Genomic DNA, 72089 nt, shown 5'->3' with positions numbered 1-72089 from the left:
CTCTCTCTCTCTCTCTCTCTCTCTCTCCCTCTCTCTCTCTCTCTCTCTCTCTCGCTCACTTTCAAGTTCAGTTGAAATAGTTTATTAGAGCGACTGTCAAACAGAATCAATGTGACAAAATAGTTTACAACATACATCATTTACAAAAGGAGCTTACAACTATTCATACATTCACGCCATATTGATTTTGAACAAGTGTACAATAATATGCGACAGATCATGATAAGTCCTCTGAAGCGTCTTCCCCTCGACGACTAGCTGCTTATTCCTTTTTTCGGCCACCTGAAATAAGAAAATGAGCGCTGTGTGTGTATGTGTGTGCGTGTGTGTGTGTCTAAGCAGCATCAGATGGCCAAGCAGACCATCTACGTAACATTATGACATGGCGTTTCCCTTGGGTCCGTTACTACATTGTTTTCTTCCAACCACACCTGTGTGTGTGTGTGTGTGTGCGCGTGTGTGTGTGTGTGTGTGTGCGTGCGTGCGTGTGTGTGTGCGCGTGTGTGTGCGCTCATGATTGACTTGACCTTAAGACATAACTGGCAGATCCCTGGGAATCCTCCTGAAGCATCATTATTGAATCAGCCTGCTAACTCGGTGGTTGGCAAAATATGAAGAAAAAATATTCACTAGGGAAATAAGAGTTACAGTTTTTAGAACTTTCTTGACCTGTCTGAACTCAAAATAAAGGTCTGTTTTACAAATGTTACCGTCTCAGAATACCTGTAGCTCTTACACCAGTTCTTCAGCAGCGCCCATGGATTATGTAAAATGCATTTGGGATGGTCAGATGTTGGTGTGCCCATATATTCCTCCCTGATCAGAGCTAGTCAATATGTTTTATTAGTGTTATTTTAATATCAGATGACCAGAGAAATCATTCCAGTGGTGTGGGAAGATTTTACTCAACAGTCTGTAAAACCTGCAGTGAAACCTGCCTCACTCTGCCTTAAGAAGCTGCTAACACACCTACAACTATTTCATTAGTCTGGCTTTCAGTGGAGAGTTTTAGTGTCCCATGATGGTCTAAATGCTGTTTCAGAGGCTTTCCCACCCTGAAAAGAATTAAATTCTGGGGTAAACACTGAATACTTGTATTTGTTGGGGGGGGGTTGGTATGGATTTCAGCCTTCAAAAACTCATATCAGTGTAATCCTAGTGAGAATAGTTCGGTTGTGCCTTGGCGATGGCAGTGGGAAAGCCCTATTTTGTTACCCTGACCTCTAGAGTCAAGCAAACTACCTTTGAAACATAAACCATTTTGATTCCCTGCGAGGACTTTGACATTTGACTGGTCGACTTGCGGCTATTAAATATGTGGAGAAACAGCATTGTACTGGCTTCCAGGGCATCTTGGTTAGGGTGGATCTCAGGCTGAGTGGCAGCATTGGAGATGAGCCAGTGAGATAACAGCAATCTAATAAATCACCATGTAAACAAATCCACAAGTGGCGTTTTACAGCGATTTTTCACTCGGATAGAATTTTCTTTTTAAAGCACATTTGTAACTGTCTTAACCCTTCAAGTTTAAGTTGTTAAAAATGGTCTCCAATCCCATGTTTTGGTTTTGTTTATTGTCCTAGGTATTGATACACATCGGAATTTAGGGTGGGGAAACACAGATAAATTCCTAAGTATATTGGAAGTAAGCCTGGTGAAACAGCAACATAGATCCTGGAAGAAGATACCACAAAATAGCTAGTTTGTTTTTATCAAACTTGTCATGTCTGGCAGTCATATCCTGTGTGTGTGTGTGTGTGTGTGTGTGTGTGTGTGTGTGTGTGTGATGTGAGATGAGAGAGTAGTTAGGGACAGCAGCCTACACAAACTACAGCTTCATTTACAGTACCACGCTAATAGGAATACATCATATTCAGTACTCACTCTTTCTTTTGTTTTGTTTTATTATGATTTATTTGATTTAATTTTGTCATTTTAATTCTAATTTGGATTCAATTATTTTTAGCAACCAGAAAAAAATACACTTTTCTCACCTTCTTCAAGGTGAGAAAGCCCCAGTATTTCCCATTACTCGATAACAGATGCGTTGGGTTCCCATGTGATCTGGATTTCATTCTTCCCTACAATGATATGAAATGGTTTTCATCTAAGCCAAGACTTAATTGTGTATGCACAGGTGTCAAACATCCCAGAGCTGTACATAGACGCAGATAGAATTTGGCCCTTGCATTTTTCTGTGGCAAACAAGACAAGTTAGTTCCATAATCCTCTTCCATAGATGTTGAGAAACTGGTACTGTTCTATATATTGTACTGGTCTATGCCCACAGTACAGCCTGGCTAAAGTGTTTCTTGCTGTGTCCAAATTCTGTTCAAATTAACAGTCAGTTAAGATTCAGATTTAACTTTTAGTCATACAAACATTTCTCAGAGCCAGACATAATCTCATTGGTTGAGTTAAATCTCAGTGGTCAAGTCAAAGAAAGTTTTTTGGAGCGCAAGTTAGCTAACTGGCAAACTTGAATGGCAAAGAAGGAACTCTGGTTATAATATATCGATAAAATGTAACTGGCAATGACTTATTTTTTTCATTCATTCATGACCATGGCATTCATGATGTTAACAGGTCTGCAGGCTAACTGACTAGTTTACCAGCTAGGTAAGCTAAACTACGCTAGTATGGCTAGTTTGAACTTGGAAGGTCAGCTAGGCAAACTAGCTAACCTAGATAACAGTATTTTTTCAGTTAGTAGCAGAACGCTGGGCTTCATATTAGCTTCCTCCTCTCTTACCTCTTGCCTTTTTCACTGGGCTTCAATCTAACGTCACTTAGCCAGAAAAACTGTGGTTGTTTGGCTCCGTCCACTGAGGTTTAACTCAACCAATGAGATTATTTCGACCTCAGAAATGTTTGTGTGACTAAAACCTAAAATCTGCAGTTAAGACCAAGCGGCCAAAACCACTGGGAATTTTGAAGCCAATAAGGAAGTTAATTTTGAAGCCAATAAGGAAGTGAATTTTGAAGCCAATAAGGAAGCGGCGCCACTTCCTTATTCAAAATTCCCCCGCGGCAATTCCTCTAACGTCCACTAGGTACTGGCTCCAAAAAGACAATGGGACCACAACCCAACTTCTCACTCAAAATATATAGTCAATACATTTTTTTGACAAGAGGTTATGGTCTCAGTAGCTAATTTCACTTATTCTAATGTGTGTCCTTATGGCAATTTTCTAAATACTTCGCGTCATTAACTACTGTGTCATTAAAAGTATATAACTGTTATAAAACAGGGTTGTTTTCCTAGTGATTGACAGGTCGCCTGTCCAGTGACCAGACAGGTTGCCGATTACGGACCAATAGCAGGCGGCGCTGCAGCTCTGTGGACGACCCTCGGCTTCACTCTGGCTGCTCCGGCTCCAAAAAATGTCAACATGGCGGCGCTCGTGAACCCCAACTTTTGGCTTCAAAACGGCCCTTCAGAAACCTATGGGTGACACAGGCTACGGCCAAGACGGTCCCTATTAACCGTGCTGAAAAGTGCAGCATGCAGTGTGTGAACATGACGCATGACAATATCAATATTCTCCATTCAAACCATATTGCAGCGGACACGTTTAAAGCATACTGTTGATCTCTGCAATTGGTTCATTTGACCGTCACTCATGATAATGTTGGGTAATTTTTCACTCAACCAGTTCCTGGTTAGTACTTAATGTTTAACAATTTTATCTGAGAAAGTAGCGTAACATCCTGGTATTTTCACAATACTGATTTTGGAAAGAAAACTAAACCAAGTTTAATTTAATATGGTGAATCAGCCTACTGATCAGCAGGCAATACATGCTTTTCTGGACATGCTGCTTATCAATGGCTATGGAGGAGCATTTGATATATATTATCCTCCAAGTGATGTGTCCACTTTGTCAGGCAGGATAAATCAAGCGCACCTCATGTCGTTGCAACCTTTGAGACCACAGCTGAATATATTTTTTGTCCAAATGTGATGTCAACAACAGCTTAACACACGCACGCACACAACACTAACACGATTTTCTTATTTTCGTTCATGTAAATGTAATAATATATAAATGTAAATGTAAGATTATAAAACAAGGGACTTTTTGATTACCTGGGAGAACTTTTTTTATGTAAGAGAACATTTTATAATATGTGTAAAATATGGAGAGTATTTTTCTTATTCTTGTACTTTGAAATTGTATATGAGAGGAGACGGGGAGGAGAGTTTATAACCGGGGAAAATGGAACTGAGTTAAACAGTGTGTGGAAGCTCGTCACTGAATGTGACTGAACACGCACGAATTCTGGATCATACTTCATCAATCCTGGCTTAAATTGTATGCAGAATAGGCTGTCATCTTACATCATCCTAATATTATGGAGATACTCATCATCACTGGAAACATTTCCTAACCATTAAATCATCAAAATCCTGTTTTTTGTTTGTGAACAGCTAATTAAATGCTTAAAACGTCGCTAAATTAAAGACAAAGAGGTTTTAATTGTCGTTAAACTTAAATTCTCTCTTCTTTCTTTTTTTTTTTTTCAAGGTGACATATGCACTTTTGTTGTGTGTATCCATTTATACATGACTAACATCGTATTCGTAACATTACCATGGAAATACAACTTCCATAGACCACAACACCAGCAGTAGGCAGGATAACGCTATCATACTCAGGATAACATCTGTCATATTTGAAGTTCTTATCTGAGTTATTGTAAATGAGGTAGTCTATGATGTGTAACTGCTCCAGTTGATGATCAGAATCCTTGAGTATCCCCCCAAAAATAATGGGACATTGGTGCGCATGTCAACACACTCATTCCAAGGTTCATATATTAGGCGCTAATTATGGCTGCATCCATAATTTATCTTTGCTTTCATGTGATGGCCATTTTGTATCCCTCCCAGCAAGCTCTGGGTTTAAGTCAATTGGGAGCAGTGGTGGAATGGTAAATAAAAAGGTTGTGGGTCATCATGAGGCAAACAACCACCAATAGAAACAAAAATAACTTACGTCAGTTTGATAGGAGTTACTATGATGTATACGATGCATTTACATCATAAAGTCAACCTAAGAAGGAAATAACCTGAGTTTAGGTGGGTTTACCCTCCACTCCCTGGTTGGGACGCAAAATGGCACATCCGCTGGAATTCATCTCCCCTTCTAAACTACTTTGCAGATGATGCTTTACTTAAACTTTGAGAACCAGTCAACAGGGATGGATTGTAAATGTTGTGGTTTTGAATCTAGATGATCATATTGCCTTGACTGCTCATGCCAAACCCCTTGATGTCACATCTTTGCAGATCTGAGCTCTTTCTGGCGAACAGAAGTGGCTAAGAAGAAGCTAGAAGAAGCTCGCCTTTAACTTGACCTCCCCATAAGCTACACTATCAATATTCAATTCTCCCCATGTATAGCCCACTTATGCCATAATAGCGGGACTGTTTGCAGACATTTTGGGTGGTAGCGCCGTCATGCAAAAAAAAAAAAGGGGACCTCCTACACTGACTGTGCAACCTTTTAGGAAAGGAAGTGCCTTTTTTAAGTAGGATACCTGCTTTTCATCGGATATCATGTCCTGTTTTACGTGAAGATGATCGGTGAAAAGATATTCACTACACAATTCAAGCACCTTAGTAGAGCTGGGAGGTTGTGTTAAATGAAGATATTGTAGGAGAGCAGGGCAAACAGGGACTCAGAACCTCCTATGGACTTTGTTTGCTTCGTTCCTGCCTAGTTAAAGCCTAATAAATGACTTTTCTGCAAACGTCTAAGCCAGGAATTATAGACTTAATATGTGTGGCCTATACTGAAGTACTAGCCGGTTTCTATATGAGTCTATGGGCCTGGATGTAACTAAACTGTGAATGTTATTTGGAAAAAAAATATGCTGATTATCAAATTACAATATTATGGTAATAAAGTATTACGAAAAGGCATACATTTGGTTTTGGAGGACCTTGTTTGTCATATTCATTATTTTTCTTTTGATTGGTTTCTATAGCCCTAGAATGTATATCTGTGTAAAACTCTTTCTTTCTTTCTTTCTTTTTCTTGATGTTTCTCTATACCTAGAATATGTGATAAATCTGTCTTTCCTCCCCACCTTCAAACAAGGTATTGGGTGTTTCCTGGCAGGGATTAGGTGGAATGGACCCACCCAGAAACATCCAGACTGTGACCCGGCTTCAAACACATTCCAGCAACTTAAAGGGACAATCCACCCTTAAACTTGAGTTAGAAATTTGACTGACACAGTAAAGAAAGATAAAAGAAAGATAGAAAGAAAGATAAAGATAGTAAAGATGTAAACCAAAACCACTAATCATAATGACTGGACTATAGAAAGATTAGAAAGATGTCAACCTAAACCATTAATCATAATGACTGGACTATAGAAAGATTAGAAAGATGTCAACCTAAACCATTAATCATAATGACTGGACTATAGAAAGATTAGAAAGATGTCAACCTAAACCATTAATCATAATGACTGGACTATAGAAAGATTAGAAAGATGTCAACCTAAACCATTAATCATAATGACTGGACTATAGAAAGATTAGAAAGATGTCAACCTAAACCATTAATCATAATGACTGGACTATAGAAAGATTAGAAAGATGTCCACCTAAACCATTAATCATAATGACTGGACTATAGAAAGATTAGAAAGATGTCAACCTAAACCACTAATCATAATGACTGGACTATAGAAAATGACCAAAAAAAAAAATCTTAAATATAAAAAAAAACAAATCCAGGTTTGAGTGTTTCAAGATGACAGGAACCCCATGATGAGAATTCTGGGTTTTTCCAGGGTTGGACTTGCCAGAAACCTGATCAGCCTAAACAGTGGTGACATCCACTGCAAGATTAGCTAAACTAAGCATCGCTGGTGTTTGTTTAAATGATCCTAATAGAGGGCTCTTTATATGGCTGGAGGAGGCTGGGGTTTGAGTGGTGAGGGTTGTGGAATTCCACAGTGTGGAATAGCTGTGTCACTTATGGATGTAATGCATTTGATTCCAATTTCTATCATCCTTCCATCACCATATATAAAAGTGCGGAAGGTGCACGTTTCTTAAGTTATTTTCTGTCCAGTGTCTTCATTGACTTCTATAGTAAAATAGAGGTAGTGCATTGATGGTGTATCCTGTGTAGGCTACTTACTTACTTCTTAAACTGTATTGAAAGGCTTCCTGGCAAGAAAGTTAGAATTAAAGCAATTTCTAGAAGAAAATATATTCAAAATGTCTGTTTGTTTGTTTGTTTTTGCCAGTGAGACAATATAGTCCAAGTGAGTAAATGGGAGTGGATACTTTTGGAAATTAGATTTTCCCGTTATTGGAACTTTACATTTTCATATAAACGTCTTGATTTTCTGCTCCACTTTGATAGGAAGCAGTACTTTGCAAAGACCAAAAATCCCAAATAAATGTAGTTTGAACAAATTTTGTAACACAAGAAAATATAGAGTGTAGAGTTTCTACTGTAGGACAAGAAAATGTATATCTTCAGTTTCATAGTTTAATGATTATGTGATGATAAAATGTATATTTTAATGGGTCTGGGTCCCAGCACCCACAGAGCTAAACACCCTTATAAATCCAGTTACCCCAGTTAACACACACACATACACACACACACACACACACACACACACAGTTTATCGGCCCAATCATCAAAGTTAATGACCCACCTGAGCCCTCTCTCTGTGTGTGTGTGTGTGTGTGTGTGTGTGTGTGTGTGTGTGTGTGTGCCGCAAAGTCGGTGACTCTCAAGGACAGAACACCGTCGCTCCCTCTCTCTCCATTAACAGATAATCAATAGACATCATAAACCACTTCTCTCTCTCACTCTCTGTTTGTCTCTCTTGCTTTCTTTATATCTCTTTATGACATCAGACTGCTCAATAATCATCTGTCATATGTGAAACACGTGATATGTGAAACACATTGTATGAAACCCTCCACCCCATACACACATTTCAGGCTGGTTGTGTTTCTATATGATCGTCTCAACAGAATTGAAAAGCATTTAGACTGTGTGACCATATGACATTCTCTCCATTAGAAATAAAAGTCATGAAATGCTTAAACGGGGGCCTCCTGATCCTCCAAATCTACTACAATACCGTCCTCTAGTGGTCAAAAGGACACACTGCAGCCAAGACAGCAGCCAATAACGTTAAGTTGTCCATATTTCAGTATTTCAGTATCACTATTAAGGTGATTATACACAAAGAAAAATTAGGGTTCTTCAAAGGTTCTATGATTAGCAGTGCTTCCATATAGAATTATACTGAAGCAAACAACACTCTCATTTGTAAAAAAGCAAAAAGGAAAAAGTGGTAAATCAGAATAAAGAAATAAAAAAAAATAATAAAGAACCCAGTGTTGCTCTTGAAGTTCTTTTGATGCCTTTGATTTGAAGCATTTCATACATTCTTCAATGGTTCTTTACTATGGAGAGCCATTTGAATTTGTAGAGAACTTTTCTAAAAGGGTAAATTGTCCTGCTGTGCCTAAAGAACCATTCTCTGCCACTATATAGAACCTAGTGAAGGTAACTAATACTAACACTAAAACCAAAAATGTAAAAACTAAGGTATAAGGAAAACTAGATTCTCTACTTAGAACGTTACTGAATGGATCTGCAGTCACACCACAACAAGTTTTTTCAGCAAGCTTTCTGTTCCTAGCCTGGTTGTTAGAGGTTTAGACTTTGTTTGCAGTCACTTCTCCATTGGACCTCCATTATGGCACCAGCTGAGGTTGATAGATGTGTGTTTTAAATGTGTAATGTGTAATGTGTCTCATTTGTGCAGAGGAAGGGAAAATAGCTGTTAAAATGATGTTGATGAAACTTAATTAAGATAAAATCTAACCTCTCAAGGACAGCACAGTATCCAGTGGGCGAAGCTGTCAGTATACTGGTGATATTACAGTGCTTTACAGGAAGAAATATCCTTTTTTCTCTCAGGTTCAAACCATAACAGCTGCACAATTCATCCGACTAAACAAAGTATTCTTCCCCAGACAACAAATCAAGTTACACAGTGGAGAAAATCTTTTATTTTATTTAAACTAGGCAAATCCTAACATTAACATCACATTTTCTGGTGACACTTTACTTGAAGTGTGTTGTGCATTACAAACAGATTATATGCCCATTAGAGACACAGGTAAACTCTAAACATCATCAAAATTACATTCAATATCATGTCATTAACATATATTCAACACATGATATTACTGCACCATGAAGGATTCAACCGCGTGTTTTTGCACATTGTATGTATTACATCATACTGTTAAATGTGTGTGTGTCTCATCTCTCCTGGAGGTAATGGATGAGGACTTTCTCTGAGCTCACGATTTGACTGGGTTTACTGAACTCTAGTGACCGCAGCCTCTGGACACCTGTACGCACACACACACACACACACACACACACACATACACACACACACACAGAGAGAGAGAGAGAGAGAAAGCCACAATATAAACATGTATCAATGATTCTTAAAATGACAAGTACATCCCATAGTCAAATGTTAGTGAAATCATGTTCCAGATTCATTTTAGGACACTTCACAGACTAAAGTCCCAGCTGCATCCAATCTTGGTGATTAGTTTATATTCTGGTTTTCATGGCGGTCAAGTGCCAAATAACCGTCATGTTAAAACTAAGGGGAATATTGCATTGTATTCAAACTCTAAATGTTTTCACACAGCGTTTAAAATACTGTGCTCTGATTATAATACTAAAGGAACAGTTTGGTGTTTTGAACCATGGGCCCAAATAACATGTTTTCCGTCATGATCCCTATTAGTAGAAACCAGAACTTCGCTAGCCGCCTGCTCCGCCCGTCCGGAGCTCTACTGCAATAGAAACCTAGGGGCATACGCAACAGTCTTTGAAAACTATGATAAACGTTGTTTTGCAAAACATGACGCTCACAGTATAATCATACCGGTGTCAGTATGTTATGTGTTACCGGGCGCCCGGTGGGGGCCACCCGGTGTTACCGGACGGGCGGCTAGCGAAGTTCTGGTTTCTACTAATAGGGATCATGACGGAAAACATGTTATTTGGGCCCATGGTTCAAAATACTGAACTATTCCTTTAACATGCAACCACAATGTGCTTGTAATGCACTTAAGATGCCTTACAATGCCTTACAACACCGTCATGATGCCTTATGCAAATGCACTTATGATTCCTTAAAATGCCTTCTGATGCTTTATAATGACTTATGATGCTTTATGATGCCTTATAATGCCTTATGATACAATTTACCTCATTACACTCATTACCCTCATTAAGATGCCTTATGATGCCTTTTAACACCTCATGATCCTTTATAACTCCTTCTGATGCCTCAAGATGCTTTTTAATACCTATGGTGGTGCCTCATAATGCCTTATGATGCAATATACCTCATTACACTGCTTATGATGCCTTGTGATGCCTTTTAATACCTATGGTGTTGCCTCATAATTGTTTTAACGCCTTATGATGCCTTTTAATGCCTATGCATTATGATGCCTCATGATTCCTTATGATGTCTTATAATGCCTGATGCCTAATAGTACCTTATGACGCCTAATGAGCACCACTTCAAATGAAGGGGTACCATATTAAATGATAGTTTTATTGTAGTTATTAAGGAAACAAATGACAGTAACTCTACCACTAGCAAAGGAGTTTTAGTGTCTGTTTCCAATGAAGAAGATGAAGATGATGATGGAGTCCTGCCGCACCTTTGAGCACTGTGTACCAGCCCTGCAGACCCTGCTTCAAAACACCGCTGTCATTCTCTGACACAAACCTCCTGCCATCTGAAAAGGAGAACAAGGTCACAAGTTCAAAAAACATTTTGAAGAGTGATAGATGGGTTTGCTGATATGTCCTTTCATTAAAAATCAGATCTGGTCCAGTCAGTGTCATCTGATATGATGGATATGATGCAGTTTGATTACATATTTATTGTAGAAGTGATCAATACTTCACTAGTTGTTGATGGGAAGACCTTAACCTGAATTGGTTCTACAATTTGATCAGATTCCACACAAGTATGCATGAATATTCATTATTATTATTAGTATTAGTAATAGTAGTAGCAGTATTATCCTTGGTTTAGTGTCCCACGATGGTCTAAATGCTGCAGAAACACTGGTTTATGTATTTTCTGGCATGAGAATGCTCAAATTTAAAGATATTGAGTATCAGTACAAAATATCGGCTATGAGCAGCTTCAATAGAAAAAATATTGGTATTGGTATCTAACCTGTATCGGTCCAACCCTAACACATCTGTGAGGTGTTAGGTCTGGTCTTTCTTTTCAAAGCAACATGATAAAAAGCAAAACACTGTGTATTGTGTTGAAAAGTCACTTAGTGTTGAAAAGTATTCACATTATTAGACATAAGGACTGACAAGATTAATATTTAGTCAATGTGATCAATTATAAGACGTAGGTCACCAAACTATCAGCTTAGAGGAAACATTGGCCCTGAATGCTCCCTGATATGTATGTGTGTGTGTGTGTTTTAATGGCTTCTAAATAGATTTATGCAGCCTGCTGCACCAGTTAAGCTTCAGTTCAGATGTAGGCTATTTTGAGCCTAATTTCTCACTTAGTGAGTTTGCACATTACTAAAAGTTTAACGGCTGTACCAAATGAAATGCTTACAATGTGACACAGGTTACAACTTCAATCTTACACTGACACCCTGCTAGGTGTAAAGTCTTCCCTAACATAGCTGTTGGCATGGAGGACAAGAGAAAGAAATCAATGCACATTATTGGCCACAGAAGGTGAAAACCTGAAATGTTTTGGACAGTTTTTCCTTTACACTCTACTAGTGTATCACTCTACTACAGATGTACCTCACAACTCCATGGTGCAACTAAACAAAGACACAGCTTTAGTGTGAAACTCACTAGTTTCAACATAATGTTTAGTGCAGACTTTACACCCTAATCTACAATCAAACGTGCATTCAGCTGCTGCAACAGGCTGTAGATGACCCTTCTTTGCTCTCCATTATAATGAAAACTATTCAAATCAAATTTGGACTCACTTAGACTTAGGTACGGACAGTGCCACACATTATCAAACCCAACTGACCCCCATGAATTCAATTCAGTTCAATTCAATTCACTTCTCTGTATGATCAAACTGATACCAGAGAGCCTGGTTGGTGGGTTTAACTCACGTTTGCCCTTCAAGTACATCATGGACTGAGGACCCCAGTGGACATTCAGCTAAAGGCAGAAGGAAAGGAAATGACAGTTTTCAAGAAATGAGATTGGTCTTCTTTTCTTTTGCAGGAAAGCAACGGAAAACAGAAGTAGAGTGAGAGTTTTACCTTTTGTGCATGATGGGACTGTACAACTAGGGAGATGACTACTAGAGTGCATGTCCAGATAACTGTGGTTTTTGTCCTCTGAAACAAGACCAAGCAATATGACACTGTTACAGATCCAACCAAACATATATATGGATATGTTGCAGTAGTTACAAATGAGTGAAAAAACAAGTTAAAGCAATGTATCTGTATGTATGTATGTATGTAAATGGGAACACATTTTAACGTGTTCCCATTTATATACACACATCTACATTTATATTTCAGGCATTTAGCTGACATTGAAGAGACACTTCTAATGAGGGCAACAGTAAAATAAGCTTCAATTCCTAAACTACCCATATTACAAGCAACTAATAGTAAGGAGGTCAGAGGTCAGAGACAGATGCAACAAAATATTTGTGACCCTAGAATGACTATGGGACACTAAAAGTCTCCATTAAAACTCAGGATATAATAGTAATAACAACAATAATAATAATAACAACATATTCCTGAATACTTCCTGAAGATCTTGCTAAAGCATTTGATTCCATAGACCACTATTCTTGTTGACAGACTTGGCAGCATTGGTGTCACAAACCACTCGCTCACTATTGTCCATTGTCAGCCCTTGTCTTCCCCCAAAGGGGTGCCGCAAGGCTCCATCCTCGGCCCCACACTTTTCTCCATCTACATCAATAATATTGTGTGTGCGGCGGATGACTCATTTATATTTATCCATCTTTATGCAGACGACAATCTTGTATTCGCTTGGACCGTCCCCTGATGCTGTACTACAATCCCTTCAAAGCAATTACACTCCAGGTGGCGCTCTCCAGACAGAACCTAGTGTGAAATACTTCTAGAACTGAAGTCATGTGGTCTGGGGAAAAATCTGCGACGCCCTCTGGCACCATGACGACCACTAACGGTTCAGTTGTGGAGAAAGTCACCTCATACAAATATCTGGACATTTGGTTAGACCAGACAGTACCCTCTCTTTCTCGACAAGCACAAGTCAAAGCAAGACTTAGCTTTCTATACCATAACCAGTCCTCCTATGATCCAAATGACCATATTACCTATGTTAGATTATGGTAATGTTATTTATAGGGTGCTCTGGAGCAGCTTGATGTTTTGTACCACTCAGCTATCAGGTCTGTCACCAATACATAGACCACACCAGTGTGATCTGTATGCATCAGTTAACAAATTTGCTACAAATCACATCAGATTTTCAGGCACACATGCAACTGTTTCTCAGCAAAATGACTTACTTCCCTAGCAGTGCTTTCACGTTTTTGATATATTTCATACGTAGGTACAGTTAGAATGATAATAAACCATATCTGTATATAACACTTTTACAAAACAACAATACAATCACAAAAATGGACATATCTGCACTGGCATAGTTTCAAAGAGAAGACACCCTGATATCTGCCTGCCTCCTACGTTTAAGACACACACTTCATGCTACCTACCATTTCTGCCGCTGTGAAAGCAACCTGCAGCTGTCAGTCCAGCCAAACCATGTGTGATTTAGCCCAATGTTCCCGTCTCCTTATATTCCCTGGCAATAGCAGCAGGCCCGCGGGTTCGATCCTGGCTCCCTGTGTGGCCTGGCGGGAATCCTGTTTACTAGCGGCTAAAAAACAGCACAAAAACACTGGCTTACGTCAGGACCGTGGTTTGGAGTAATGGACATCAATAGTGTGTGTGTGACTTTGTGTGTGAGGAGTGGAGGTGGCGGGATTTGTGTGTGTGTGTGTGTGTGTGTGTGATGTTGTCCCAGACAGTAACAGACATTTTAACATATTTTTCCCAGTATGAATGAGGAAATTACTATTTTTTAAACCGCTTATAGCAGAGTTTCATGCATAGTTGTATCCCGTCAATAGTCTTATTTCAAAGCATCACTTCATGATCCACTCTCCCACATGTTTTTAACAAATTGTTCCTTTGGTACGTGTGTGGACTATGACACATGAAGCAAAACCCACCGATTTAGAGTCCAGCATGAAGAAATTTTAAGAAGTTGGAGAGACAGAGGGGAGCAAGCTAGCGAAGTAGAGCAGAGATCCAACAGGAACATCTAGTGAGGAGGTAATATATCACAATGTTAATGGAATAATATAACTGCTTTGGCATTTGATTTTTTGGCTTGAGAAAGAGCTTTTTTACCCTTCGTAGCTGAACCGTGTTGCAATGCTGCTCTTGAAACTCCAGTGGAAGGTTTTTGTTCCAAGTATGGGCCGGAAAGTGAGTTTTGAAAGCCAGAAATCTCAGCAACTGACCAAGTAATCATTGAGTCATCGGTATTGATCAACAACCCTATGGAACCCATGTTGAGACCAGTGAGTTGATCTCAGAGCCTTTCCAGCTTGATTTATCTCTCATAAAGTAACTGTCGCACCTTGGGTCAAATGTCAAGGAACTGAGTTTCGTAATGCTCTTGGAGATACAATTTATTTTTCGGTGTCTAACTTGGAGAATATATTTGTTGAGGATGTTCATGCTTTTCATGTTGAGCAAAAGCACTGTCTATCAAAGCTTGCAATGTCCTATCCTATATCCTAACCCTTTTTTTTTTAAGTGTCTTGGATAGCTACATTATGTAATGCACAGGCTCAGAGGTAACTTTTATTTTTCCTAAAGATCAATTACATGGTTTTCATAATGCAATACTTTGGCTCATTATGGTATTCATGGCCAACAGAATGGTGTATTAAATATTCAACACCAGTTTGTTGTTCATTTTGACACCCTTGTTGAGTCTAATGAAAGGCATAGGACCAATGTGGATCAATGTAATATTTGGGTTCTGGGCCCAAGATTAATTCAACAATACTGCTTCCTCCACACTAGGACAATGCTATTGACAATGCTATACTAATACACACAAGTGTGTATTAGTGTTCCTCTTATCTGTGTTGGTGTTGGCTCAGTCACACTGTCATGATGTTAATAGAGTGAATATTTAAAGTGTTAATTTAACTCTTTTTCCAGTGTTGAAATTAACTCTGACCATGTGTTCACACTGTGAGCAACACAATCAAATCACAGGAAGGCCATTCATTTCCCACAGAGCTGAGCGGCCAGGGAAACTCTGCCCATATGCGGACGCTCGGCAGGCTTGTCAGCCAAGAAAACGTAGCCATGTCTGGAACTTTTCGCTGTCATCGGCCGTCAACAGCCAATCAGATTTCCATGCTTCTTCCTTTCCCTACCGATGTGATTTCATTTCGTGAAGAACAGCTGCAAAATGGATGAGAAGTTGATTACAGCCATTCAAAGATTTGCAGTTCTGTACAACTTTTGCAAATTTAGCTATGTTAATTCATGGAAACTATGTAACGTTATGCAAGGCAGACCACTTGTTTGTAGCTGTAGACCACTACATAGATGACATCAGAGCCTCTTGGCCTTATTAATTAGTCGTAAAATTGAGTTTTAACAGCAGCGGCTTGTGTCCAGTCTGCTCATCAAAAGGAGCGACATATCAGTCAAACAATACAATAAACATGAGCCTTCACTGAACCAGGTGCCATTACTGAATTGAACTTGTTGCTTCCCAAAATCTCTAGGTAGGAAAAATAAAGCTAAAGACCAGATGCCAGAAATATTACTTTTAATCGGGAACTTGTTCAGTTTACAAACACTGGATTAATTCTAGCAGGAACAGAAATAACCACTAAAGACAATGAGGGATTTTGAGGCTGTTTAACTCCCAACAGTTGAGACAAATATGACATCAAATGTAATTTAACCGCATTTTTCATTATTCATACCCCTAACCGCCATAGCTGTCTATCCCAATCCCTACTGAAGCTAATACTGTCCATCTACACCGAGTCTGAATGTTGTCGTCACCTTAAAATCAGAACCAGAACTGCAACGTTGTCCCACAGAAAGCATGAACCCCAAAACAGAACAGCAAAAGTAACATTCAAACGGCTCATATAGTACAGGTTGCAATACAGAAATAAAGCCATTAAAACCAACCAAGAATGAATGATTGAGTTTAGAGAAACTGGGTAGGGGAGAGAAAATAGAAGAAAACCGAACAAGAGGAAAACTTTGGAATTAAAAACTGTACATTAAAAAAAGCGACCTCTCCAGAAAATTTTCTCTCCAGAAAATCTGAAAAGAAACCTGGAATCGTTTGATGTCTAATGAACAAAGATACAGTTTAGTCATTTTTGATCTCTTACATATTATCTGAAGATAGACCAATACGTAAATGTCAAAACAAAATAAAAACTCCTCCCAACTTATTTTTGATAATCTTTCTTTTCTTTAAATTGTGTTCTTTTCTTTAAAATGTGTTATGTTAAAAGTGTCACAGCTGTTGGCTAAAAATGCACTCAACTCTTAGCATGAGGAGGAAACCAATTCTGTGTGAGACATAAAACTCTAAAGCTGTGTTCAAATAACACAGAACATAGAACTAAAACTATTAAGTTTAAAATAACCGACACATTTGAGGTGTCTTTGTCTTGTCATGTAAAAGCCTCAGAACTTGAATTTTACTTTAAGTTTAAGGTTTACATGGTTCTTCAATGAGTTGAGAAAATTGCGCTTGATGCTTATGAAACCTTTTCAAAAACCTATTGGATAAATTAAAATATGCATGGGGGTCAAGCTGAACACTGTTTTTCAAGTTGACATTTTGGAGATATTCAAACATATTGTTTTATCCGACTTGCAATAGTATGTGTTTAGTTTTAGTTTCAGGGGGTTAAACATCTCTATTTAAACAGCTATTTCAAGCTAAAAAAAAGTGAGTGACAATCGGCGCTGTCACTATGTGTTGGATTCGAACAAGGATTGGAAGATCTGCGAGAGACAGTGTCCGAACTCCTCCAGGACCACCCGCTCAGCCAGGGCCGGGCTGCAGCCCTCCCTCCCGGCCTTCTCCGCCTGGGCCAGCAGGCAGCCGCAGACGGCCTCCACCACATCAGGGGTTATCACCGACGGAGGCGATCTATACACACAGCCAGACATACGGATTGAATGTTCTATGTTTTTCATTCTCTTAAAGCCATTTTGATCTAAAGGCTTCTGCTTAAATGCTTGAAATGTGTTTCTTAGACAAATATAAATAGCGAAGCTGATGCCTATGACTGAATTCCTTTCCAAAGCCTTTGCCTTTCCATCAAGGCAAAGGGCGGCCACTTTAAAGAATCTAAAATATAAGATAGTTTTGATTTGTTTAACACTTTTTTGGTCGCTGCATAATTCCATTTGTGTTATTTCACAGTTTTGATGTCTTTACTATTATTCTAAAATGTGGAAAATAGTAAAAATAAAAGAAAAATGTGGTGTGTCCAAATTTGATCTTATAGTTTTTTTCACTGAGACCAATCCATAGTCCCTACATCTAGTAACCTACATCTAATAATTTATGACACTGACCAAATAAGTTTTGGTGGCAAATGATATTAGATGCAGGGACTTTACCATAGCTGAGGACTTAGTGGACAGAAAACAGAGGAATGTGACCCAACTGTTACGTATACAACCGAATATGGCTTCTTAAGCCTTTTCAATCTGCAACTCAAATTGGAGAAAAGCAAGTCTCTTCTCCCGGAACCAATCCGATGAAGATTTATTGATACTCTTGTAATGGCGGGACCTGAGATGCAAGGTGAGTAGGACCAGGAGAACCACTGGTAAAAGAAATACAGCAACAGAACCATGTGACTGGCCAAGTTACATGCTCTCCAAATGGCTAAACTCGTTTTTCAAACACTGTGAATCTGTGAAACAAAGATGGAGACAAAACTAGACCGACTCACTTGTCCTTGTCATTGTGTGTCCTCTCATCCAGGCGGGTTGCAGGGCGATCCCAGAACCCCGCCTTTCCCTCTACGCTGCCGCCATAGTTCCCACAGCCGACACACTTACAGCTGGACGTACACATGATGTTGGCCTGCGCAAAGACACAGCAGGATTTACAAACGGTATGCAACCAGTCAAAAGTCTGGACCCACCTGATTGAATGTACTATGTTTTTCATTCTCTTAAAGCCATTTGATCTAAAGGCTTCTGCTTAAATACTTGAAATTAGTTTCTTAAACAAATATAAATAGTGAAGTTGATCCTATGTATGAATTTCTTTCCAAAGCCTTTGCCTTTCCATCAAGGCAAAGGGCGGCTACTTTAAAGAATCTAAAATATAACATAGTTTTGATTTTTTTTTTTTGGTCACTGCATAATTCGACTTGTGTTGGTTCATAGTTTTGATGTCTTTACTATTATTGTAAAATGTGAAAAATAAAGAAAAATGCGGTGTGTCCAAACTTGCAGTGTATAATTCAGACGAATTGCTTGGTACATGGAGAACAAAAACAGTGAAGAAAATGGATGGATGGATGGATGGATAGTTGCTTTTCATTTGTGTTAACCAAACATCTAGTCGCATCACCAGAAAGCATAAAAGGATACTGATACTGCAATGATTTCTATGACATCTCCATAAATGATGACCACTTTGTGTTTGTGTGTGTGTGTGTGTGTGTGTGTGTGTGTATAAACCTCATAGCACTCGCAGTAGAACTTGAGACAGGCAGAGCGTTTGCAGTTGCAGCCTTTGTTGTGTCGACCTTTGACCTCTCCCGACTTCCAGCTAGCAATCTTGGGCCTGAAGGCCTCTGGGTTACGATCGAGACAGACCTACGCAATGAGAACAAAAATAATGTTTAGAAGAAGAAGAATAGGGAAGAAACTTGTTAGAATTGAGTTGCGATCTGTTCTTCTTCTAGTTATTAATGGTCAGCTCAACAGGTTAAAACTGACTTTTATATCATCATAACTTAAGTAGACTGTGTGTAAATTGTGCAGCTTTGTGTGTGTGCGTGTGTGTGTGTGTGTGTGTGTGTGTGTGTGTGTGTGTGTGTGTGTTTCTACAGAGAGTGTGAGAGAACATGTGTGTCTCCCTACAGGAGTCCTCCAGTGAGAGAGCGATGATGAATCAGATCCTTCTAATAGTGTGATACCCGTCACCCTGGCTAAAACACCAATTAGAAACGATCGATGCTGTCAGCGCTCCTCGCCATATGGCCCGCATCAGCCAGTTGAATCACTCTCCCTCAACACCAGCAGCTAGCAACAATCAATCCTGTTACAGCTGTTACTTCCCCGATCGGCCGGTCGACTCACTCACCCTGCCTCAAGCGACGTTCTGTACTATCCCAACTTCTTCACGCCTCCTGTGTGCTTACCGTGAAGCATTTTAGAAAATCGCCACGCAAATACATTTTATGACGTTTTTTTTATGATCGGGCCATCTTGATTCAAAGCTTTGCAAACCTTGATTGCCTTGTGACGCTTAATGTCGTGTTCTGCGTTGTTGTAGCAGTTGGAACAGTTGCAGTTGCTGCACATCTCTCCGTTGGCAAAGCAGTCGCAGTACCTGAGGTAGACATAAACACATATTAGCCTAATGACTTAGGCTAATATGTGTTAGCCACCAAATGAATCATAAAAGGATGTAAAGTATGTGTGTGTGTGTGAGAGAGAGAGAGAGAGAGAGAGAGAGAGAGAGAGAGAGAGAGAGAGAGGGAGGGAGAGAGAGAGAGAGAGACTATCCCAATGTCATGCTAGGTTGACCTGAGGTCAATTGAAGGCATGAGACACTACATAGACACTGTAGTAAACGCTACATCAGACTGAATATCATGAGAACGACGGCACAGAGTAACTGCTTGGCTGAGATGGTCTGCTCACAGTTTAAGGCATTGGGACTTGGTGCAGTTGCAGGGTTTCCTGGACTTTGACTCACACGCAGTTCCATCATTTCTACAGAGGGAGAAGGACAGATACAGTATTTTGTATTAGTTTCAGCTCAAGCCCATGTTAAATAAAGCAGCTATAATTACAGTATTGCACTACTGAAACACTACGGCTTGGAATTTTTAGCTGCGACCAGCTAGTACTGTAGTGTAGTAATGAGGAGTACTGTGAAATTGTAGATATTTATTAATTTGTGATACAATGGATGGATGTATCTGATTATGCTATGATTTGGGCATCTCTGGTTGTATTGGGCGTTTATATAATTATAAATGAGTGTTTCACTGGTTATTTAGATTAGGTTTATTGTAATGTTGAAAGGTAGACTGGGTTTATTGCTTTCCCTGGGTTGAGTTCATATGTGTTTTTCTGTTGAGTTCATATGCGTTTCCTTGAGTACAATGGCTACTATTCAAGATGTTGTTGCTTCAGCACCAAAAGCCCGTCACATCATTTGGTCTGTAATTGTTAGAGGTACTAGTAATGGTGCTGGCAATAGCTTTGTCGCATGTTTTCCTCAGTTCCATAATTCTTACTGTGGTGCAGCAGCTTCACTCTGAACTCTGGACTCAGAATACAGAGGACAAGCTGTCTGGTGGTACTGGGGGGAAATGGAAAGATACATGGATGGATGAATGAATAATTAAATGAATGAATGAATGAATGAATGAGTGAGTGTAAAGATGGAGCTGGAGCTGGGGAAGTGGGACAGGCAGGTAACTGGTCCTTGGGTAGAGGAGGAGCAAAGCCTTGGTTTCCCTACCTGGTTGGAAGTCACCAACACACTCACCTCTGGTAAACACAAACAAGCAAACAAAAGAGGATTAGTGTAGAAACTTTGCTGTAAAACCTTTATTTTTACATCAACAAACTACTAAAATCTCATTTTGGTAAACTGCGGATAATGACCCACAGATGGGTTGAGGCGCTCTTATGGTGGATTCCCACATGACATATGAATATAAATGAATTTCGTCTTTGGGTTTCCAACCAAGAAGTCAGCATGCTCAGAATGCTAGCACTAAACAAAGGCAAATGAGCATCTCATTATGATCACCTATTATCTTACATAAATGTGTCCCAATTATAGAAGCTTTATTTGTCAGTATATTCATTTTGCATTGTGATCACATACTTCCTTATAGCTTGCAGAATGTCGACTTACTGTAGGTTTGTTTACAATAGAAATCGATAACCTGGAACATGTTCTCTTGGAGATCCCTCTCTTCTGCAGAACCTTCCCTCTTTTAAGGCAGACTAGCTAGCTCAGCAATGGAAATCAATTCATGCTCCCTCTCTGGGTGAGTGGGCCCTGCTGCTCAGCAGAATCACAGCTTATGAAAGGTTATCCTTCAGTCCTATTCATAGTTTTTTTTTCTTTTTATGGGAAAGTTACTTACAGCATGTAGATGGCCCTTGAAGTTTCATTTACAGTAGTTCAACTCCTCTGTTTATTACTATTGGTTATATCACTATTTGCTCACAGACCCATTCTGCTATCCTCTGTCAGCTAGCTTCCAACCCAATTTCACCTACTTTTTTCTTCTTTTCTGCGCTAGCTGTTATTAGGGCTTTGATTCCTACATGGTTCACCTGATGGATGTAAATACCCTCCAATTAAAGCTGTCAGTCTACACTTTAACCTCATAGTCATTGTTTCATTTCAGATCCAACGTGCTGGAGTACAGAGCCAAAACTGATGAAGATGATACAGATTTAGCAGCACAAGCTCCTAAGGCAGGTCAATCCAAAGCCTAAGCAAAGGCCCGTCCGAAAATCTATATAGATAATCTTGCTTTTAATCTAGACTTTGGAACAGCCAATCAGAACCTGTTGTTTTTCATCCAGACTTTGGAACAGTCAAATATTCTAATCAATCCTGCAACTAACAGGTAAAGTTGTGTAAAGTTGGCCCTTACCCTGACCTTGAGTTGGGCCCATGTCTCCGTGAGCTGGGGGAGGGGCCAGGGTATGCAGCACAGGTCCTAGTTGACAATGGTTGACCACCACAACCTGTCCACCTCCACTCACATTACATACCTACATAGATAATGGGAGAGAAGACTTTTATCATGACGTATACTATATTTTGCCATACATTTCTAATATCGAGAGACAAATAGAGCATGGTGCCGGAATACAGTCCCTGACCGCTGCAACCTGTCCACCTCCATTCAAGGATCTTTTTTTTGGTGTGCTCACTCCTTCAACCTATCTTGCCTACTTCCACTTTTACTTAAAGTTAGTGATTAACTACATTTCCCAGAATGCCTTACAACAGAATGACCCTGTAGCTTTCAGTCAAAGGTGGGCATATGATCACAACTCCTCTTACTCAAAAAAACACAACATATCTTGTGGCTGTATTGCATTGTGGTCTATTGAGGCTACTGTCGGTGGATAAATTGGTATCTCTGCCTCCTCTCTGCTGGATTTCTCCCTGTATGATTGTTCTCTAACCACTACAGTACCACCACCCCCTACACAAAGAGGCCCATTCTGTGCAGTTCCAAATCTTGAGAGGGTAGTTCCTAGTTGGTTAACCTGACTTTGCCTGTAATTGCTTTACACATAGTCACAACTCAGTTGTGTACAACATAGAGCTGCTTTAGATCAGTGGTTCTCGAACCTTTTCTCATGATTTTGCAGACTATTGTGTAGGCTAATCTAGTATAATTTACTTGTCTACAGTCCAAGACTTGGTCGACCCAGCACACAACAGAAGAGGTTATATAGACACTTTTTATTCTATTAAGAAACTGCATAGTATAACAAAGTGAGTGAACGGGTTTCAAATTTGCTCCACGAACCTGATGTGCACAGGGCACCTTCAAACTCTTACTTGTCTACAGTGTTTTATTCAGTCTACATTTCATTGCACACATGCATGCATAACAGGACTGGGTCTAATTCACTTTCAATTCAATAAATTAAGGAAATGGATTTTCTACAAAGTTCACAATCTGGAAAACTGGCACTAATTTTATGTCCGTACAGGAAATAGAATGCAACCACTATTACTGAATTTGCAAATGCGTTGCAGCTTCCATTTCCATTTTGAATGGATTGAACTGAAAATCAATTGGCCCAGCTCTGACATGCATTACATGCACTTAGAGCTTACAGGTTGTGTGATGCTGTGGGTTACGACTTCAGTCAGTCCCTCCTGAAATCGATGGTTGTCCATCAACTCTGGTGCACAGATACCAGTTACAGCGTTGTGTAACTCACCCTGAAACAAACACACACATACAATATGTAACGAAGCTAAATCAGCAATGTTTCAATATTATGCCATGAAAATAGATAGTACGATTCTGAATGTTTGAACTCACCGGCATCATGCCACAGGGTAGGGGTCCATTAGTAACCCAGGGAGCGGAAACTGAGCTGTGATGGCTGGTGTCTGGTAGACCAGGCATAGGGCTGACGAAAACAGGATTGCCTCAAGTCACTTGGCTATTCTGATGGAGGGCTAGCATTATCCTAGCTAGCAGTAATGGTACAAGGGAACACAATCCATAAAAAGTGAATTAACACCAACCCAGTGAGGAAGTGATACTGGCTAGACTGGGTCTCCGGTAGGTAGTCTGGATGAGGGGGCAGCTGACAGTGAGAGTTTGGGACCTCAGATGGACAGTGGAACCTGCAATCGATCAATCTCATCAATCTTCGTCCAGGTGAAATGTACATGAATTGTTCAGATTTGCATAAAAGCATCCATATGCATACATGTATGGACATGTATTTGTTAGCCATACAGACATAGGTGTGGGGACATTTTTTCAAACCTGTCATGGTCAGGACAGGAGGTATGTACAGAAGTAAAACCCATTTGTTGGTAATGGCAGATAGAAGAATGCAAACCACGGAGAGTTGGCTCCAATGCTGAAAATGTTCACATTATCAAGCTGTACATGTCTGCCAATTTTAGCGTTTTCATGCAAATCTGAGCGCTCTGGCCTATTTTCTTGAACTAATCTCTTCTGTCCCCGCTGTGTGCTTTTGGTTGCTTAAAGAGTGGGACCAGCATATCTTGACAGTCAAACGCTTTGTCGAATCACGATTGGGTGAGGGAGGAGCTTAGAAGCCTAGGCAGGGATTCAACAAGAACATGCACACTGGCTGTGCTCTGGTAACAGCTCGTAGGAAAAGATTAGAAAAACCAAAATCCTTGCCTAATGTAAACTCTTGCCGAAAGTAAGGCAAGCAAAAACGTCAACATTTCATTGTAAAAAATTCAACTCAATTCAACTCACAAACCTATCCTTTATAAAAGCGTTTCTCAAAGCTACAGACATCATCAGAGTCAGAAAAACTGAAATGTAAATTGAATGAATGACTGACTGACTGACTGACTGACTGACCTGTAACTAGTGTAATGAGGGTCCACCATTCCAGGCTGGGGGTGATGGTGAGGATGGGGAATCGCTCCAGGCAGACTGAAATCTGAAGGGTGCCCTACCCAAACATGGGGCCCTGCGAGGCCGGGACAGCCATGATCGTAGTTTTCGGAGCAGCAGACTGACAATGAAGAGGTATCACTGGCACAATTTTCCTCTTTGATTTGACTTGGGGTCGGCTCCATGGTGTGATAGCTCATACTACCAGCTTGGAGACAACCTGGTTTGGGGAATATAAAAATGTGGGTCAAGGATTTTTATATTCAACTTTCATAGTCTCAACGTGGGGTCCGGGGACCACCAGGGGACCTTGAGGGGGTTCCAGGGGGTCCCCAGCAAATTAATGAATTGTTAAACTTCACCATTATTTCATTTACAAGTTAACACAATTAAAGAATGTAGAAGAATGAGTATTTTGATCATAGTTCCACTGTTATCTCTCTACCTACAATACAGATAGTCATGGAGTTCTGGACAAAATCATATCTAACAATAACAATATTCTCAGATTTAGGTCCAAGAGATAAAATGTCATCAAATGGGGGTCTGTGGCTCTAATGTGGACTAAATTAGGGTCCTTGATATGAAAAAGGTTGAGAATCACTGTAGTAGCGGATGGGAAATACATTTGTTTTTAAAGCCTAAGTTTCAAAATGCATTCTATCTTGGCAATGACACCAACGGTAATTTGTTATTTAGTAGCCTATACACTCTAATGTCTGGGGTGCTTTCATAGTAAATTCTGAGTGATAAACATGTCAACTGTTTGTGTCAACTTATTTTTGGGATGTGACCAGAACAGACCAGACTCTGTCTTTGTCTCTGTCCTCTACAGGGTGAAGTGTGTTGTGGAGGTTGTGGGGCCCTGATGGGGACTGTTGGGGACTGACCGGAAAATTCCACCCTCATATCCTCTTACTTTTAGATATCATCAATTTGTGATGTCCAGTGTATTCCAGGAGTGTGGTGAAGTGTTGTAATTTACTTTTTTTGGTGTACCCACTTTCCATCAACCTGCCTTGCCTAGTTCTACTTCGGTCAGTGATTTCCAATATTTCCCGGAGTGGGAACAGCAATAAAAAAATACACCACAACAACAACAAAATGGACCCATAAATGCAAGGTGCAGCGCCAATAGATGTTTTTAAGTGTTACAAAGTGTTTTAGGGTGGATTTTTCCTTTAAATATGCATATTGTATCTAGATTGTGTGGCTAAGCTGCCGGGAACCTGTTTTTATCTATTAACCTATTCTGAATAAGCTGTTTTTATCTGTTCTTTTATTAAACACTCTTTACAGATATATTGATTGCTGTTAGCTATGGATTCTCTACATCAATGGTTCTTAATCCCAGTCCTCGTGACACAGAGCCCTGCTGGTTTTTAAACTATTTTTGACCAGTGTTTCATAAATGAGTCAGGGACTAATTTGCATTCGAGGTGAAAGATGAATGCAGTTAACTCACTGGTAGGATATAAAAACCAGCAGTGCTAGTTCCCAAGGACCAGGAGTGAGAACCACTGCTCTACATGAAGATTCAGTCGTCCAACACATGTTTTTGTTTGTCTCTGTCAGTTAATGAGCCACACCTGCATATATACCTGACACCAGGTGTGGCTCATTAACTATCAGAGACTCATGCGTTACAGCGTGTGTGTGTTTGTGTGTGTGTCTGGAATTGGACACAGTTTTGCTGAAGTACTCACTACTCCTATTGGTTCTGAAAAAATGACATCAAGTATTCTCTGAGCTCATCTTCAATCTAGTCATTGCTCGAAAACTATTTTGGAATCGAAAAGTAACAGTGCCTGGTTAAATTCTGAGGTTGACATTGTGGCCTGGTCATTTAAAAAGTTTGGGTTAGGGTTATATTGCCTAATTATTTTGTTCAGTCCACAAGAAGGAAATCGTGCTTAGCTTAAACTAGCTAGAGAGAAAGAGCTAGCTAGGTTAGCTAGAGTGATTCCAGTCGGTTATAATGTCATTAAACTAGTTATTAGACTAGATCAGATTATGCAAATGTATAACTGGTATTTCCTTTGACAGCAGTGATGGTTAGCTAACTGAATGAAACTATTTCATTGCAATCGTCAAAACTAACGTTTTGGGTTTTTTTTTTTTGGGGGGGGGGGGTTAACAGTAGCATGTATTATTACCTCCTAGTTACTGTACATTAGCTAACCTACTGGCTTGTTGGCAAATTAACGAATGAATTCCAATGTATACATTTTTATGAGGGCTGACAAGACTGAAATTTGTGAATTAACGTTACCCGACAGTAGAGATTACTTCTTCTACTCCAAGTGAGGTGATGATTGATGAGTGTTGATATATTATAGAATCGTCAAATTCCCAGCAGGGTTTTTCAGTTACGGGGAGCTCGTTTTGTCATATATGAGGGAAGCAAGAAAGTTGGGCGGCACAATGAGGTTGACTGCGACACAAATTGAAACTGTCAGAGAAGTGAAAGCACACCTTTGTTATGAGCATTTTATATCCTACAAAGCTATCAAAGATCTAAGCGCATTCCACAGTCTATCCGTATTCTACTATTTGCGTGCACTCTGCCTGTTACAGACAACGTTGTAGAATAAACCGAGCGCACCTACTGCTGCATGGGTTGTGAAATAGCAAACTACTGCTGCCTTCCTGTGCTATCAGAAATATCGTAATTACGAGTGACCGCAAATGAACCACCCAACAAACTGGTAAAAACAACGGAGAAAGTCCAAATTTTCGAGTATGAACATGGAGAATTGTAAACAATTAATAGTAAAAGCGGTATTTTTTATCATTATATGCTGTTATTTGGCCTTCTGTGTAGGCTAAATGACTGGTATTGTTGTATATTCATATTTTCACTTGTTTAACTTTTAGTTGTCAGGCATTTTTGTTAATCAATAAATCAAAACATTAATTACATGCTTGATGCACATTTTCTCCAATTCATTCTGCTGCTGCAGCCCAAGTAGCTCAGTGCCGCTTGATTATGATGAATTAAACAACGGCCACCAAAAATATTTTTTTGTTATGTTGTCCATTTTGTAATTATTTCCGACCAAAACCACTTGAATGCGCAACAAATTGTATTTAACGCTACCGACGTCTGAAGTAAGACTTTACGAGGAGCACTGAAGGCAGCATCAATCCAACCCGACATTTTTACGGTGACCTGCCAACACAGGCTGTGTAAAAACCGTAGGAAACCCTCTGCTCTTCGGTCTGTAGAGTAATGCAAACATGAGTCTCTGTTTCGGGAAATGTAAATCCGTGCTGATAACGGGGTCGAGCAGAGGGCTGGGACTGCAAATGGTTAAAGACTTGGCGAAAAGCAGCGACAGGCCTGCCACAATCATAGCGACAGCTCGTAACCCGACTGCCTCGACGGTAAAGAAACTTAGCCCTAGGTGTTTGGTTTTTTTTATGATGTTCTCGCTATATAACACACAGTGAAATTGACAATGCATCACCCAACACATATCAGGAGGAGCACTGTTTATGTGTTTTACACCTAGCCCTGACGTGCCGTTCTGTCTTGTGGTCGGAGAAGGTCACGCCAAACTCCATTCAAAAAATGTTACATTTCAAGCTGCCTTCTTTTCGGCAAAGGCACACACTTCGTGTAACATGACCCAAGACCATTTACGATCCACTCCTCACATCGGCATTCATCCAATACACCAAGCAGCACTCTACTTATTGAAAGAGAGTGTTGAAGTTATATCGGGGCTAGATTGCACGTTTCATCTACATGGTGCAACTTAAAATATAAAATAGATAAAGATAAAAGAAAAAAGATATTAGTTATTTCAAAAACTCAGGTTCTAATTTTCTTATGTTTACTGTTACTTTGCTTTACTATCATTTTCTCTCTTTAGTCTATGCACTGTATTTGTATTGTATTGAGTTAAATATATTCCCTTGCAATCTCTTTGTAGATTATTTATTTAGTCATAATTAAAGAAAAGGCCAAGTGCATTTATCCAATGATTGGCATTGAAATAAATACAATTTCAGATTGAGATATTCAAGTGTAGGTTGTCAGGCTAAAAAGGGTTTAGATAAAGATGGTGTTGGATTGTTACTGTGTCATAAAAGTTTGTTTTGCATAAATGAATGACATAACATTTTTCCATCAGCATGACCTTGTAAATTCCCCATGCAATGAAAATCCGTTCATTCCCCAGTTATTACACTACACCACTACTGAAAGCGTGTTTTGCAGCTATTTCCCCCACTGCGACCGACATAATAAACAGGTACCTGACTACTGGTGAAGTAGCCCCCTCCCTTAAATTCGCAGCCATCAAACCTGTACTTAAAAAGCACAATCTGGATCCTGAGGTTCTCTCCAACTACCGTCCCATCTCAAACCTGCCTTTTTTTTTAGCAAAGGTCCTTACTAATTTTGCTGGACTTAAGTGCAGCCTTCGACACAGTGGACCATGGCATCCTGTGTCAGCGCCTCCTGGAGGTGGGAATCACAGGCACTGCCCTTAACTTCTTCCATTCCTACCTCACAGGAAGACAGGAATATGTTGTTATAGCAATTTCACCTTCAGCATCAGCTGTGTTACCTCTGGTGTCCCCCAGGGGTCAGTCTTGGGGCCCTTGCTCTTTCTAATCTATATGCTGCCCCTGGGAAAAATACTGAGGAGCCACAACATCAAATTCCACTCCTACGCAGACGACATACAAATCTACCTGCAAACCTCCCCTGACAAACACCTTGCATTATCCCGGGCTACCAAATGCCTGGACGACATCCATCACTGAATGAGCAACAACTCCCTGCAGCTAAATGGCAGCAAGTCAGAAGCCATTCTCATTGGTACCCCCATCAGACAAAAAAGGCTGGTATCACCCACATCACCATCAATGGCCACCCCATCCCTCTCTCCTCACTTGCCACAAACCTGGGTGTCAAGCTGGACTCATCACTGTCCTTTGATGCACACATTAAATCTGTCTGTCAAACCTCATTCTTCCACCTGAGGAACATCTCAAGATTAAGACCCTGAGCAAACGTGATGCATAAAAACTGGTTCATGCCTTCATCAGCTCTCGCATTGACTATTGCAATTCTCTGCTCGCAGGCCTACCAACCAAAACTATCCAGAGGTTACAATATGTCCAAAACAGTGCCACCCGGGTTCTCACCAAAACACGGAAATCACAGCACATCACCCCAGTCCTCCACTCCCTTCACTGGCTCCCAATAAACCAACGATCATCTTCAAGTTACTCCTCCTGGTGTTCAAGGCCATAAATTGCACCGGTCCAACCTACCTTCAGGAGCTCCTCACCCCGGACACTCAGGTCTGGCAGCTCAAATCTCCTTGCTGTGCCACGGACAAAGCTGACAAGCATGGGAGATCGTGCCTTTTCGTCGCTGGGGCCACGCCTGTGGAATCAGCTCCCGGGAACGATTAGGGCCTCAGACTCACTCGCTGTTTTTAATCAAATCTTAAGACTCACCTGTTCCTCTCTGCTTCCCCCTAGGGTCCTGGTTCATATGTGCTTTTCCTTTTAAACTTGGGTCTCTAAATTTTAGTCTCTAATTTTATTCATCTTATATTCACCTTATTTTAACCCTTATTTTGGTTTATGCCTATAATCGTGTGATTTTTTGTGTAAACTGACCAGTTTTTAACATTGTACTATGATTGATTTACTCTTTCTGTGAAGTACCTTGAGATTTCGTTGTATTTTAAAGTGTGCTATATAAATAAAATTCATTATTATTATTAAGTGATGAAGGCTACTTACTAGTAATAATCCACTTGCTAGAAATATATTTTAAAATAGCCTCACATACATTTTTTAAAATTCCTTTTTAATTTAGGATCTACAAGAGCTCTCCAAAACCTACCCAGGTGTTCATACTGTTACTCTAGGTGAGTCCATATTTATATTCTATTTTTATTGTTTTTGCCACAGGTTGGTAAGGCTATATGGAACAGTAGTAACACTGATCATACAGTCACCAATTATTGTCTTAGTTTTCCTCACTTCTAAAAAAAAAAATCACTACCCCTCTGTCCTTTTCCAGTTCTAGAACTCTTATTTTAGAGTCTGGATAATAATAATAATATATTCCTGTATTGTGCATGCTTGTGTGGGATCTGATCAAAATGTCTCATTAGAATCAGTTCAGGTTAAAAGTCTTCCCATAGACAACCAGTGTAGTATTGATCAATTCTACAATAGATATGTAATTAATCAAACTGACAGAAGATGGCACTAGAGTTCTATCTAGACTACCTTGGGTAAAAGTTCAAGAGATCCCCGTTTCACTCATACATGTAAGTTCAGAGCCTTTACATACAAGTTTCTTCAAGCTTATGATGGTTATTGATACACAACACTATGAAGTATTGATTGCGTACTGTAAATATTCTGCTCTTTCTACCTACATCCTCCCTCATTTGTCCAGATGTGGTGAGCCAGCGCAGCATCAGCTTGGCCCTGGAGGAGGTCCGGTCCATCGTGGGATCCGAGGGTCTGAACTGTCTGATCAATAACGCCGCCATCAACATCTGTACTACCATCGACACTGTTACCGCAGACGCCATGATGAAGTCCTTCCAGAGCAACACCGTCGCACCGCTCTTCATCACAAAGGTAGGCCTTCATTCTGCCAGTTTGATTTGGTCTAAATCATTGGATCAGATATTGAAAAATATGAAACTTTAATAATCCCTTAAATGATGTGAAGCACGGTTAAAACGCTTGACCAATCAGATTGCGCGGTTGGAACTACCTGTTATATAACAAAACTGACAATTCCATGCCAAGAACATGTTAAGTGGGAATATATGAATGAAAAGTATGAAAAAATATGCATTACAGCATTATGAGGGTGTGCAAAATAACAGGAGTCTGAAGAAAATATGTGAATTTACAGCAGATTCAAGAACATAAACCGGTCCAGTTTAAAACATGCAGTGCGTTCAAATATGCTGCTGATACTTCATTTTGTGTAACTTCTTTTAGCAATGTGCTTCTTCCTTTTATGCGAGGGGAGTGGAGCCTCCAAGACAATTTCACTTTTACCAAGTAAATGTCCTGAAACAAGTTACATTCTCCTGAAAAAAAAAGTCAAATTTGTTGAAACTGGTAAAGTTATCTGCCAGTGCAGTAAAATGATTACACTAAAAAAAATCCTAAAATAAGCTTGATAAGTCTGGATACAACATAAAATAACTGAACAAGTCTGTCAGTTTTTGCAGTGCAGATACATCTGTATCAGCTTGGCTATTCTGGATTTTTTTTTCCCTTCCACTCCGACTTGCAGATTTGCTCACGCTCGATCCAGTTGGATGGGGAGCATCTCAGCAGCTTTCCTCAAGTCATTGGTTTTCTGTCCTCGGGACGCAAAGCCCTGCTGGTTTTCGTTCTAGCCATCTAATTAGGGACTGATTTACACCTGGGATGCCAAGTGAAAGCAGTTAACTGCAATTAACTGCCAGGTTGGATAGAAACCAGCAGTACCCTGGGTCCTAAGGTCCAGGATTGACAACCACTGCTTCAAGTCATTCCACAGATTTTCAATCAGATTCAGATCTGGATTTTTGCTTGGCCACTCTAATACTTTTTGTTCTGAAGCCATTACATTTTGTTCTGAAGCCATTTCAGTGTTGATTTTGCTTTATGTTCAGGGTCACTGTCCTGTTGGAACATAAACCTTCACCTCAATCTAAGGTGTTGAAACAGTGAAACAGGTTCTCTTCTTTTGATAAACTCAATTCTTTCGGAATCTCAGACCTTAGTGAATCGATTCAGGACTACTTCATTTGATTCACCTTTGTAAAAAGAACAGTTTTGTAGCCAAGAGCACTTTGGGCCACTTTAGTCACTCACATTTGTACCATGTCTTTGGACCAAAAGGTGGCACTGCCTACCCACCTAAACAATTCATTCAGTCTGATACAGCAACTGTTTGTCCACTTCAGGCTGATACAGTAACTGAACGGTTCGGTCAATCTCCCAGTACAATTTACGACCTCCAAGAGCACCTGGAGGTTTGGGGAAACCTCAGTCGCTCACAGTATCTTTGGTCATAGTCATCGTCATTACAGTTGATGTTGAGTCCTGCTTGTCGATCTTGTTTTCAGGCCTTCCTGCCTCTGCTCCAGACTGCTGCAGCCCAGTCCACTGGGATGGGGATCCACAGGGCAGCGGTCATCAATATCTCCTCCAGCCTCGGCTCTATTAAATGCAACTGGGGCGACGGTGCTGCTTATAAGAGCTACGACTACCGCGCCTCCAAGGTCAGAACACAGTCAGACACCCGCTGTGCTGACAGTAAATATGAGCTTACTGTGAGAAAATACTGTTCACTCAGCTTTCAGATGGTAAATACTACTAGAAAATGCTGTTCAGCTCAGCTTTTAGATGGTAAATACTACTCTGATCTCTCCGACTTCCTGAATTCTGATGTCACCAAGAAGAAAATACCTCTTGTGAAATTTGATTTTCATTAACCATTTATTTATCACAACTCTTAAAATGCCTTGAGAGGACACAACTACTTGTTGGATTTTTGGTTTGTGGTTGACCTTGCAGTGTGTGGTTAGCTGTGAAACATGAAGTCAAATGTCTCATCACTAAGTGCATGTGTGTTCAGTGTGAAAAAGCTGACCAGGAGCAACCAAACTCTACAGAAAAGTTTAATCATGGCGTCTTGGCGGCTAGCACTGCAAGCACTCCCAAGTCGTTGCTTTGAACCTTCAAGTCGTTTTGTTCTCACTTCCATATCGTTTGGTATTGCTTCCCGATGTGTGTAGGCAGCGTTGAACATGGTGACGAGGTGTCTAGCTACTGATCTGGAGTCAGATGGAATCCTCTGTATGTCTCTGCACCCCGGCTGGGTCAAAACTGATATGGGAGGGCCTGACGTAAGTATCCTATCCTTTCCTATCCCTTAATGTCACAGCTCACATATTTATACATAGAAACTATATTTGACTGAGAAGCTATGTTAATGTACTGTGTTGGTGAGACAAAATAGATTTAGGAGGGCGTTAAATTCACCTGTCTCATCAGCCTAAATCACAAAGCGGGGCTGCAACAGAGAAGAGCGTCCCATCTTATTTGGTCAAATGAAATTCTGGTGTCTGGTATGGACACTGGCAAAAAATCTTCTCCACACAGGAGGGGATGAATCAATCCAAAGTGTCTCCTAACAGCAGTGAGCAGCGCTCCATCCAGAGAAAGCTGGACTCACCAACATTAGATCTTTCTCCTCCCTCTTCTCTTTGGTATAAAGCATCACAGAGCGGCTGGGTTGGTAAACATGAGCTGTGTGACGTTTACTGACCTCACCTTACAGGATTTGTGGGTATTGAAGTGCTCAAAATTCAAATTATTACCTCTCATTGCTATTTGGGGCCGCCAACATGCGAAAATTTCAAAAGTGCTAACCTACTAGCCTATGGTATTGTATTCAGCTTGCCTTGTGTATGAAGCCAAACCATAATGGATATGAACAATAATCTCATATTCCTTTGTTGTTTTTCAGTTTCAGTTGAATCAAATAGTTCTGAGCATGTCTTTCTGTCTGTTTCAGGCTGCACTGACAGTGGAGGAGAGTGTCTCTGGGGTGCTCGCTGTCATCGCCAGTCTCACAGACAAGGACCATGGAGGATTCAAGAACTACTCTGGGAACAACTTGCCATGGTAAAAAAAAAAAAAAAAAAAAACATAACCAGCAATCCGTACTGCTGAAATAAACACCATAAACAAAAACTTGGACTAGTGAAGAAATAAGGTTCTCTGATCTAATTTCTATATGAAAACAGATGGAGGTGGGCTAAAGGAAGGTAATACTGTGATTGATGTATTAAGTGAAGAATATGAACAGATTCTTTCAGGAATTATCAGAGGATGATTGGCATTCTATGTGCGTAGCGCAGCATACTACAAATTTGGTTGGAAAAACTTAATTTGTTTTTTTATTACACCCTTCATCAAAAGCAAACACCTCTTGAGACCACAGCAATGCTGGAGACTGCTGGCACATGGATGCTGATCACTCTCATATATTTTGGATGTGAAAAGATCAAGGTTTTCTGGGATAATATGCTCAGCTTTGAGAGAGATCTTAGGATATGAAATCTGCAATGACTGTAAGGTGCTATACCTTGGTGTAATATCAGAGGACGTGGTATTAAAATGTGACTGGTACCTTTGTAAGATTTTACTTGTTGCTGGCAAGAAAGCAATCACCAGAAACTGGTACAAAATTGAAGCCCCTGGACTTGAACAATGGATGGATATTGTAGGGGAAATATTAGCAATGGAAAAATTAACATTTATCCTAAGGACTAAGGAAGATGTGTTCCATAGAAAATGGGACAAATGGATGACCTACATCACAAACAAAGAGGACACTGCCAACTCTGATATGAATACAAATGGTTGAAATGTAGAACAATGCACTAGATATCTCTGAAATATGAAACCCACACTGTTTAATGTTCATTGTTAACTTTTGTACGATACAACTCCCAATAAAAATAATTGACCAAAAAAAAATAGGTATTCTATTCTTTCTTGCTCAGAAGCTACAGACTACATTTGCATTACAAATGTATTTTGAAGTGACATTTTTACAGTCAACCTTATTTATGATAAAGATGATTCTCTGCAGTCCTTTGATCATATGTTGAGGAAAAAATGTTCGGCCATCTTGAGCAACTGGGAAATCGATGGGAAAAGTTAATTTCAAGCCTTGAAAGTATTTTACGTAGTGTAAACCAATGGTATATCAGTTAGGGAGAGAAAGGCAGTTTTATTTTTATTTTTTTGATGAGAGGGGAGGGGATTGCTCAAAAATCTGTGACATTATTGGTTGGAATTTTTATTTACACCTACTGCTAACCATTTCATTGTGACTTTAAAGTACAATTCCAGTGTGATTGGAGTTCCTTGTTTCCTGCATTCCTTTACTGTTTTTCATCACTAAATTGTTTTCCAGTGCTTTAATCACCTTATGAAATATTAGCTATTTTTTTCATTCTCTTAGTTGTTTTTCAAAGTAAATATTTTTAATTGAACGCTGTCTAAATATTACGAGGTACTCCCAGTTTTAAGCCGTAATCATGTCAAATCTAGCTTTAATTTCCGTTTAATTTTACAGACTGTAGCTGGAGGAAGTGTCTCGCTTTGGTTTGTCTGTCGTCTTGACAAGGTTGAGGTTGACAGGAGGCGGGGCCTAACGTCACCACAGAGAACGTTAGCTATTGGTTGAAAGATTTTCGTTGGAGAGGAAAGCGCGGAAATTGGACTTGTAATAGCCCGAAAGTGGTATGTTCTAAGGCTAAGAAGTTGTTTTCTATGCTGTTTGGAATTGAATGGGGTGAATGAGCATGAGAGGTTTGGCAAAACAGATTTAAAAATATCTTTAATCGTGGTGCATGCAGGTAAAACGAATTGTAAACTGGATGTAAACTGTCAAAAATGAGCAAAAAACTCCAATCATGCTGGAATTGTCCTATAAGACTAAAGGAGACCAGACCTTCTGGTCGTTCCTAAATCTAGTTTTAAGATTAAAGGAGCACCTTACTCTTTGGAGTGGAGAATTGGCTTTTAAATCACTTTTTAAGACCTATTTCTACCTATTTCTGCTTCCCTTTCTGCCATTGGTTTGCTGTTATGATCTTACCCTAACCGGGTTCCATATCCCTCTGCTACCCTTTGGCTATGTTTTTGTTTTTGCCATTTTCTTTTGTAACCTTGTTTCTGTGTCTTTTGTCTTGATTGTGAAGCACTTTGTAAACTTTCTTCAGAAAAGTTCTATACAAGGGTTTCTTGGAGTCAATTTAGATCGTCATCTCTCTAGTCTATCCATGAGTGTCGGGGAAAGTTACTTACAAAAGTAAATAGTTACTTTACTTCGTTACTTTTCTTAAAAAGTAACTAGATACGTGACAAAGTTACTCTTCATTGAAAGAAACCTGTTAGAATACTTTTGCGTAATCCACTTCCAAAACATACACAAACAACAGGAGCAACATGGTTTGTGTTATTAGGGGTCCAAGCACCGAAGGTGCTGGAACCCTATTGTATTTGTAAGGATTCTTCTTATTATTATTTTTCTCCGCTAAAAGTATGCGCAGCTCAGAAACCGTAAGTCCCAGAGCAACCACATTTGGCAGGTGGGTTCCTATGGCCCCCCACTACTCAGGCAAGGCCATTCACCCATGTCGACCAGATGGTGGCGCTATAACAAGCAACTTTTGGCCTATAACTTCTGAACCGTAGGTCGTAGAATCAAAATTCCCTTTCCACTGAATTCCTTGGGTCATTCCGCATCTATCTGCATAGGCCACGCCCATTTCCATCTGACTAGATTTTCTGCCATTTTGAATTTTGTCCGAAACTCTTTTTTCGCTACTCCTCCTAGGCCGTTCATCCGATTCACACGAAACTTTCAAATTTGCATAAAGGTTATTAATAGGTCATATGGTTTGGCTTTTATCGACCAATAAACTTTTAACGAAACACGGCATAACACTAAATTGCCCATAACTCAGTAACCATTCATCGAATTAAGCCAAAATTTGAAACACATGTTGAGAAGTGTTGCTTGACCATGCCCCCAAAAGTATTTGGAGTTCCATCACTAGTGGGCGCTATAAATGCAAAAAGTTTATATCTCGTAATCGGCTACATGGATTCGTACGAAATTCAGTTCGCACGATCTAGGGTCATGACTCAGTCGATGCATAAAATTTGGTAATGATTGATTAAAGTGGGCATGGCTTATTACAACAAATCTAAATTTCTAGACATTTCACATTCCAAAATTCAAAAAATCTAAATAAATCACCCGTACGTCCTACAGAGCTGAACATCCACTGAATTGTGACAAAAGTTTGCCTCACTGCAACCTATGGTCAATTCAGAAGTCCGTCACTGTATATTTTTCAAAATATGCAAAATCAATTAACATCTATATCTCCACAAGTCTTCATTCATATGCTACCAAAATTGACACAGACATTCTCTAGATGGTAGATATCAAGTGTGTCAAATGGTGTTCAGATCGGTCAAACTGTGAGTCCACAGTGATATTCAATATCTTACTGTAATTAGTACTGTATGCACATCATTTTCTATTTCGCCAAATGTTTGATCAAACTTCACCAAAATATTTGACAATACACCCAAAACCAGCAGAATGTGTGATTTTTTTCAGAATTTTATCACTAACATTTTGACTGTTGTAAGCATTTTAAGTTTAAATAGACAAAAATACCCCCGTTTTGCATGTGATGTCATTGCCTCAACTTGTGAGAAGGTGTGAACACCATGTCTTCCCAGTGGTGCAGTGAGTAAGTCACCTTCTCCGGGGATACAAAGGTCCAGGGATCTAATCCCCAGGTGGCCAAGTCCTACTTGCCAACAATGCAGCAATTCATGCATGTGGTATGTTTTCAAGTGCTTAATGAGGTCATATTAAGTCGAAGGTTGCCTATTGTGACCCTGTGAAAATTTCTTATTATTATTTTTCTCAGCTAAAAGTGTTTGTGCAGCAAAAACTGTAAGACCTAGAAACACCAAAAATTGGCAGGTGGGTTGAAACTCCACCCACTACTCAGTTTTCCCCACTATGGCACACAGCATAGTGGAAGTTGGCAGAGTGGTAAAGCTCTGGTTTTTAGACCACAAGGTTGTGAGTTCAAGTCCCTGATGAACTGTGACCTTTCTGAAGTTTCATGAAAAGTAAATCAACACTAAATCACAGAATGTAGAAAAGGTGTTTGACATCATCTGTCAATGGCAAAATACCTGATTGGCATCACTGATTGGGGTGTGGCCAGACCTTTCAACCCATAGAGAGCAGTGCAGCAGTGGCTTTCTGGCCCATGTGACTTAGTATTGTTTTATTCGTTAATGGAGAGTACTACAATGTTTGATAAAGTGATTAGCGCTGTCAATCATAGGCTGCAGTATCACAATACTTCTCCCTTTAGTTATTTTCCCCTCTGTATTCCTGTAACAGGAGTTTAGCTCAGTAGGTGAAGTGTCTGCCTCTCGTGTGGAAAGTTGTGGGTTTAAATCCAGGCTTGTCCTCTCTGAAGTCAGTAGTTGTCAAGAACAAGCGGTATGTGTTCTAATAGAAAGTCTGGCCATTGTGAATAACTTCAACAATGTGGTTGCAATGAAATGATGAACTTGACAGAAGTCACGGGCCAACACAAAAGCCGGTGTTAGACTGCATGTTTGATCTTCACAACATGTCAGTTTTTGTGTGTGTCTTTCTACCTTCTGTAATGTTTTGTCTATCTGTCTGTCTTATCAAATTGTGCTTGGACCCCTCAATCGCCGCTTGCGGCTATATTTATTATTATTTTTTCAAAATGCGATGCAAGACTGTTGGTCTTATGCAGATAAGGTGCCCAGGGATTGTCACTTATTTCTTATTTCTTTTTTTTTTTTATTGTGCTTACAAAATATGAAACAATATGTAAGAAAATTAAAAGTAATGACATTCTAATTTTAAATGTAACTATGAATGGATTACACAAATTGAAAAACTAACACGTTATGTTGCTAGTTACCACAAATGGTAATCTGAGTACTCTAATGCGTTGTACAATCTCCTGTTCTATTACAGCTGTACTGCCCAGGAATTGTTATGTTTTACAGTACCATGAGCCAGATGAAATGCATTGTATATGAGTGTAATGCATAGAGCTGTTTGGGCATGGAACAAACATGCATTCTGGTAACTTTGTTTCAAAGTGAGAAATTCTCATTAGCTGCTGAGCTGCTGCTGATAAATATTCTGTAAATTAATGAAGGGAAGAAATAAATTCAAGGTCCGAGTCCAATGCCATTTGTCGGTTTATTCCACTCCTTTCTCCCACATCAGATGATGGTACATTAAGATGATAATACAGTATGAGCGTTTTTTGAACAGAATGCCGCAGTTCCTATTACCCAGAGCCACCCACAGTCAATACACATTGAAATATCTCACAGGTTTCCCAACGCCAACTTCGAGTCCCATTGACCTACAGTGGATCTAAGGTTGCATTTACACAGGAGCGAAAAGATCTGAAACATCAGGTTGTGTGTGGTTTCTCCCAGTATGGACAGCTGTGATGAGGTCGGACCTCTGCCACAAACTGTGAAAGAATCAGATCTTTGGTACCAGGGTAAATCCAGCCTTTTGAGTTGGAATGGAGCTATAGTAAGGTAATATGTTGGGCAGAAACAGATAACTTGGGTTGAGGGAGGCGAACGGGAGGCGAGGCGGCAGACGGGTTAGGGATTGGCCAGTTCTTCTGATGTCAGAGAGGAAGGCAGGCTGTCCAAGGCTCCCATCTCTGCAACCACACAGACACACACACACACACACCAAGGATTCCTTCAGAGTCAGAGCACATTCAAAGCTGTTCGTATAGATAGAACAGACATATAAGCGGGAAAGCACACACTTGCACTACCAGTCAAAAGTTTGGACCAGTTCTGTGTTTTTCATTCTCTTAAAGCCATTTTGATCTAAAGGCTTCTGCTTAAATGCTTGAAATTTGTTTCTTAGACAAATATAAATGGTGAAGTTGATCCTATGTATGAATTTCTTTCCAAAGCCTTTGCCTTTCCATCAAGGCAAAGGGCGGCTACTTTAAAGAATCTAAAATATAAGACAAGTGATGAGATTTACTGAATACCTGTTTCATGTTGGAATTTCTTGGCATGAAAATTGAACATTTTTAAAATTGGTACAAAATATTGGTTGTCTGCCTTCAAGACCCCATATCAGACCAAACCTAATCTGAATTCCCCTTACAACTACTCCCCCCAGGCCACTGCTGTAAAGCAGAATGCGGTCAACTTGCTGGGTTAAAACATACTTGGATGAGCAGAAATGAGTAGAGACAGAAATGATAAAGCGAACCTTTAAGTTTGAGGTATGATAGGAAGTCGATGACAGTGTGGATGACGTCTTCATCTGCTATTCTCAGGGCCTCTGTGGAGGCAGAGCACAAAAGAACTGCAGTCTATATAGTGTCAAATATACCGTTGCTATCAAAAGTCTACACACCTTCTCAAATGTTCTAGTTTTTATTGCCTTGAGGCCTGACATGAAAAATAAATCAGACTTTTGTCTCCAACAAGCAAATTCAAGGTAAAGGCAAAGGGATATTCACTTCTGACAATATATTCAAAATGTAAAACTAAAGCACTTTGGTGGCATAAGTAAACTAATCACACTCAAAAGCATGCACAAAGCTAAGCATGGACAACAAGGAGCTTCAAGATCTTCCAGATGTTACTGTTGTGATGTCACCACCTGTTGAACTCTATAGAAGGTGACAGCACCTGGCACCAAAGATCAGCCAATAGCAGATGGCAATTTCAGTAGCATGCTTTTTACCATTAGATGTCAGGCTTTACACAGACCTGTTCTGAAGTCCTCGTCCTGGGCCATGTCTCTCTTGCCAGCCAGGCCCGGCTTGTCTCCTAGTGTCCTGTGTCCGTCAATGCCATCTGGACAATAAAGATTGGTCAAAATGGATACAGTCATACAGATAAGACAGTAGACGGGGTCAAGCGATCATTTCATGCAACTGAATGCAGGACTGAGCTCAATTCATGTTGAATTCAATGCGTTCATAATGTAAGATTAAGTAATCTAACATCAAGTACATGCACACATTTCCTAACTGACATCACACCGTATCAGAAGCATCACACATTAGAGACACACACACACACAGTGCACACATGGTGAACCTCTGCCTAACGCTCATAAGAAGACCTAAAGGACATGGGTGTAAAGTCAGTCGTCTATTTCAGCATGGTGTTTTATTTAGAATGCTTTGGTTCAATTTCCAAACTTGTACGGACCACCTGCAGGGCTTGGCTCATGGAATTGCTATAAAACAAGATATTTCACCAATAGGAGGAATAAAACAATACAATCGTTTAAAAAAAAAATGGGAAGAACTGCACATTTCACACACAAAGAGGCGTAACAATGACGGTGATGGGAAGAAGAAGAAAATGAGAATGCACAAGCAAAATGATATGCTCAGGCATGGGATGAATCATTAGCTATACTCTCTGGTTTTATGGACCTATTCCTATTGAGAGTGGCAATGTGTTTTAGGGTTAGGGTAAGGTCGAGACAGAATTTTAGACACAGAAATGTGTGTATCTTTGGCAGAGGCAGGGACTCGAGTCGCATGACTTGTACTCGAGTCAGACTTGAGTCATAATTTGAATTGCTTGAGACTTGACTTGATGCATGAGGAGAAGACTTGAGACTCGATTTGGGTTCTGGTGACTTGGGACTTGACTTTGACTTGAACTTTGATGACTTGAAAAGGTTTCTAAAGTCTTGACTTGAGATCTTGTGTTTGTGTAAATGACTTGACTGAAAGTGATGAGATTTGTTCCATCAGATGACTGAATTTAAATTCTGTTTTCTGAATTTGTATGGAATGATTGAATTTATTGAAGTTGAAACTATTATAGAAATCAAACTCATGATGCTCTTACCAAGCTTTTATCCTATTAAAACCATATTGTATTGAAAAGTCCTAGATATTTAGTTTTCTTTAAGATATTAAATTGATACTGGACTCTAGATTTGTTCTGACTTGACTTGCTGTTCTACATTTAGACTTTGGACAAGACTTGAGACTTGTGCCTCAAGACTTGAGACTTGGGACTTGAGTTGACGAGCAAAGTCACAACTCTGATCTTTGGTGATAGGCAAGTTGAGTGTGACATTCTCTCACCTCTAGAGAGAATGTACCATAGATAAGAATGGCATAAGGCCACGCCTACAAAGTGCGGTACAAGTGGGAAACCCTATTCAATTTCTATGAGCAAAACATTAAATCAACATTTTCTGTGGTTGCTTTGTCTGTGTTCTAATAATTTATGTGAAATATTTATGGTGTAAATAATTTGACATTACCTTTTCATGGCTGTCAAACAACATTTTAACAAGATCGTTAAAATGTTTTTTCTTGAAGTGTCAAAATGGGAACACAAATCCTGTCTTGAACGGAAGTCTGCACGGAAATTTGCTAGCTCGTTAGCATTGTGCAACTTCCAGATAATTCAATTATAATAGTCATGCAGTTGTTTAACAGACGTGAAAATGACTAGAATTACTACTGAATTACTAGAACACAGAAAATGTCAATTTTTTGTTTTGCCCATAGAAACTGAATAGGGTTTCGCACTTGTACCGCACCTTGTAGGGTTGGCCCATTTGAAGCATCACGCCATTCTTATCTATAGCGGGCCTAGGTCCATGTAAAGGGCTTTGTGACATTGTTAGCGAACGAACAAAGCCAAGGACAAACTGTTGGACACTTTTCAAGCTACTCAGCTGCTGTATGAGTGGACGTGACATGGGGCTGAAGAGGAGGAACGTCAAGTGGCTGACTCATCCCAGCAGCTTCCTCATTAGCTAAAGTAGTGCTTGAGCTGTGAGCTTTACCTCCTGACCCCTCGCTGTGTTTTTATTTTTTTATTATTTTTTTTATTATACTTAGACAGTCCAATTAGAGGACAGAAACAGAACGGATTAATAATGGTTTAATCTTCCAGGTAAAAACTGCTCTTCTTCTCACTATGGCCTCTTGTGTTTTTACCTGTACACTTAATTGAATTACATATATCATAACGTTTATGTATTCTATTGCTGTGTAATATGCATCGATAGTAGGGATGGGACGATATATAGAAATGCAATATATCGCAATGCAAAAATGTGACAATATGTATCGTGGGGTAGAAAAATGAATTGTCAATTATTAAATACTATGCAATTATGTATTTTGGGTTATATATATATATATATATATATATATATATATATGTATACTGCTTTTAATCATTATTTAATTATATAATACAATTATATAATATTATTATTAGTAGTAGTAGTAGTAGTAGTAGTCATTGCCTTTTGCCTATTTGCCTATCATTGCCTGTTGGTCCACTGTCAGATGCACTGTTTTTTGTTTTTTAGGTTGTTTTTTTTAATAAATGTGTTTATATCCTGCACCGCCATTAGTGTCGATCCATTAAAACACCTGCTTTTCCTAAGTTCATATGTGTTTTTATGTTCATGAGTATTATGTTGCGTCCTTGATGTAAAAGACAAACTTACATAATCACGACATTTGAAAAGCGAGCTATTCAAGGAAATGCAATATCTGAACAAAAGACAGTATCATTTAAATACCCCTATGTGCTATTAGGGAGCAGGAACAGTGACATGCCAGACCATGCTCTGAAAAACTGCAGGAGATTTAGCTTTTAGAATTAGAATTTATATTTTCTTGAAAATGTAGCCTAAAACCTCTTTTCTCCCAGATCTTAAGAATCCCTGAGTTGCAAAAGGTCACAGCAGTGGAAATACATCCAGTGCTTCAGGTTCATTAGATACAGTACAAGCACAGAAACTATCAAACCATTTCTGACTGATGACTGACAAGATATTATTATTAGTAAATGTGATAAATTATTAGACGTAGGTCACTGAACTATCAGTTCAGAAGGAACACTGGTCCTGAATTCTTCCCTGATGTGATTTCTTTTTTAAATATGGCCTCCAAATAAACTTCTTGGGATCGTTTCCCTGATCCTCTCTATTACAAAGGTCAGATTTGGACTCACGTAAGTCTAAGGCAGTGGTTCTCAACGTGGGGTCTGGGGACCACCAGGGGTCTTTGGGGGGGTCCCCAGCAAATTGATGAATTGCTGAACTTATAGCATTATTTCATTTAAGTAATTGAATTTGAATAATTTAACACAATTATGAGAATGTAGAAGAATGACTATTTTGATCATAGTTTCTCTGTTATCTCTCTACCTACAATACAGATAGTCATGGAATTCTGGACAAAATCATATCTAACAATAAAAATATTCTCAGATTTGGGTCAGAGAGACAAAATCTCATCATTGCGGCCCGTGGCCCGAATGTGTGCTAAATTTAGGGTCCTTGATATGAGAAGGGTTGAGAATCACTGGTCTAAGACATGCTGACTGACTGCCACATCTCGCCGTACCCAACGGACGCCCATAAGAGAGTCCCGTGAAGTTCTTTGCTTAAAGCACAGAGAGCCCAAGCGGCGTTTTTCGATGCACAAGCGCAGACAGCAGTAGAAAGACAAAGAATGCCGAGCATGGACGATGGAAGCGGTAAAGCGGCAGGACGTTTGGATGCAGCAATTCCTGGCCTGACACCAAGGCCCTGCAGCGGCCGTACGCTTCTATCTTACATTGAGTGACCAGCTCGTCTCTGCCTCTGGCACTGGGAGAATCCTTTATCTGAATTAGGTGATCAATACGACCTGAAACACAGGATGAGGCAGGAGCAACCTTTACCTGGGCTTCACACACACACACACACGCACACACACACACACACAACATTTCCAGGTTCTCTTCTTGTGGAGAGATTCGGACCCCACAAATGGATAAAACATACACACACACACATACACACACACACACATCGGGATGACCACTATTCACTCAATTTGTCCTCCAGGTAATGAGGCAATCTGTAAATTATACTAAATTAGCTGGCATCATTAAAGCTCTACAGAAGGTTGAATGTTCAGTTCTGTTGCGAGGGACAAAGACATGACAGATAGCATTGATTTAAAGGAGAGGAGTCCTTTTAAAGCCTTGCTACACGGGCAACATTTTCAAGATATATACACTACCAGTCAAAAGTTTGGACACACACATTTTTCTTTCACATTTTGGAATAATAGTAAAGACATCATATCTATGAAATAACACAAATGGAATTATGCGGTGACGAAAAAAGTGTTAAACAAATCAAAACTATGTTATATTTTAGATTCTTTAAAGTGGCCGCCCTTTGCCTTGATGGAAAGACAAAAGCTTTGGAAAGAAATTCATACATAGGATCAACTTCACTATTTATATTTGTCTAAGAAACAAATTTCAAGCATTTAAGCAGAAGCCTTTAGATCAAAATGGCTTTAAGAGAATGAAAAACACAGAACATTCAATCAGGTGGGTCCAAACTTTTGACTGGTAGTGTCATAAACAGGCTGCCCAGCAAGCATTTCATGGACTGCAACATGCAGAGACCAAGTTCAACGTCAGCCCAAACAAGCGCAAAATTATGACGCAGTAAAAAAATCCAATGTCCAGAGAATTTTCCCCAATTTTGAATGTGCTACCTCCCTCTTTTTTTGAGCATTCACATTGGATTTGATTCCCTGCATGCAAGAATTCCATTGTTGAAGCGAACTTTGCGCACTGTTACACAGCTTTGAACTGATATCAGAAAGATATTTAAGTCCTGATTTCACCAAATAATCCAGGTAGCTACCAGCTACGGGCATCTCAACTTTCATTTTGGTGCTATATTTATACAGGTTTTCAATGCTTGCTGGGTAGTAACCAGTGTTTCATTTCACATGTGTTCCTCTCAGCCACTATGTTATCCACTGTGGCTTTGATGGTGACTCTGCTAAAGGCAATGTTGCCTCTATGAATTGCCTCTAAAAGTTGCCCATGTATCATCACCTTTCCTCAAATTCTCACTTTTTTAGGCCAATCCATAGCACACAGGTTTATTTTATATCTTTTTACTCATTACATCAATTATAATTTTGAATTATTCATCCTGTCTCTCATATTTTCTGATTATGGTTGGTTTGGGATCATTTTTGAGTAGAGAAAAAGGTCCAATCAGAGTTTTTCCTTCTCCCTAGCAGCGACTCCTACTGGCCAATGCAACTTTTCTCCTGGCTCAGCCTTTGGTTGGGCAGCAATTCACTAAACCCAAAGCTATGGCAAAGTCCCTGCATCTAATATCATTTACCACCAAAACGTCCAAACCTGCTTATATCCCCTAAATGTCTGACCGATGACTGACAAGATATTATTTGGACAGTGTAATAGATTATTGTCAGTCATCAGGGATGGGACGATATATAGAAATTCAATATATCGCGATACAAAATGTGACGATACGTATCGTGGGGCAGAAAAAAGAATCGCGATATTAGCTGCATGTTATTCTGCTGTAGTAATCACAAATGAGACACTTGACCATTACAGTTTCACAAGCTCTCCATCCAAATTATATTATTTGCACTTTGTAATGACATTTTTAAATTGTTGTTTACATTCTAGCGAGCCAATGCCATCACTAGAAAGACTTGTGGCTCCGAAATAAACATAATTCTGCACAGTCAGACTTTGTTGTCATTGAACTTTAATTTATTACTTCTTATCGTGGTTGTATTGAATCGTGAGCCCCATATTGTGTATTGAATTGCATCGTGAGATAAACAGAAATGTAGTGGATATAAGTGGGATTTCTGGACGTGTCGACAGTAAATATTAGGTACAGGGACTTTGCCATAGCTTACGGTTAAATGAATTGATGCCTCTGTGTTTATGCGAAGCTAAAAGACTCGACAACCACAGGCTACACTGAGCACATTTACGCAGAATCATGCACAGCTAGAAAGTATTCAGTCTAATGGAGAGAGACTCTGATCAGCAGTGTGGAGATGGAGCTGGGTGTTGATGTCACAGTTAGTGATGGGGTTAGTAGCTGAGTACAGCCGTTTGAGTTAGTGTAGTTGATTGTAATGTACAGTATTCTTTTCAACACATCTGGAAGCGTCATTTAGGACGACAGGCATTTTGCGTTACTTTTCAACAGGGTTCGATCGAAAAAGGTTTTTGAAGGCTGGTACTGATATTTTTTGGATTGAAGCCACCAAAATGAATGAAATTTGATCATTTTCATGCCAAACAAATTCAAAATATTCATTTTTCCCCCAGAATTGCATTTTTGTCAGAGTGAAATAGCCTCTGAAACAGCATTTAGACCATCATGGGACAGTAAAACGCTCCATTGAAACTCAATGATAAGAACAATTATGATGATAAAACATATTGCTGCATACTGAACTAACAGTTCAGGTTAAGGTGAACAACCAGTGTAGTATTGATCAATTCTACAATAAATATGTAATCAATCAAACTGCATCATATCCATCATATCAGAGATGGACCACAATGACTGGACCAGGTCTGAGTTTTAATAAATAACCAATATAGTCCCTATTTATCATTCTACAGCATGTGTTGAAATGTGTGGAAAAAAAACACATTAACATTGATAGATTTTTTGGTCTTGGCATGTTGTCCTAAATGACATTTCCAGATGTGTTGAAACTGACACATGGGTGTTTTTTGGGGGGATAAAAGCTGAATACTAGTCAAGTGCAACAGCAGTCAGTGTGTGTGCAGTCGTTACTTACGGGGACCTAGGAGGTAGCCTGCGCTGTTCAGAGTCCAGCCACGCTTCTCCTTAGCCTGCCAGGACGGGGGGAGACACACACACATGACAGACATTATTGTTCACACCTGCATATGAAATGTTCACACATATATGAAATACTTGGTATAAAACCAGTGATGTAGTGGTAAATAAAAAAGAGGGTAAACTGTGACTTCCAGTCTGACAAACAACCACCAACATGAGCAAAAAACAATTATACTTTCAGACAAAACATGAATTATACTATAGATATGACTACTTATAGACAGGAGATTATACGCATCAATGGCGATGTGTGGGAAATAAAAAGGAGGCTAAATTATGACCTCCAGTCGGTGATCATCATCAGGCAAACAACCACCAATATGAGTTGAAATCAATATACTTTCAGAAAAGTATTAATTTATGCGTTTCCCCCTTAAAAGACCCTATCCTCATTTCATTTACATCAGTTTGATACCACTTACTATGATCTTTACTATGAATTTATCTCAAAGATTTGATGTGAGCCTAAAAAAAACTGGATAAACTCTATTCTGCAAATAAAAATGTGGTTTAATGGAGTTTAAGTGGGTTTACCCTCCACTATATTCCTGTATAAAACACTTGCACATACACACATAGGCTACTATACTCACACAACACTTGCATTATACTGTATGTGTGTGTGTATATGTAAATCGATGGGTAGATGTTTGCCTTTACAAAAAAGTCTAACCCACATGTGAATTCAAAGCATTCAAAGTTTTCTGGACATATGTTGGTTTTCATATGTGAACATTCCTATTTCCCATGTGATGTTTTCACCTGTGAATTGTCTCTTTACATGAGAAATAAAGTTTGGACAAGTTGTCACATGTAACGGCAGTTGAAAACATAAACAAAAACACTTTTCACCTATTGAAATTTTCAACAAAACACATGTGCTTTGAATTCACATTTTCACATTAACGTTTTCCATTGTAAGAGAAAGAAAGACAACGCATGCAACGTACAAATAAGTGATAAATACAGTAGCGGCTTACCGCAATGACCAGCCCGATGGTCTCAGAGAGAGTTGCGCAAAAGATGAGCGACACGCAGAAAACCCCAAAGCACCTCTGCATCTGAGGGGGGGAAAGGGAAAAAGTTTATTTTCATGGCAGAAACTTGAACCGAAAATTATTTGATATATCCGAGTAATAATATCTGAGTCCCTGTGAACGCTGAAAAAGCAGACTTACCTTTGAAGTGACTTTTTCCCCTTGATTCCTCTCTGAAGCAAGTGGTTAAGTTGCTTGGTGTGCGTGTGTGTATGTGTGTGTGGGTCGGATAAACTGAGGACTCCGGCCACCTTTTATTATTAGGCTGCCCCCCCCCCCCCCCCCCCCCCCCCCTCCGGTTCACGTCAGCAACCCCCCTCCTCCTCCTGCGGACGGGCATGTGCAGGTCGGTCACGAAGAGAGAAAACAAAATGAAATTCGATAATATCATATAATGCCAGGAACCATCAACGTTTCTCTTTGTCGCCCTCTGAGACATTGAACTTTGAGGGAAAAAAAAAGAAAAAAAAGACCAGAAACAGTGAGCAGCGCTATTTTTCTCCCATAATCTGATGTCTGACCTTAAAATGATTATTCTGAGATAATCGAATGAGTAAAAAAAAAAAAAAAGGGCAGATAGTCAATAAAATATGTTCTTTCATATGTTTCTGCAAATGAAGATCAGTGATTCAATGATTCATTACTACCACTACTACTATAATTACTATTACTACTACTACTACTACTACTATTAATACCACTATTACTATTACTACTACTACTAATCATAATGCTAATAATAATTTCTAAATCCAAGAAAAATGTGAAAATGTCGTCATTAAATTACGACATTTAGTCACACAGAAAAATAAAGGTTTGAACTGGAACCAAAAATGGTTCTTCGGAGTGATGCCATAGGAGAACCATTTCTGGTTCCACAAAGAACCTTTCAAGAATCTATATTATTGAAATGTATTATTGAATATTTATTATTATTGATTATAATTAATCTTTATTAAAAAAAAATCCCAAAGAACCATATATGGTTCATGAGTGAAAGAACCATATATGGTCCTTTGGGATATTAAAGGGATCTTAATTCTTAGTTATTGGGTGGTGGGTGATGGTATAAATGTAGGAAATATCCAAACCCTTCCATAGAATATATTGTGCAATTGCAAACGATAAACAAAACCACAATGCAGGTGTCTAAGCAAAGGAGAGCAGAAATGTTTTGTAAAAAAAAAACCTTGGTCTGAAAGGTTCTTTGTGGAACCAGAAATGGTTCTTCTATGGTATCACTCCGAAGAACCATTTTTGGCACCTTTATTTTTCTGTGTGTAGTCCATTTAAATAGGTTGATGCAATCCATTTAATGGCATTTCAACCTGATAACTGAAATCATAAACAGTTTAAAATAAATGTACAAAGATTTTTAAACTGACATTTTACAACTTTACACAGTACATAGGCTACTGATTCACACGTCACATGGTACAGAGGACAGGACAGGGCCGCATTAGTGCAAGACCAGAAAGTACATCATTCTACATCCATTATGTGCAGTCTGCATTGTTGCATAGAGTATTACAGCTGTAGAGGAGAGTGTAGCGAGTGTACAATAACATCAAAATTTCATATCGTACATATTTTTCATTCATTTTTCTCCTTTGTCTCAATATGTTCCATTACTGTTTTTGGCACACCCTTATAATGCTGTAATTCAGATAATTTTCATACTTTCAGTCATATATTTCTACATATGTTCTTGACACACTGTTGTCAGTTGCGTTGTGTTTAAATACTGACCATTTTTCGCCCCCATTAGCTCTTATGGTGTAGGAGTTGTGGCCTTTCAAAGTTCAGTTTAGCCAAACGAGCAGTTCTGCCAGGGAGGGATTAAAAACTGCTTTCACACGTAAGAGTTGGGGAAATCCTATCAGAACAGGACTTTCGAACCCTTCCGCTGCAGCTGTTATCCACCATTAAGCTTATTTAAGATAGTGCGTAGCTTTCCAGCATGGCACGCCGATTATGTGCTGTTACTGGATACAAATCCACTGATTCAACGTTGCACGTGTTTCCAAAGGATTCAAAGTATTTATCAGAATGGTTACAGTTCATCAAGGGCCAGGGCAGAAGGTTAACAGCTGATTAAATCGACCATGTCCGAATGTGGGTCTGCAGTGACCATTTTAGTGAGGAGAGTTTCACCAATTTACATCAGAAAAGGCTAGAGCTAGCAAAGCGCTTCAATCTGGATGGAGCTGTGCCTATGGAGCTTTTTTCCTATCTTTAATCAAGAGCGTGGTCTTTCAATTTGAGAGCATGATTTATTGATTCCACGTTCAGATTTTGTAATGCTTTCCCTCAAACCCTGCCCTCGCACTCAAATAGCTCCTGCTTGCACTTAGATTTGCTCTGCTTCTGCTCAAACTGTATGCTTGCACTCAGATAATGTTGCTTGCACACAGATTTCCTGCGCTCCAGCTTCAGCCCTTCTCCTCGCACTCAGGCTGCTTCTGTGCGCTCGTGAAACGTCTGCTCTCGGATTTCTGCTCTGCTCTCGGATTTTTTGTGCAACAACCCTGTCAAAATTCCCCAACCAATAGAATGCCAGGTGTAGTGTTGACCAATGAAATGATCCCTGCCTCGTTGCGGGTGCATTCGCTTTACTTCTTAGAGCATCCCGTACGGGCGGTTACTGTTTAACCGGGTTCATCCACTCCCGCCCTCCGGGGCTTTATTAAATACGACTTTTGGAATAAAAGGACAGTTAATGTATATACCAGCGCCTGTACTTTTTCTTTTACTATAATAGCTACATAAAATAGTAGCCGTATAGCTATATTGTAGATATGTTACAGATATGATACCTGCAAGTGGGGACGTGTTTACCGTATTTCCAATATGTGAAACCTTTCTGATAGAGCAGACTTTGACACAGCAACGGTAAACATCATTTGAAGAGAAGGATATATACACAATACACCAATTGCGTTTTTAAAATGTAGTTGCTCATTGAATTTACTTTTGTTTTCTACTGTCTTAATGTGTTAGCTGGTTACTTTTGCTGTTGGTACTTTTCCCATTCCTAAACACTAAAATACAGGAAAAAAAGAAACACGGCGGCGTCCATTTTGTTGTTAGTTGCCTAGCAACAATGTTCCCATAACGTACAACACTTGAAAGCCAAGCATATTATCATGGATGTATTCTTGTGCCGCAAATATGACTTAACCAATTCAATTTGAAGGAAGTAATAGCACCATTAAAATAAAAAACTTACTTGAGGTCCTTGACTTTGGCGGTCCATATTGGCCAGTGATCCGCGAGACTCCCGCTCCTGAGTCATGAAGGTGACGTTGTTTTCCCCTCTAGCACACCGACGGGAGGCCGGTGTGCTATACGGCTACTATTTTATGTAGCTATTATAGTAAAAGAAAAAGTACAGGCGCTGGTATATACATTAACTGTCCTTTTATTCCAAAAGTCGTATTTAATAAAGCCCCGGAGGGCGGGAGTGGATGAACCCGGTTAAACAGTAACCGCCCGTACGGGATGCTCTAAGAAGTAAAGCGAATGCACCCGCAACGAGGCAGGGATCATTTCATTGGTCAACACTACACCTGGCATTCTATTGGTTGGAGAATTTTGACAGGGTTGTTGCACAAAAAATCCGAGAGCAGAGCAGAAATCCGAGAGCAGACGTTTCACGAGCGCACAGAAGCAGCCTGAGTGCGAGGAGAAGGGCTGAAGCTGGAGCGCAGGAAATCTGTGTGCAAGCAACATTATATCTGAGAGCAAGCATACAGTTTGAGCAGAAGCAGAGCAAATCTAAGTGCAAGCAGGAGCTATTTGAGTGCGAGGACAGGGTTTGAGGGAAAGCATTACAAAATCTGAACGTGAAATCAATAAATCATGCTCTCAAATTGAAAGACCACGCTCTTGATTAAAGATAGGAAAAAAGCTCCATATATGCCCGCAGTAGCCAACGTTTGAGTTGCCGTCTCACACCACCTCTACTATTTCAAGCCTCCAATTGGTAAGTAGCCTATAAAGCAAGCAAGCCATTCTAGCTATAGCAATGTTAGCTATAAATATTTGCTAACATATGTTGCAAAGCTAGTAATATCCGTTTGCTATTCCGCTTCCAACAAGCGGAACAATATTTTTACCCTATTAGCTAGCTAGCACACCAGACTATAGTTACAATTTAGCTAACTAATAACATGAACCAATTTACATTTGAGCTTTCAACCTGCAACCTGACATTTTCATTCTGTTGTCTAAAGGGTTCAGGATCAGGATCAGAACCCATTTTAGTTGCTTTTTCTAAATTAGCCTGCTAGCTAATTCACTAACAAAGCCAAAAACCAGTTCAGATTAACTGAGCTGACTCTTCTCAAGCTACAACTCAGTGTGTTTTGGAGTAGAGACTAGAGCTAAAGACAAGACAGTTTACTGTGTCACAGTAACCTGCATTAGGAAACAAATCCACCTTATCAGACTTCATTTTGATTTAGAACGTTACTGAATGGATCTACAGCCACACCACAACACGCTTTTTCAGCTAGCTCTCTGTTTCTAGGCTGGTTGATTTGCATACAGTCAGTTCCTCCAATGGACCTCCATGATGCAAAGCCTCTATTGTTTTCAGTGTGTTTCAGTGTTGGTGCCACATGTTCTAATTGCCTATTTCACAGGCCTTTCCACTGTGCCAAAAAAAGTTCCAATGAAGACTAAATATAAACACGAGTTTTGAATTATTAAAAAGTAATTCCAGATGATTTTTTTTTTTATATATATATAATTAGATTATTTTCGGGCATTTTCACCTTTATTAGACAGATCAAAGTAGAGAGAGACAGGAAAGACTGAGAAAGGGAGAGGGATGACATGGAACAAAAGTCCTAGGTCAGATTCAAACCCAGGACATCACATTTATATGGGCCGTAGACCATTGAGCACCAGGACGCCCCATTCCAGACAATTTTGAACTTAGAATGTCCATTGAAAGAAAAATAGTTAGAGAGGAAAAAAAGACAAATCCAACAACAGCATATTGAGATCCTACACTTTTTTTGCCTGGGACCCAAACTGAAACTCAATTCAGTTTCTTAATTTCAAAACCACAAGAGTGTGAAATTCTGTCTTTAATTATGGCTTGGATTCAGTAATGGTTTTCAGTTCATGTTAAAGAATGTGAAGAAAATCTTTTGATATCTCTCACATAACTTGAAATATTTACCATGTGGCAGGTCACAGGGGGTTGATAAATTTCCCGCTAATGAGTTACACTGTACAATCTTCAGGGTGCAACATAGTCCCACAAATTGTTCGGCTACACTGATCTCCTTTCTCTCACATCTTGATAAATCTGTTCTTGTTTCAGTGATAAGGCATTGAAATCAATTTAGTCTCTCTATATCCCAGGCTCACTAGCATTTCAGTTGTTACCCACCAGGAAGAGGCCTGCTGCTACTATTTTGATTTTAATACATTGCAGGAACTTTCTGTGTCATCCAGAGATTTTTAAACTTTTTCCATGTTGAGAATACATTTCTTATTTCAAATCAATGCACATGGGTCCACAGACTGCCTTTTGATCAGATTATGTCCCAAAGACCTCCATCTGAGAAGATTTTTGTTGTGATTTTATTTTGTTTTGATATCAGTGTGTACTGTAAGTGGGGAAATAATAGGGACTTAACCTGTCTTTAACAGGAGTGAAACGTGTCATCAAACTAATCATTGCTATAGCCTACATTCTCTCATTGTGGCAAATGCTACTGAATACAACGGTGAAATTAAACTATTTTTCACGCTACTGAGGACCCATTGGAAGCCCCTGATGGACCCTTAAGTTTCCCTGAACCCCACTTTGGGAACTAATCTGGATTGGGCTTCGTCAAACCATCTTAACACTAATAATCAATTCTTGTAATGCTCAATTATTTTGGTCCTGAGGCACACCGTGGCAAGGCAAAAAATTCTGCCCACCGAATTACCAACTGCTTGAAATATGGCTAATCAAATTATTGTCACATTTACGTCACATGAAGCCTCATTGGATCCTACCAGAGGGCAAATAAACACAATAAAGTGTTGGATGAGGCCCAAATGGCTGTAACTTGGGAGGAGACGGTTTTGTCATGAGGCTTTTTAAGTTGGTAATTGGGTCATGGTTTTGTTAAACATTACTTGTTAATATGTGCAACATGCCCATGTTGGCTAAATTAGTAAAGTTGTTTGTGTTGCGCAGGGATGTAGTGGTAAATAAAAAGATGGGTAAACTATAGGCTATATTATATTTTCACACAAAAAAACCATTCATTTATGGGGGTTTTTCCTTAAAACCCTGTCCTCATAACTTGCATCAATTTGAAAACACTAGCTATGATGTACACTATGAAATAAAGTCATAAAGATTTATTGCAGGCTAAAAAGGTGGTAAACTCTATTGGGAGCCTAAGTTGACGCCATTTCCGTCAACCCTTGGGCTTTACCCTGTGTCAGTATATGGGAGGTTACAGCATATAAGCAATCTAAAAAGCATATGGCTTTGATTTTGAAATATGTTGTAGTAGGCATCAAGACATCTCATTTGGCTTAATTTCACAAAAATCCATTTGCATTATTTACATGAACGACAAGATTAGTTAGCGAACTACACTACGCAGTAGGCTTTTAGCTAGCTGGAATGTTCCATCTCCTGCAAAGGGAACAAGCTACAATAGCTAGATAGCTAGCTACAGCTTCACAGGCTACTGTGAAAAAATGTTGGCAGTTACAGGCATGAGCCTGAACTCAGACTTTAGCAAAGTCCCAAATTGCATCTCAACAGGTGAAAACCTGCCCATGCAAGACAGCGCCTCTCCCAGATCAGCCTGCTATCAACAGTTGGTACATTCTTGTAGTTCTCTATTATTACAAAGTCTTTTCTGTAAGTTTCTACACCCTAAATTCATTGCTTTGTTTCATTGCAGAAGACCGCAAGAAGTTGCTATCAGTGGAAAATCGCGTTAGCCACCGCTAGTCAACCATGGCCTACACTTCTGCTTCAGCTCCCTATTCTGTTTTATAAGGTCCTCCTATGTGTTTTTACTGTATTTTTACTGTAAACCCTGTCATATCCCCTATAGAGACAATGAAGTTTGAATGAATGAATCATCTTAGAGGCCAATGAAGAGCCTTAATGTTCCAGTTCCATTCATAATACAGTGGTAGCAGCTGGACAGGTCTTCAGTCACTGCACATCCACTGTTCAGTAACCAGCAAGCAGCAACTTGACCTTTCATTGGTCACACATGAGCATTAAGAGATTGTGGTCTACATTCTAAGTCAGATTTTGGTCCCATCGCACAAAATGAGCATGATATATTTGGGGGGTTGATAAGGTTATTGATCAGTACCAATGACCCAGTGATTACTTGGTCAGCTGCTGAGATTTCTGACTTCTGAACTCTGTTTTGGAATAAAAACTCCCCACCCATTGGACACTTTAAGTTTAAGTTACTATTTTTTGCATGTTTTTTGTTTGCTCAGTATTGCAGAAGAGTGAGTGAGAGTTATTTTTTTTTTCACCTTTATTTATTCAGGGGAGTTTCACTGAGAGCAATGCTCTCTTTTTCATGAACGCCCAGATCACATTCACACCTGGAAGCTGACCAGTACAACCACAGTCTGATCTGCTGGCCACTGAGCAGTTCCACTGGAGCGGTTGGGGTTAAGGGCCTTGCTCAAGGGCACCTCAGTGGTGGTAATGAGGGAGGGGCAAGCGTTGCTTTTCACTTTACCCACCCAGATTTATCCTGCCGGTCCGGGGGATTGAACCGACGACCTTCCGGTCACAAGCTCGCTTCTCTAACCTTTAGGCCACCACTGCCCGTATAACTGCTAGTTATAAATGTGTGAGAACATAATACATCTTTGTGAACAATGAAATGCTCAATTTCAGGACACAGTAACAGCAGTAGGACCAACCCAGTTTATTTCACAAAAGAATAATAATATAATTACTGTATGGCCTATTTGTAAATTATTTTTCTAAAGAAAGTTACTAAGTTCTAAAGATGAAATTAACAACTCAAACAACACTTCAGACAGTTGATGAATTTCAAATAGTATCGTGATATTTATTTATGGATTAGTCTTATAGACTACATACAGCCTTTAACAAAACTCTATGACAGAATCAACATACAAAATAAAACTAGTACAATACAATATTACACTCATTAATTAACTATCAAATGCAATTTTGTAGAAATCTATATAGTGTTTTATAGTGTTTCTAAAAATGTATTTAGCCCAAAACAATCAAAAGCCAAAAGCAAGTACACTCTCTCTGTCTCTCTCTCTCTCTCTCTCACACACACACACACACACACACACACAAGCCTACAGTCTGACAAATTAGCAAATGATATACTAGGTACTAGTTACCCCTCAGGAAATATGTACTAGTTTGTTTTTATGAGCCTGAGACCCAGGAAGAGATTAAAATTCCCATTTGGGTTGTTGGCTGGAAAAGTTAATAAAGCATAGTTAAAATAAAAATAAATAAATAATACTGTACTGTATCTATCCAGGTTTATCTTCTGGGCTTGTAGAGAGGGGTTTCATGCAGGGATGGGGGATTTAAGACTCTGAGAACACAACAGCCTTCAGTAACAAGTAATATTGATTTGTTTTTTTATTTTTATTTTATATATATATAAGTAGGTTAAAGGTTATATATACAGTATACTACATAATTATATTCGAAGGTTATTAGAACCCATTCCCCTGAGCAAGGAAAACATCCTAACAAAATTCATCCAAAGATGCAGAATATATTAGATATATTCTGCATTTTCCCTCTGGCGGTCAAAATAAATTCTCTAAATAAACACTTGTGATAGTTTAGTAAAAAAAAAAGTGCAGCAGTGAGGGAGGCAGCCATTTTCTGCTATCCACACTTCTGTGATAACACATCCCGCACTGTCCCATCCAGGATGCGTCTTCCTGGCATCGAGCCGGGCGGTCACCACCGAGAATTCACCGTGCTTGGTAATGACGGCGGCTGGTGTAGGAAATTATGATAGTGGGGGGGGAGATGGAGGAGGTGGAAGAGGAGCAGAGGGAGGAAGAGGCCATTTGGGGAAGATCTAAGTGGTCCTCTCTTTGTTGTCCACAGTGTTCTTCTGCTGTTGTCGCTGCAGTGTGGCCCTGCTCATCCAGAGGTGTTTGGTGCTATTATGTGTGGTGGCCAGTGACCCCCCCCCCCCCACACACACACACACACACACACACACACACACCTCCCCTCCCACCTTCTAACTGGAAACCAGAAGGGCACAGTGACTCTGGACGATGTCAGTATCAATGTTCAAGGACTTGTTCCCTATTGAAAGTAAAGACAGTCCTCCGAGCATATGTGCGGGAGGAGGCCGGGCTCAACGTCAACCCAAACAAGCACCAAATTTGTATTGAATATGATATTATGGCACAGTAAAAAAAAAATCATATTAAAACAGCTTTAGGAACAGTTGTGAACTGATATCAGAAAGATATTTAGGTCCTGATGTCACAAAACAATGGTTATGGTCATCTCAACTGTCATTTTGGTGCTATATGTACACTGGTTTTCAATGTTGGAGCAGGCCGTCCCATCAACATCTATTCAGTGTCTAAATGTTTGCTGGGTAATAACCAGTGTTTCATTTCACATTTGTTCCTCTCAGCCACTATGTTATCCACTATGGATTTGATGGTGACTTTTGGTGGTGCCTCTCTGAATTGCCTCTAAAAAGTTCTCACATTTTCAGGCCAATCCATAGGACACCTGGAACCCTCCAAGGTTCATTCATTCATTCAACCTTTATTTCAATCTCGGGAAACACATTGACGATGGGTTCCTCATTTACAATGGTGCTGAGAATTACAATGACCAATTAAAACCAACATTATCTAAATAGAATGTAAAATATATACAGTATATAAAAATCAAAAAAATAGGTAAAAAAAAAAAAAATACATGACACAGCTAAATCACCAAATTCCCAATGGCTGGTCCACTGGGAAATACACACTGTTTTGTAAAGTAATCCAGTGGAGGCCTGAGGTAGCAGAACAGACCCTAATCTGTCCCACAGGAAATAAAGCATCCGCTGTGTCAGTCAGTCAGAGGAATACCTGGAGGCATTCAGGCTTGAGATGCTCTGCTACATTAAATTGTCATTCAAAGATAATCTCCATGCTGTTAAACAATGGGTGATTTCTTCAAATGAAACGTGAGATGTAAGGGAATGAAAAGGTAAAACTCTAAAGGTGATGATACACAGGAATTTTTTGGGGGCAAATTTGGGAAATACTTTATCACTGAAAACAATGTATCAGTTTGACATCTAGCCAAGCTTGATCGGAGAGCAAGCTTTGCAAACAAGGTTTCAACATCAACCAATCAGAGACAAGAAAATTGGTCAAGTGACCTGTCCTCAGCCCAAAAAATATTTTTGAAATAATGACTGACAGTGCGAGGTGCAGGACTACAACTGCTACTAAATAGTAAACAAAACTAGGAAATAATAGCTGTGATTCTTTTTATGTAACATTTAATCTAGCTAGCTAGCTGTTGGATGCCATAGCCATACATAAGCCTATACAGTCCCTCCAGGATTTTGCGATCACAATAATTAACGCAAATTCAATTGCAATGCAATTCAATTTTGTCCAATCACCGCAATATTGCCGCAAAGTCAAACTACACGTCACCAAACTTACTTCCTTGTTTCTGGGTCTGAGTATGCAGACATGCCCAACAAGAACATTTCCCTGAACTGTTTTTGAAAGTTAACCATTGTGGTGGAATACAAACGAAAGCCATTTTATCCATTTTCAATCCAACTTTTCTTTCTGTAAAATTCTGTCCATTTTCTTTTTTTTTGACAAATCTATGGCGTTTATTGAGTCTCAAAACCCACGCACATAAAAACCAGGCGCGTGCACGTGATACGAGTGCACAGAACAGTATCCACGAGCAGAAAAGCATCCTCGCGAGGGAGCATTTCTGCTCCGCGTGCACAAATGCGGTCCCGCGAGCACGGGGCTGACGAGCGCTCGCTCGACCCTCCCTACGCGCTCGCAACTGCTCAACACTCAGTGTTGCCAACTAATTTTCAGGGGAAGTTGCTACAGGCAGGTCGATTTGTTGCTAAAAGTTGCTAAATGACGTTGTGATGTCATTGCGTGATGACGTCATTACGTAATGACGTAAAACTGCGTCATTACGTAGAATACACAATGACGTTACTCAAATTGACTGTCCATCTTGGCGAAAAATATGATTTGAAATTTTTTATGATCAGATATTTTTATTTTTTACCTTTTTCAAGACTAGCTTAATTTTCATCTGCAGTGAGTGCACTAGCATGTAGTAACATTACTGAAGGCTTAGCCCTTTTCAGATTGTTAATGCTACTTTGTGGAGGAAATTCTAAATTTGTCTTTTTTTTTTTAAATTGTGACTTCCTAACCAAACAATTGTACTCTGAACTGAATGTGTTTAAATGATTTGACCAAAAAAATTAAGTTTGTCTCGTCGAACGCATGCTACTGCTGCTGCAGGCAGCAACAATGATTGCTGCTGCTGCCTGTGCCTGGCTATTGAGCTGAGCCGTCACTACTGCTGACGTCACTCACAATGCACTTTTGCAGCCAGGCAGACAGACCGTGTGCTGTGACTGAAGCTGCGTTCGGAATGGTTCACTCATTCCCTCACTCATTATTCCCCATGTAGTGTTTATCATATAGTGAACTATATGGGCAACGACCGAACGAAATTTCGGACACTACAGTAAATATCATTGCGTCAAAAAAATGCGCTGGATATTCGTGTGACGCACCGGGACGCGCCCAGCATCACGTAAACAAACCAAGCATCATGACAGCAGGTTGAAATGGACTCAGGTCGTATTGATTTTGACAAGTTTTGAACATTAAATTACAAATAAATTGTTGAAATTCTAATCATGTGCAAGTGTGGTTTTGTCAACTTTGGTGCTGTCTGCTAATGGCAGCAAGCTGTTTTGGTTTGGTAAACAAGCTTGTGAGCTAATGACTAGCACAAGCTTTCATATCACCTCCTGTATTGGTGGATAAAGTTAGCTGACCTGTAACGATGATTCCTACAGTTTTGCTGCTGTTGGTTCAAAACAGAGGCAACTCGAATGAGGTGTCTAATACGTCTTTTGTTGATTTGCCAACGCTGTCAACCGGTAAATAGACCAGTTTCTATTAGCTAACATGTTAGCTAGCTGCTGCTTCTTCTTCAGTAAGACACGATCACATTGCATTGTGGTATACAGGAGAAATTGTAGGGTACACTGTCTGTTCACTACAATTTGTAGTGCATTGTGGGTATTTTATAGTGGACTATGTAGTGAATCAAATTAACCGTTGAGAATTCGGACACTAGTAGAAAATGGCGGATACACTATATAGTGCACTATTTCTGTAATAGGGAACGGTTTCGAACAGAGCTTGAGTGTGTGACAGAGAAAATCGTTTTTGTGTCATTTAGAGGGAAAATGCGTGCATTTTAGCGTTTGAGTCACTTTTCAAAAGTTGCTAAAAGTTCCAAAGAAATTTTAAAAGTAGCTAAATTTGTTGCTAGGTGCTTTTGGAAAAAAAAGTTGCCAGGGTAGTCTGAAAAGTTGCTAAATCTAGCAACAAAATTGCTAAGTTGGCAACACTGTCAACACTCGCTCGCTCGTCAAGTTGACTTTTGAGACTCTGGAGGCGGGGATAACATCTCACTCCTTTGCCTAAACCTAACCAATCAGAGACAGAGTAGGGGCGGGTCTTCCAGAAAATGGGTAGGAAAAAAATAATAATCGTGTCTCTGACCTCTTTTTTGGCAGCAGAATCATCAAGAAGAAGATGTCGGAGAAAAAAGAGGTAAAGTGAGGAACAGCCACATCTACAATGCCCTTAACACAAGTAAATCGTGCATAACCAAAATGTAACATAGGCTATTTGTGATGTGGCTGTTCCTCACTAGCGCGTAGGGAGGGTCGAGCGAGCGCTCGTCACAGCCCCGTGCTCGCGGGACCGCATTTGTACACGCAGAGCAGACATGCTCCCTCGCGAGGATGCTTTTCCGTTCGCAGATACTGTTCTGTGCGCTCATATCACATGCGCGCACCTGGTTTTTATGTGCGTGGGTTTTGAAACTAATTAAACACCATACAAATCTCTTTATTGGTGAAAACAGAACTGATACAGTACAATTCACAGTTTCTGACAATGTTATCACCACTTTTCTTATTATTCATCACACATCTTCACATCGCTACATATAACAACCAAACCAAAGAAATTAATTAACAAAAAAAAACAACAAAAACACACACACAAAAAAAAAAACCACACACATCAATGAAATGAAAATCAATAATTAGGGTGGGGGGGAACTCTTCTTTAGTCCAGGCTGGTGGGTTGTAGAATATTCTTTGACGAAACAGACCTGAATCTGAATAGGCATAGAAGGTACCAAGTTATCTGACTGAATGAGTATTAAAACTCCATGTAAGGAGCCGGTCTGTTTATCCAAGGACTCACTCTGGGGGAATATTAGGTAGATTATCAAAATAATCAATAAATGGTTGCCATACCTTGAAAAAACTGTTGTTGGTGCCTCTGAGGGCAAATTTTATTTTTTCTAAACTTAAGAAAAACATCACATCTTTTAGCCATGCAGAAAACGAGGGGGGTTTGGGGGATTTCCAAGCCAATAGTATTCTACACCTGGCCAGGAGTGTAGAGAAAGCAATGACATCAGTATCGCTATACTTGCATGGTAGATGGTCAGATGTCACTCCAAATATTGCCACATGTGGGCATGGCTGTATTGCTACCTTTAAAACCTTTGATAATGCATTAAAAATTTCCATCCAGAACTCATGAAGTCCTGGACAGGACCAATACATGTGAGTGAGGTTTGCATCAGGGTCACCACAACGGTCACATTTTGGGTCGGATCCAGGATATATTTCAGCCAATCTAGATTTACTAAAGTGCACTCTATGGACTACTTTCAGCTGAATTAAACCCAGCCGTACGCAAGAAGTAGATGAGTTGATCCTGTCTAAAGCTCCAGCCCAGCAATACTCGGTCAATTCCTCTCCCAACTCCTCCTCCCATTTGGATTTGGAGTACCAACTGTCCATTTTCAATCCAACTGTCAAATTTGTCAGTTACCATTGCCCAGTCGCTAATACTCATTGCCCACTGCTGACAAATTTTGCCCTAAAAATTACTTGTGTATCATTAGCTTTAAAGGTGCACACAATGACCATAGTATATCTGTGGGGAGTTGATAGGATTGTTGATCAATACCAACGATCACATTTCAGCTACTAAGGCTAAAAAGCCTTTTATATGAGCCATAAAAGCAAATGACAAAGCAGTCTTATTTGTTAGCAGCATTTCTGTTGGATCTCTGCTCTAATTAGCTAGGATTATGAAAATGTGATTTGATTATTTTTGTCAATTACAGGCCACCGTAAGCTGTAGCAGAGACCTGTTGATGTTGTTGCAATTCCTACTGGTTGCTGATAGAGATTGACAAAAGTGATAAATTACTTAATGTCCCTTTTTAAAACGTAGAATTTAGGTGAAAACAAGAGGGTACCAGCTTGGGTTAACAGGGAAACAGCCACTTTCCCCCTCTTAATTTCCCTTTGGCTAAAATCTATAGTTATCAAGGAGGATGTGTTTCATAACTTATGCTAGCAAGAGGGGATTTCAAAAGCCAGATCAGATTTGCATTGAGGTGTGGTAAAGCTGACTCAGTGGTAGGTATCGTGGTGACTGAATCAGTGAGGTGTAAGTGACCTGCTGGGTTGACTGTTTCTCTCAGGGACTCATTCATTCTTTTTTCTGTACTGGACCACGACTTTGAACTTCCTGACGTCAACTGTACAACTTGGCACTGCAGGCTGAAGTAGTCATGAAGCAGTCTGGGTGAAACAGCATCAGGCCATCTGACGTCAAAACTATCCATTGAAACCAATACTAATGAAATAGTTGGAAACAGCATTTAGACCCTCTGACAATGAAACTATACACTGCAAACTTGACAGAAATTTGACTGAAATTATGGGGCATTACTCCTCTAGGTAAGGCTGATTATTCAGTATTACTGGTGAATTACTGTTGTGAAACTACCTGCATACAACTGTCTCTATTTCCCTCATTATTGTTGTTGAATTATTGTTTTCATTAGTTTTCCTCATTGTTTTATTGCAGCAAGCTTTGTAATGATGTTTTAGAGAAGTCCTTTACAAATATTATCCTTATTAGTATTCAAATGTAAATTGAAAGTCCTTTTTTTCCCCACTAATGACATTTCAATGATTCTCATTGGCCTAGCTGCCTGAAGATGCCCTACAGTCCAAAACATCACCAAACATCAACATTTGATTTTATTACTTTGGTGTGTTCATCCAATTTTACCATCAGAAGGCTGCCTGCAAGCAAATGACCAAGAAAGTTTTAATTACAGCTGACTGCACAATACCCAGCTGTGACGTGCTTTTCTGTGGTTGGAAAAATCCTACAAAAACAAGGCTTTATGCATGAAACGCCAATAATAATATGATAATCAGATACTATTTGTAAACCGTATCAAGAATAAAACCCATGTACATAAAGCACCAAAATGAGAGGTGAGACGTCTGTAGAAAGAGGAAAATAAATATAATAATTATGACATATAATCATTATCTGCACATGATGAACACTGAGTGAATGAAGTTTGTGTTTTTCAATTATTTCATGATCTTTGTCCCCTTTTGTGAAAGAACTGAGAATGGCTCTCTCTATTTGCACAGTATTGTTTATTTGCCCATTTTACTGTCATTCTCCACTGTAGGGCCACTACAGTACTTCACTTGTCCCAAAGAAATGCGAGTCAATTGGGTATGTCAAGTGTGGCTCTCACCATACCTTAGTCTGAGTGAGGGCAAATTTGATCTTGTGGCTTTTACCATTATAATGGAGAGACAGATCGAAGCAAACTTGCAAGAAATTCATTTGGAAGCAATATCTTCAAAAAAAATCTAATAAATCAGGTAACACTGTACTTGAATGGCTTGTTAGAATACATTATAAGTCATAATATGCACATCATAAGCACATAATTACATTATCATGACTGCATCAGAAAATGTCGTAATCCATTATAATGCATAATGAAGCAGGCTATGAGGCTATTATATTTACCACTGGGGCCTTTATATATTTATTTTTATTATAACACACATAAGCGCCTCATAAGGACATTTGAACTACTTCATAGTGGCATCAGAAAATGTCATACGTCAGCTAAATGGAGAAGTACGGAGGCCCCAGCTGACTAGTGGCTAAGTGTGGCTAAAGTGATTTTCCATTGACCGAAAATCAAAAGTAGCCTGTGACACTGTAGCTAGCTAGCTAGCTACTATAACCTGTTCCTTTTGCAGGAGATGAAACATTCCAGTTAGCTAAATGCATATGCTAAATCTTAGAGCTGCTAACTAATGATGGTTAGGATTAATGGTTCTTCCTCCAGGTAACAGATATTTTGCTTGTGCCAACCTTTGCTCTGGTTCTCCCTCAACAATTCGAATGAATTATCCGTCCTGTATTCATTTGCTTGTGTCAGTCTCTCTTTGCGCCATGTTTGTAGATCGGAGCCTTAGCTACATAGCAAAGCGCCTTCCAGACAAAAAGGTAACAAAATGTCTGCCAGACATGTTTACCAAGCTCTAGAAGATATTTACTTCTGTCATATGAGAAAGCTATTAGTAAAAATGGATTCATTGTGTTTTCCTAAACTGCTACCTACAGAGTTCTTCTTGCTTTATGTGGATGAATGGGTATGCTAGGATACAGCTCCGTTAACTTGTCTGAGACAGACATTAGCTATATTTATTTATGCATGGCTGCTAGCAAAGATTTAATTTGTCTGGCAGGTTTTAAGCCGCTCATCTGGAAGACAGTCAGTTGTACCAGGAGATATTATTATTAGATAGAATACAGTCAAGAAAATCGCGAAAGATGGGAGCGAGAAAGTATGTAACAAGGGTAATGAGCTGAATTCAATGTTACTAGTACTTGGCATGCGATTCAAGTTACCATGTATCTAAAGCTACCGATTGATGTAACCAGGGGACAAAGTGGACAAAATATCTTATTGTAATTATTTATGGCAGAAATTACAGTTGCAGTGTGAGTTTAAAGCCTTTAAAGACTTTAAAATCTACATTTTCAAAAGCTCCGTAATGGTACATTTATGGCAATATCTCCATTCAACCTCCTCATATTGTCTAGTAGTTCCGGGCCTGAAGCAAGTACGCCTGCCCAGACGCCTCCGATCATCACTTCTTCTTCCCATTGACTGCGTTTTCAATTACAGGCTTTAAAATACAGATAGTGTATTCTTTCATATTCCAATATCAATATGAATTCAATATATGGCCCAGCCATACTGAGAACTCACTTATCATTTACAGCAACATCCTGGGGGCAAGTTGTGTAAATGTGGGTCGATAAGCATGCAGTTGAAAAGGATGCTATACTTATAAACCCCCCCCCCCACACACACACACACACACCAAATCATTGTGGAGCTGGATGTATTAAGTTAGAATCTGTCTGAGTGTTGCGTTAGTGCTCTGAACCTGAACTTCCTGCTCTGGTTTGCCTCAATCCTGTCTCACTGCTGTCAATACAGAGCGCTGCGGAGGTTTGGATTGGGTTAGAGTGACGGTTATGAACAGATCATGTCCACCGTAAACTATTGACCTGACTGGATCCATGTCATGAAATAAAGTTTAGCGTTATTTAGCGCGTGAGAAATGAATCCTCCACATGAGGAACCACGTTAGGTCCTTTTTGAAGTTTTTGGATGAGTAATATTTGGAAATCTTGTTACTGCGTGTTCAGGCGTTCTATGCATTCGTTAAAGACAGTAGCGATTGTGCGTTTCCATTCTTGGTGTGGTGGGACACTCCCATCTCTGTAATTTTGAAGACTGAAAGCAGAGATCTTTTACCCTTTGCAAATTGTCCGTAATATATCCTGTGTTACTTTATGCACATTGTCCTGAAAACTAATCCTGACCGACTAGATCTTAAGGCAGATGTCATTTAAGATTACTTAAAATAAAAATTACTTAAAATAATGCTAGTAGCCTATTATCACTCAACATAGTGTATGCTAAAGTGTTAACATGGAGCCTAGTATCACTCAACATAGTGTATTATAAAGTGTTAGCATAGAGCCTGCTATCACTCAACATAGTGTATTATAAAGTGTTAGCATGGAGCCTACTATCACTCAACATAGTGCATGCTAAAGTGTTAACATGGAGCATTTAACTCAGTTTCTGCCAATTTCAAGATTATTTCTGCCTCCAGAGCTTTACAGTTTTGCCTCTGAGAAATGTTTGTATGACTAAAACTCTATTCTGTCAGCAAAGAGCTACAATAGAAAAAGGAGGAGTAGAGGAGGAGCTAGAGAAGAAGGTAGAGGAAAATGTTAGAAGGAAGGAGGGGAGAAGAGGAGTGAGGAGGAGAAGAATAGGATACAGGAAAGGAGGAAAACAGGAACAGAAAGGACAGAAGAAGCAAAAATAGGAAGAAATGGGGAAAAAACTGACTTAGATTTTTTTTCCTACTGTAGACATAAAACAGTGGCATTAGTGTTACACTGGTATAAAAAAGTGTAATCAGAGTCAATGGTGTAATAAATCCTGCCTAAATGCACCCAGCATTGACTAGATGTTCCAGCTATCTACTTTGGCTGTTCTGGACTGCATCAAGCTGTCTGCATCTCATTACACATAGATCCACTGGCATAAATTGAAATCATATAGTTTCATCACAGATTTAACTCAAAAGTGATTCCCAGCATGGCTGAACAGACAAAGAAAAGAGCGTCACCTGCAGAAACTCAAACTTCATCAACAGAAAATCCAAGGAAAAAGACGTCACAGTACTGGACACACTGTTTGATTGACAGGTGATCTCTGGGAAGAGCAGTGCTGAAACACCACAGCAATGAGGCTGAGCACCAAAGATGGAGACTAAATAAAAAAGCAAGGATCTTGAGGATTACCACTATAAAGTTGGCTACTGATATACAGTCAGTACAGTGCAGTAAACACGTAAGAAGTGTGACTTTACAAAGTACACGCTGATGACCTGTATACTGTAATAAATTGATGAACTGCAGTTTCTCCAGGCCTGATCGGAGCTTCACCTATTCAGTTGGCGTTCAGGTAGAAGCAGAATCACTTCCATTGGAAATGTACAGGAATTTGTCTTGATTACACTGACAACTTTCACATTTTCACAGTACATGCCAACACACGTTACAAGGACAACAGGACCTTGCATACATTGCAAAGGGACGGTGTACTGTGACCAGTAGTACACTGATCCAGTCAACTAAATGTATTTCTGGTAATATTTACATGATCTTTATACTCCATTATAATGATAAAAGTACAAGATCAAATTGGACTCTGAGGTATGGCAAGAGCATCATGCAATGGGATGCAATTTGTCTGTCCCATCCACAGTTAAATATGTGACCAGGCTTACTGGGGGTTGATACCTTGAATAGCCAACTATGCCACCTAGGGAATTGCACCCCAGGAAATGTGTTCCAAAACACAATATCCCTTTCCTCTAAAATATCCACACAGGTAAGTCAGTAAAAAGGAAACAGAGACGTGGTTTCAAGCTCAAACCGAAAGAGTTTATTTATTGAATGTTATGCTGTAAATGAAGGACACCGGAAACTGCTATGGAAAAAACATGGATAACAACTTTATTCACAGCTGCAAAGGCAAAACAGCAGGGGCAGTAATCTACAAGAGAAACAGAGACAAATAATAGTTACCGTAGTCTGGATTTTAGGGAGGGGAATTCCTGCACTCCTCTGGAGAGTGCTATGCTGGCTTGTCTAGGGAGCATTGCTGGAACATCACTCCTATTTGAAAGTAACCATTAGTCAAACAGTACTAAACCATTAAGACCAAGAGCAAGACTAAAATAGGAATATGGGTTACCTTGGTTCCCATTCACAGTCCCACAGTCCCAGAACCACAAGGATCCAGGCTGATCAACCTAGAATAAGGTGAACTACCCCGTGAAACAGTTTGAAACTAATTGGATGTCATCAATACCACTTATCTAGTGTATAGGCTTACCTTCGGCTACAAGCATGGGAGAACAACCACTGATCTCAAGCCTTATAATACTCCCTATGATAAGGGGAGGGAATTAAACACAGGTGTGCCTGATGCTACCCATTAGCTGATTATTATTAGTCCATGGACTTCCCTGGTTACCCTTTATGTAGAGGGGCATGTCACACAAATAAACAGGAATCTACCTGTGCTCTCTACCTGTCACATATAGTACACATCTTCACATATACAGTATTGCCCATTTCCAATACGGACCACCTCATTTTCCCCCTGTTGAATTTGAACCAATTACCAATTGGCAAGAGTTTTGTGAGGGGGGGGGGGGGGGAGAAATCAAGGCTACAGTCTTTATCTGCTTTTATATCCATTTCTAGTCCTGTCCTCAGCATCAAAGGAGACACAGCGGCGCAGCAGGGGGGAGGGGGGCCTTGTCGAGAAGGAAGAGGAGTCTTGCTGAGAAGAAAGGGAAGGGATGTGACTAGCGAGCTATTGTAGCAGCATTGATGGATCCAGGAAAAGGTAGATAGATGGATGGAAGGATGGCCAAAATATGAGATCTCAGCAGGACACAAAGAAGTACACTGCAAAAAATATCCTGCTTGAAGGGAAGTGTCCTATTGCACAGGCAGATCATTTTGCTGGTTTTAAGACATTTTACTTGCTTCTTAACTGAACTTGCTTACATGAAATTGTCTTCAAATAGAATTCTTATTTGATGATCTAAATTAAATTCACGACTACTGTTGCTAAAGGTACTGATTGTATGAAGAAAACAAAAATCCAGCGAATATCTCAGTTGCAACATAAAAGATCTAGAAAAGCCATTTTAGGTTTATTTGTGCAGTATTTATTGAGTTTGGGAATACCTAAGTTCATCAGCTGGAAGGCTCAAGATAACAGCTAGCTTGTGCAGGCTGTATTGCACCAACATGGATTAAAGGCACAAGAGGGACTATGCTTCAGAAAGTTAGCTGCGAACAAAGCCCAAATAACATTTCACTCACTAAGAGAATATTAATTAATACTGCTTTTATCTTTTAAAAGTGGCCCATAATATGTAGGGTTAACCCTAGAAATGTCTATAACGAGCATCAATGGGCTACACTGTTTTTTTTTTGTTTTTTTATTTGTAAGGGACCATGTACAATATTAAACACAAATGTTACCATTTGATGCATTGTACCAGAGTTAGCCTAAGGCTAATTTTTGTCTGCAGTCCCCTGGCAGGTCACAATTAAAACATCCACTCAATGACAGAACAACATTAAGCAAACTAAACAAACAAAACAAAGCACATAATACAAATCGCATACAGTAATATATCACACGCACACACACCTTGTGAGCACCATGAGTATGTTAAACAACTTAAAAACACAGATATTTGAGAACCAAGCAAAACGAAAATAATACAGAGTCAAACAAAACGTATGAAATGTAGAGTCAGTGATTGCAAAGTTGAGTAGCTTTTAGCAGATTTTTCAATTTGACTTTAAAGCTACTAATAGAACTACAACTCTTTATGTCATCTGGTAGGGCGTTCCACTGAGCAGTGGCTTTCACAGAGAAAGCTGACTGCCCAAAGGCAGTGCAACGAAATGGTACAGTACAATCTCTGTAGCAGAACTGTATCCTAAGAGTTGCTAAGATGGGAAATGGAATTTCTGTTATTAAAAGATGTGCACATGTTTTGACCCAAAACTCAACTAAACAGGTGATTCAGGCTTTAATATTGTCCAATCTTGACTATTGCCCAGTAGTATGGTCTAATGCAACAATGGATAAGATAAAGAAATTACAAATGGTACAAAACAGAGCAGCACGTATAGCACTCTGTTGTGAATACAGAACGAATGTTGTTGCAATGCATAATTGTCTAGCTTGGTTATTTGTTAATAACAGATTACTCTATTCATTACTTGTATTTATCAGAAATATCTCTGTTACAAAAACTGTTTATTTTGTATAAGAATTTATCTCTCAGTTTAGATAGACATGACTACTCTACCAGACATGCTATAGGAGGAAATTTTACATTACCGAAAGCAAGGACAAACGCAATCAAACGAACGGTCATGTACCGAGCTATGCATGAATGGAATTTACTCCCTAGACATATCACACAAGAAAACAATACAATTTGATTTAAAATTTTACTAAAACAGCATCTTTTGACTAGAGACGTTGAATAGATGTGAAACTAGTTTGGCTAAGTTTGAATAAAATACAAATATGAGTTTGATTGTGTTGATGTGTCTTGTGGCCATGGAGGGTCTGAGGTTGTGGACCGGGAAACTGGAGTGAAATGGACTAATTTCATGTATATTGATTATTGTATTGAATACTAGTGTGAAATGGACCGTATTATGAGTTGAAATGTGTTGGGGACACTGGAGTGAAACGGACTATTTCATATATTCTGATTGTCAGGAGCTTGTCTTGTCTCTGTGTGTGTTTTAGTCTTTGTCCTGTCTATTTTGTAATGTTATGTGTTATGATGTAGCCTAAGTGTAATGGTTGCATTGTCACTATGTAAAGTCTGTTTTGTGGACACCAGGAAGAATAGCTGCTGCAATGCTGTAGCTAATGGGGATCTTAATAAACTAAACTAAACTAAACTATCCATAGAAACATCTATAGCTAGCGTCCAACCATAGAAACAGAAAAATAATTTGTAAGATTGCCATTCAGCCTAGAACCAGCAATCAAAAGTTTGGTCCTCTTCAATATATACTTCAAAATAATACTGGAAAAATCAATGAAGTTGAAACTGATTATAGAAATCAATCATTCCATACAAATTCAGAAAACAGAATTTAAATTTAGTCGTCTGGTGGAAAAAATCTCATCACTTTCAATCCAAGTCATTTACACAAACACAAGATCTTTTGTGAAGACTTTAGAAACTTTCCAAGTCATCAAAGTACAAGTCAAAGTCAAG

At 39.5% G+C, this 72089-nt stretch overlaps 3 protein-coding genes across 3 annotated transcripts; 1 reads left to right on the top strand and 2 right to left on the bottom strand.

Annotated features, from left to right (window-relative positions):
* Nucleotides 1-17158: 17158 nt before the first annotated feature.
* Nucleotides 17159-23490, bottom strand: tesmin (testis expressed metallothionein like protein). Its single transcript, XM_071915087.1, is given in 9 exon segments — nucleotides 17159-17339; nucleotides 18154-18287; nucleotides 18893-19030; nucleotides 19667-19769; nucleotides 20084-20155; nucleotides 20686-20750; nucleotides 20913-20941; nucleotides 22069-22213; nucleotides 23485-23490. Coding segments are annotated over 9 exon segments (873 nt in total).
* Nucleotides 23491-27715: 4225 nt separating this feature from the next.
* LOC139924138 (C-signal) lies at nucleotides 27716-35062 on the top strand. The gene is made up of 6 exons (XM_071915084.2): nucleotides 27716-27939; nucleotides 30398-30449; nucleotides 30989-31176; nucleotides 32670-32825; nucleotides 33342-33452; nucleotides 34124-35062. The coding sequence occupies exons 1-6, from the start codon at nucleotides 27793-27795 to the stop codon at nucleotides 34235-34237; spliced, it is 768 nt and encodes a 255-aa protein (XP_071771185.1). The 5' UTR covers nucleotides 27716-27792; the 3' UTR covers nucleotides 34238-35062.
* Nucleotides 35063-39831: 4769 nt separating this feature from the next.
* Nucleotides 39832-48987, bottom strand: gal (galanin/GMAP prepropeptide). Its single transcript, XM_071915082.1, has 6 exons — nucleotides 48907-48987; nucleotides 47862-47916; nucleotides 44820-44891; nucleotides 40972-41058; nucleotides 40466-40537; nucleotides 39832-39893 (listed from the first exon to the last, which is right to left on the bottom strand). The coding sequence occupies exons 1-6, from the start codon at nucleotides 48985-48987 to the stop codon at nucleotides 39832-39834; spliced, it is 429 nt and encodes a 142-aa protein (XP_071771183.1).
* Nucleotides 48988-72089: the final 23102 nt, after the last annotated feature.

The sequence above is a fragment of the Centroberyx gerrardi genome, chromosome 4 (genome assembly GCF_048128805.1).
Source record: "Centroberyx gerrardi isolate f3 chromosome 4, fCenGer3.hap1.cur.20231027, whole genome shotgun sequence".
Lineage (NCBI taxonomy): Eukaryota > Metazoa > Chordata > Actinopteri > Beryciformes > Berycidae > Centroberyx > Centroberyx gerrardi.
Note: the sequence above shows the minus strand (reverse complement) of the source record. Positions and strands in the feature narration are given on the sequence as shown.

Bases quoted from the DNA above. Each gene is read 5' to 3' on its own strand.
- LOC139924138 (XM_071915084.2), top strand. From the start codon at position 27,793: ATGAGTCTCTGTTTCGGGAAATGTAAATCCGTGCTGATAACGGGGTCG. The intron at 32,826-33,341 runs GTCAGAACACAG...CGATGTGTGTAG, and splicing joins ACGACTACCGCGCCTCCAAG to GCAGCGTTGAACATGGTGAC. The intron at 33,453-34,123 runs GTAAGTATCCTA...TGTCTGTTTCAG, and splicing joins CTGATATGGGAGGGCCTGAC to GCTGCACTGACAGTGGAGGA.
- gal (XM_071915082.1), bottom strand. From the start codon at position 48,987: ATGCAGAGGTGCTTTGGGGTTTTCTGCGTGTCGCTCATCTTTTGCGCA. The intron at 47,917-48,906 runs GTAAGCCGCTAC...CCGTCCTGGCAG, and splicing joins CCATCGGGCTGGTCATTGCG to GCTAAGGAGAAGCGTGGCTG. The intron at 44,892-47,861 runs GTAAGTAACGAC...CCTGTGTTTCAG, and splicing joins AGGCTACCTCCTAGGTCCCC to GTCGTATTGATCACCTAATT.